General features: G+C 36.5%; 2 protein-coding genes and 3 pseudogenes across 2 annotated transcripts; all 5 read right to left on the bottom strand.

Moving 5' to 3' along the window:
- On the bottom strand, positions 3,831–4,797 carry LOC100524484 (annotated as a pseudogene).
- LOC100738800 lies at positions 14,721–15,646 on the bottom strand (annotated as a pseudogene).
- On the bottom strand, positions 28,167–29,144 carry LOC100525388 (olfactory receptor 7A10-like; the record flags this gene model as incomplete). Its single annotated transcript, XM_003123403.2, has 1 exon — positions 28,167–29,144. A coding segment is annotated over one exon (978 nt), but the record flags the coding sequence as incomplete, so codon positions are not given.
- On the bottom strand, positions 43,327–44,259 carry LOC100525562 (olfactory receptor 7A10-like). Its single transcript, XM_003123404.1, has one exon. The coding sequence runs from the start codon at positions 44,257–44,259 to the stop codon at positions 43,327–43,329; it is 933 nt and encodes a 310-aa protein (XP_003123452.1).
- On the bottom strand, positions 56,708–57,696 carry LOC100525736 (annotated as a pseudogene).

Raw genomic sequence — 72,089 nt, 5'->3', positions numbered from 1 at the left:
CACAGTAGTTTAAGTATCTAGCATTGTCACTGCAGTGGCTTGGGTCACTGTTGGGGTGTAGGTACAATCCCTGACCTGGAAGTTCCACATTCCCCAGGCATGGCCCCCCCCAAAAATATGAATCCATTGAGGTCCCTTTGAGTTCACTTAGAGAAGTTGAAAAGACATAGATGTTTGCACACACCTGTGACCCTAAATCACACACCTAAACAGGAATATGAACTTTCCAAAGAGTCATCCTTTGATTATGAGGGTGATATATAGTGGATGATACTGGTCTTGCTCATTTGCTACCCCCTTGTTATGACAAAAAATTTTGAATGATAGGAGATATTTCACTTAAGGAAATTAAAGGAATAATATTTTATATAAGCATTGGAATTTTTCATACAAAATGATAAAATAATTTAATAAAGGAGCAAAACTTGCCTCCAGTCCTTCAGCTCAATAAATACACCTTTGCAAACAGACACTAATATCCCATGTTTCAATGAGTGGATCAGCTGCCAGAAAAATTTTCATAGTAATAAATATGCCATGTCCACTGCTTCAGAGCAATGGGGAATCCTGGAAGAGAGGGCACTGTATAACAAAATATACAAGACTCTTTTATGTTTAGAAAGTGGGGTCCAGTGGCACTCCTTTCTGCAGAACAAAGGCCCGGATGCTTTAGCCCACATGGCTTTTATTCAGGAAGGTGACATATGTAGGTTAGTAAGCAAAATCGGGCATAGGCAATGACAAAGCTACCTCTTAGTGAATAACAAAGGAAACTATCAGCACTGGTGCATATTTCAGGCCTAGTGTGGCTGCTTATAGAATAACATGGTTTATGCATAACTCCCTTATCTTGTCTTTGAAGGAAACCCTGTACTTTAGAACTCTGCAGACTCTTGCCTTCTGCAGAGTTCAGCAGTTCAGTGGTCTCCAACATCTCCCCCTTTTTTTATTTATTTGTTGCATAAGAACAGTCATAGTAAATTTTGATTGCAGGGTGTTCATTTGGTTTCTATAGATCAATCCAATTCTGCAGACTGCACAAAAAAGAAAAAAATAGGAATACAGTGATGAATAAAAGGAATATTTGGACTCTCAAACAATGACAAAGTGAGTCCTGTGACAGAGGGCAGTTAATCCATGGAGGTGGTTAATCTATGATCCACATTCTGGGAAAGGGTGTAGATCTTGTGCTGGGCCATACCCATGTCCACAGCAGGTCTCCAAGGTGAACAGTCACATTCAGGGGGTGGGGGTCTGTCTCCATCCTCTTGGGAACCTGTCATTCCAGCCTTTTTTATATGGAATAGGGGCAATGGTCCTCTCTTCTGTAGCTACTTCCTGCTGGCTAGGGATAACAAATACTGGGTGGCTGGACAAGGTAGGTTCTTACTATACAGTATAGGAAGAAAAGAAAAATAAGATGAAGCAGAGGTTTGTGATATAGGTTGACATCAGTACTCTTGAAGGAGGTGTGTAGTTTTATCTAAGTTGGTTTTAACATTTGATGTGCTATTAACATGTAATTAACAGAAAGGAGGCAACATGTATAATGATTTAATTTTTCCTGTCATATGAGAGCCTTTAAATATATTTATTTATTTATTATTTAATTAAATTAGTTAATTAATTAATTAATTTATTTATTTATTGATTTAATTTATTTTTTTGCCATTTCTTGGGCCGCTCCTGCAGCATATGTAGGTTCCCAGGCTAGGGGTCTAATTGGAGCTGTAGCTGCCAGCCTATGCCAGAGCCACAGCAACTCAGGATCTGAGTCATGTCTGCAACCTACACCACAGCTCACGGCAACACCAGATCGTTAACCCACTGAGCAAGGGCAGGGATCAAACCCGCAACCTTACGGTTCCTATTCAGATTCGTTAACCACTGCGCCATGACAGGAACTACAATTTATTTATTTTTTAAATTTATTTTTATTGTTATTTCCAACACACTTTTTTCCCCCACTGTACAACATGGGGACCCAGTTACACCTACTTGCATACATAATTTTTTCTCCCATTGTTGTGCTGTGTTGTAAGTATCTAGATATAGTTCTCAGTGTTACACATCAGGATCTCATTGTTAATCCATTCCAAATGCAAGAGTTTGCATCCATTAACCCCAAGGGGGTCTTTAAATTTAAAGTAATATAGCCTAGCAAAGTTATATCCTTTGGCTGAAGTCTCACTTGTCACTGATTGAGCTTGAGTAACATTAGAAGAAAATGTATTTAGGGCCAGAACATGCATTAACTGGTCAGAAGAGGGTATACCACCTAGTAACATCAATAATAAGAGCCTTGGAGGGGAGAAACCCACCAGGGTAAATCAGAAGTAAAACAAATAACCATACGAGCCAGGTGTGACAATCTTGGGATAATGGTCTACTTCTGATGTTGTCTTCTTTTTGTGCATGCATTGGTGTTTTTCTTATTAGAGCCTTGTATCAAGGTGAGTTTGAAGTCAGTAGTTCTCCCTATAGACCAGTCCAATGTAGAGGCCCTTCTTAAGTGAGAAATATAAATCTAAGAGTTAATTGTCTTCACTTTCTTCGTGCATATGGCACTTAAGAACTCCTGATAAGAAACCTTTTATCTAGGCTGGAGGCAACACTTCAAATGATGCTTTTCCAGAATGTATATGTATTCCCCTGGCTATCATGGGACATCTGATATTTGCCCAGAGACAGATTACAGCAATCAGTTTCAGAAACAAGCTTAGATTATTTTTCTTAGTAACTCAGTTAAAGTTTATAATCATGTAACATAGCAGCAAAGAACTATTTGGAAGGTGAGTTTTAGACAGCAAACACTAATCTCAATACACAAAACTAGAATATGAATCAAAACAATGTTTTTCTTTAAAATTACCCTCACTTTAACCAAATATAACCAAATTTGGACTGTAGAAAGTACACTCCAAATGGAAAACACATTTTATAACAATTTCTTTTTCATTATTGGGTTTGCCAGGGAGCCGGGAAGAACCAAGCAGCTGTCTTGGATTTCCCATAACCCTGACTATTTAATTCACGACTATTGTTTACCTATCTTAACTTATCTGATTTAGGAACAGACACTTACCAAGTACGAGGGCATCAGGATGGCAAAAGTCTGACAATGAAGGGTTAATTTATCATGCTGAAGATCAATAGTAGTCTAAAACAATATTATATCCACTTTTAAACATTTTTCTTTCTCTGTGGATTGTGCTTGGAGACGTACATTTTATTATCAATTTTTTGCATAAAATTATGGTAGGCACATAGATGGCATAAGCTGTGTAGCAGAACAAAAGCCTAATGAATAGGAAAATAACCACCATTAGTGATAACAACAATTATGTTAAATTTTGGACTATCATGAACATCAATTAAGGTAGTGATATGCAAAATGATATTCACACGATTGAGAAAGAGAGGCCTCAGATTTTTATCTGTAATAGTGTTATATAAAGAGTCATGATTGCTAAGAGGAATTTTCCCCGTACAGGAGTAGTACAACTCATGACTATTAAAAAAAATGCTCTGTATGATCTATTTCATTTGAGAAAAAAACTATTCTTAAAAGATCCTTGTACTCCCTTGAAGTATATAAGAATTTCCAAATATGTCACATCCAAGGTTGGGAATACAATTTGGAAATAAGAAAGGGAAAAACTCTTGAATACTAGAAAGTTCACAAGGCTTAAAAATGAGTTACATAAATTATGTAGAGAAGTCAGAATTAAAATGGAATTTCCAAGGAAATTAGAAGAGGGAGTTCTACTTCTGCAGTTTGATCAAAGGCTGGCAACGTTTGTCTCAAGCTTTGAGCTTTGACCTTACATTCAAGGACACTTCTTAAGCCCTGGGACAAGAGGACCTTTTACAGTTACCTTTCTATGGAGTATTTTCAGACCCTTCTTTAAGTCCTTATTTCTCAAACTGTAGACAAAGGGGTTCAGCATGGGTGTGACCACAGTGTACATCACCGAGGCTGTTGCACTTGAGTGGGAGCTGTGGGTAGCAGCAGAGCTAAGGTACACTCCTAAGCTTGTACGATAAAATAAGGAAACAACTGAGAGGTGTGATGCACAGGTAGAAAATGCTTTATACTTCCCTTGAGAACATGAGATTCCTTGTATGAAGAAAACTCTCTTTGAGTAAGAGTAGAGGATACCAGAGAGGGAAGTACCAGTCAGCAACACAGCTCCAAAATACATCACCACATTAATGAGAAAGGTGTCAGAACTGGCAAGTTGAATAATCTGATTGAGTTCACAGAAAAAGTGGGGTATTTCTAAGACTGGATAGAAGGACAGTTGCAACACCATTAAGCTTTCTAATAAGGAATGCAGGGCACTTATGATTCAGGACACCAGAACCAGCAGTAGACAGAACCAGAGATTCATAATGACTGTGTAGTGCAAGGGGTGACAGATGGCTACAAATCTGTCATAGGCCATCACAGTCAGGATTAGGCTGTCCAATCCTGCAAAGAGTGTGAAAAAATACATCTGGATGATGCAGCCTTTAAAGGGGATAACTGCTCTGTGTCTGGATATTCCATAGCATCTTTGGGATGATGGTGGAGGTGAAACAGATGTCTACAAAGGACAGGTTGGAGAGGAAGAAGTACATGGGACTGTGGAGGTATGAATTTGAGCTGACAACCAGGATGATGAGCAGGTTCCCAAACACTGTGATCAGGTACTTGCAGAAGAAAAGAATAAATACGATAGGTTGCAATTCTGATTCCTCTGAAAATCCCATAAGAAGAATTTCTGAAATTCCTGTTTGATTCCTTGGTGCCATGTCGTGTGGTGAGTACTAAGAAAGAGGAAAAGAACATGACCAATTTTCATATAAATGAGCATTATCACATTATTAAACTAGTACCACTCATATAATGCCACAAATAAATTAATTTCAATATTCTGCTCATGGATTTTGTGCTCTTTAGGGAACCTGCCGTGCTAGCTCTAGTTAGCAACCTTTCTGCCTGTCAGTATTTTCCCCAAGATGTCATGTATTAACAGTTTAATGAGAAATTGATTTAGGCATTTGCAAAAAAAAATGAATTGGTACAAAGTTCCAGGTACTGTCTATGCAGAGAGTATAGTGTGCTAAAAAAATAAATGCTGCTAAGATTCAGTTATGAATACAGAATATAAGCAAATAAAAATTATATACATTTTTATATGGTTGCAGGTGTTATATGAAAAATAAATTAGGTATAAAGGAGTGGGTAAATTGATAGTACTTTTTATGCATGTTGGGGCAAGACATGCTAACCAGATGACATTTGAACAGAGATCTCAAGGTAGAGAGCTCTTTGTCCATGAGCATACATGGGAAGCGTGTGCCTTGCACAGGAATACCTATTGCAAAGGTACTGAGTAAAGTATTTGTTTAAGATGCTCCAGTCCAAGAAAAATCAGGTCTAGTGAAGGAAATGAGCAGGCAGTAAAGTGAGGAAAGATAGAGTCAGAGAATGTTGATGAATGAGGTGACCCCTTGCTGCACAGAGGCTCCCTTGTCCATATCAGATATCTGCAGCACTTTGGACAATTCAATATCAAAAAAAATCTATATGAGATGAAATTGAAGGAAAATCCAAGACAAACTTATAAAAGAAAAAATATATAATATGCATAATTTAATGAAATCTGTGTGAATCAATAATTTGATTTTAGATTAATGAAGATTTGGACGTAAAAGAGTATGACAGAAAGTATTTTAAAATATGTGGAGGAAACTGTATCTAAGTTATACTTTCCTCTTACATAGCAACGTATGGATTCAAATATGAATATGGAAGCTAAGGTGATCTTTAGTCAAAGGTAAAGAAGAATGCCTTCCAGATAGGGCTTGAACATGATGGAACCTTCATAAATAGAACTGATCACAATAGAATAAAGTAAACGCTAAGGGATAAGAGAAGGAGAAAGAATCTGGAAATACACATAAAGCATCATTTATTAGCATAACGTAGGCATGAGAACATTCATTTTCATTTCTGTTTAAAGCAAGTATTTGCAAATAAAGAATATTTAAGTGACAACACTAATCATTCAGTTAAAAAAATTACAGCAACAGAGAGAGCACAAGATGACTGACACAGTTCACCTCACAAAATTTATAAACTCTCAGAAGTCCCTTACAAATATCTGTACACATGTAAAACTTAACGTCAAACCACAAATTTGAGGAAAGATTACAATTTTTTTTGTTTGAAAGAATATAATAAAAAATAGGAATAGGGCTTCTCATTTGTGCTGAGAATGTTAAGAACCCAACTATTATCCATGGGGATGTGGATTCTATCCCTGTCTTCACTCACTGGGTTAAAAATTCTGACAACATTGCCTTGAGCTGCACTATAGATCGCAAAAGCGGCTCAGATCTGGCGTTCCTGGGCCTCTGGCACAGGCTGGCAGCTGCATCTCCAATTCGACCAATAGCCCAGGAACTTCCATATGTGGCAGGTGCAGCCCTAAAAAGCAAAAAGAAGAACAGGAATAAAAGCAGTCACAAAACGGGAAAAAGAAAGTCTATCCAGCAAGCGTTGCTGGTAAAACTGGACAGCTGCGTGTAAAGCAATGAAACTAGAACACACCCTCACACCATGCACAAAAATAAACTCCAAATGGCTAAAGACTTCAATATAAGATAAGACACCATCAAACTCCTGGAAGAGAACATAGGCAGAACCGTCTCTGACATCAACATCATGAATATTTTCTCAGGTCAGTCTCCCAAAGCAATAGGAATAAGAGAAAAAATAAACCCATGGGACCTCATCAAACTGAAAAGCTTTTGCACAGCAAAGGAAACCCAAAAGACAACAAAAAGACAACTTTCAGAATGGGAGAAAATACTTTCAGATGATGCAATGGACAAGGGCTTAATCTCTAGAATATATAAGTAACATATACAACTCAACAGCAAAAAAGCCAATCAACCAATGGAAACATGGGCAAAAGCCCTGAGCAGACTGTTCTGCAAAGAAGATAAACGGATGGCCAGCAAACACATGAAAAAAGGCCCAACATCGCTGATCATAAGAGAAATGCAAATCAGAATTACCATGAGATACCACCTCACACCAGTCAGAATGGCCATCATTCATAAGTCCACAAATCACAAGTGCTGGAGGGGCTGTGGAGAAAAGGGAAGCCTCCTGCACTGTTGGTGGCAATGTCAACTGGTACAGCCACTATGGAGACCAGTTTGGCGATACCTTAGAAATCTATACATAGAACTTCCATATGACCCTGCAATCCCACTCTTGGCCATACATCCGGACAAAACTCTACTTAAAAGAGACACGTGCACCCGCATGTTCTTTGCAGCCCTTTTCACAATAGCCAGGACATGGAAACAACCCAAATGTCCATCAACATACGATTGGATTAGGAAGAAGTGGTATGTATACACAATGGAATACTACTCAGCCATAAAAAAGAATGACATAATGCCATTTGCAGCAACATGGATGGAACTAGAGACTCTCCTACTGAGTGAAATGAGCCAGAAAGACAAAGACAAATACTGTATGATATCACTTATAACTGGAATCTAATATCCAGCACAAATGAACATCTCCACAGAAAAGAAAATCATGGACTTGGAAAACAGACTTGTGGCTGCCTGACAGGAGAGGGAGGGAGTGGGAGGGATTGGGAGCTTGGGGTTATCAGATACAACTTCGAATAGATTTACAAGGAGATCCTGCTGAGTAGCATTGAGAACTATGTCTAGATACTCATATTGCAACAGAACAAAGGGTGGAGGGAAATGTATACATGTAAGAGTAACTTGATCCCCAGGCTGTACAGTGGTAAAAAATTTAAAAAATAAAATATATATATATATATTTGCCTTAAAAAAAAGCAGGCTGGAATCAGTACTCAATGTTGCCAAGGGGGGGGGGAATTGGATGGGTTGGGAATTTGGAGTTAATATATGCAAACAATTGCCTTTGGAGTGGAAAAGCAATGAGATCCTTCTGTACAGCACTGGAAACTATATCTAGTCACTTATGATGGAGCATGATAATATGAGAAAGAAGAATTATACATGTATGTGTGACTGGGTAAACTTGCTGTACATTAGAAAATTGACAACACTAAACCAGCTACAATGGAAAGAATAAAAATCATTATAAAATAAAATGTAAAGGAACTGAACTGGCATGTCTCTATTTTTTTGATAAATGACTACCTAATCTACAAATAAATTCAGTCTTGCAGGAAATGAAATAATTACAAAGTTAGCTCAATAGCCCGCCCCTCTTCTCATAATAATTTTTTTCACTTAAATACTGTAGAGAGGAGCTATTGTGAAATATATGTCTCATGAATTCTTGTTTCGAGGAAATGTTTGTCATCATTCCTCAGTGTGAATATTCACATCACAGTCAAATATACTCCATATTTAAAAAAAAAAACCTGCATCTCTGTACATCCTCCACAGCTGATATGCTATTACTCTACTATTTAATTGCAAAGGGCCTTGGCTTTAGGTTCTACTTTTACTTGAAGCACTTTATACTTCTGTTCCCTCTTCTAATTGGGCTTCCATGTCCATCATTTCACAGTCAACATTAATCTTTGTATTGCTGAGTTTAATATTCACTTCTATTTTTGGCATCAAAAATTAATACATTAACTAATTAAACAAGCAATAAACAAAACAATTACCAAAAAAAAAAAAACCACCACAGTGATATTGGCTCTGGTTTAGTCTGGACTAGCTCTCAGGTTAATTCAGATAAATGTTCTTGGTTATCATCTGCAGTGATCTGCTCCTTCAGTATTTACTGGGCTCCTTGACTCACCTCAGTGGAGTCTCTGAGAGGAAGGCCTCAACATAAATGTGCAAAATTGTCTTGGATGGTTGATGTTGGAGAGAGAAGTTCTGTTTCTAGAGAAGTCAGTGGAATGAAGCCAAGCATTTTTCTTCCAGTCAGTTATAACTGCAAAAGCAGCAACCATATTCTAACCAGCCCAAGGTTGCACAGGCTGAGAGATTGCAGCAGAGGATATATTTACAGCTCCTTATGTCTGCTCATTAGTATGTTTCCCTCTTGTAGCCACTACCTCTAATAATTGATTTCCTGAGGGACACTGGACAGAAAGAAAAATTTTCCTGCTCATTTTCCATGTCTAGGAGACAATGGTACAAGCCAGATGAATTCAGTGTTTATTCCTTCTCCCCATGACCTCTTCTGTGTTCCAGAGGAATAAACCTTAAGGTCCCAACCCTGACTTCAACTTTTCTTTAGAGTCCACGATTGGGATACTATTTTGATTCGGTCCCTAATCAAACACTGGATCTAGTGGATCACAGCCCCTAATAGACTCCCTCTGTCGTTAAGAGGTAAGTTTCCATTGTCCCTTTAACATAAAACCTTGGGCAGTACACTGCTTGGATTCGTAATAATTTTGCAGATACAATTAGGAATTTCATAATGTTAATACAAGTTAAGAGCAGTTATTTTGTCCCTCATTAGAAAATATTTCTTTTTTTATTTTATAATGATTTTTACTTTTTCATTATAGCTGGTTTACAGTGATCTGTCAATTTTCTACTGTAAAGCAAGGTGGCCCAGTCGCACATACATATATACATTCTTTTTTCTCACATTATCATGTTCCATCATAAATGACTAAACATAGTTTCTAGTGCTATACAGCAGGATCTTGTTGCTTATTCATTTGAAAGACAATAGTTTACATCCATTAACCCCAAATTACCAGTCCATCCCACTCCCTCACCCTCCCCCTTGGCAACCACAAGTCTATTCTCTGTGTCCATGATTTTCTTTTCTGTGGAAAAGTTCATTTGTTCCATATATTAGATTCCGGATATGTGATATCATACTGTATTTGTCTTTCTCTTTCCGACTTACTTCACTCAGTATGAGAGTCTCTAGTTCCATCTTTGTTGCTGTTGTTCTTTTTATGGCTGAGTAGTATTCCACTGTGAATATATGAGATATATTTAGATTTTAGCACCTTCTAAGGATTGTATGATTTAACATTTGGAAAAAAGTTCATTCTATGAGGCATTCCATGAATTCCACTTTCTATTGCTGAAAATGGGTTTTGTGGGGATTAGTGACCTGCCAGTTATAATCTGAGTAAGGCATAGGACCTTTCCCAGAATTCTGTCAAGTTTCTTCTAATTTTAAAACTGTAGACCAGTGGTTCTTAACCAGAGATGCCTTTGCCCTGAATGATATTTTGTCATGTTGAAAGGATACCGGTAAATACCTATGCACAGGAAGCATCCAACACAGCGATCCTGCCTCCAATTATCAACATTGAGAAAATGATAGACCTCTTCTGGACCAGCACCTTCCCCACTCCACTGTGCATACCAATCACCCAGATGTTGGTTCAAATGCAACATCTAATTCAGGACATCCTGCCTGGTGAGCCAAGAGGCTCCTGGGTGGGGTTGATGGAGAAGGTACTGAACTGAGAAAATTCTTTGAGTGGGCTAGGTTGGTTATTTTTTATATTACTGTGTCCATAGTTTTACACCCTTTCTACCAAAAATTATCTTCAAATGAAAATTAGAACGAAAAGTGTAGGCATGTATTCCAGAGGCTCTGATACACTGTGTCCAACTCTTTAATGTAAGGGCCATTGGATCACCTCAAATCATATACTTTTGTAAAAACCTTTGTAGTGGGCAGAATAACAGAATAAGAGCACCCTCCCCAAAGATGTCCACATCCTAATCTCTATAACCTTTGGGTATGTTATTCTACATTTAAGGGATATTAAGGGACATTTGAGGTAGCAAGCGGAATAAAGTTTATAATCAGCTAACTTTAAAGAAATAAGCCAAGATTACCAAGGTGAAGCTAATTTAACCACAATGATTCTCTAAATGAGGGTGAGAGAAGTATTAGAATTGGAGTCCCAGATAGATTTGAAAATGTTACACTGCTAACTTTGATGATGTGGCCCTTAGACACTAATGCAATTGACCTCTGGAAACTGGAAAAGGAAAAGAAAAAACTTATTCTGTCCATCCTCCAGGAGGAACTCAGACATTCTGATCTCATTATTTTAGCTCAATAAAAACAATTTCAGGGCATTCCCGTCCTGGCTCAGTGGTTAACTAATCCGACTAGGAACCATGAGGTTGTGGGTTTGATCCCTAGCCTTGCTCAGTGGGTTGAGGATCCGGCGTTGCCATGAGCTGTGGTGTGGGTCCCAGATGCAGCTCAAATCCTGTGTGGCTGTGGCTCTGGTGCAGGCCAGCGGCTTCAGCTCAGAGTGGACCCCTAACCTGGGAACCTCCATATGATGGAGGTGCGGCCATAAAAAAGACCAAAAAAAAAAAAGAAAAAAAAATTCAGGCTTCTGACATCCAGAAAATTAAGAGAATAAATTTGTTTTATTTTTTTGAATTTTATTGGAGTACAGTTGACTTACAATGTTGTGTTACTTTCAGGTTTACAGCAAAGTGAATCAGTTGAGTGTGTGTGTGTGTGTGTGTGTGTGTGTGTGTGTGTTTGTGTGTGTATCCATGTCTTTGTGCGTCCATATAGGCCATCAGAAAGTATTGATTAGATTTCCCTGTGCTATATAGGTTCTTGTTACTTATTGATTTTGTATGTAGTAGTGTGTATATTCCAATCCCAACATCCCAATTTACCCCTCCTCCCACATTTTAAATACATTCTGTGGCATTTTATTACAGTAGCAGTAGGAATCCCATAATAATATATATCCAGTAAAATTTTGTTGAGCAGTTCCCATGTGCCTCAGCAGTAATAAACCAGACAAGTATCCATGAGGATGCACTTTCAATCACTGGCCCCACCCCGTGGGTTAAAGATCTGGTGTTGCAGTGAGCTGCAATGGAGTTTGCAGACTCTGTTCAGATCTGGTGTTGCTGTGACTGTGGTGTTGGTCAGCAGCTGCAGCTCTGATTTGACCCCTATCCTGCGATCTTCCATAAAACATGGGTGCAGCCCTAAAAATTAAAAAAAATTTGCTTGAGGAAACTGAATTTAAACTTCTCAACTTATTTATTAAGCTATCTTTGGATACAGTTGTTTTATGTTGATATTCCACCTGAAGTAGCAGTAAAATTAAAGTCAGTTTGGAGATGTTGGGTCCATCTATTGATACAGAGAATTTCAAAGTTTCTATTATATAAATTGAAATGTGTTTCTGGCTTTGATGCCTTTGAGATATTAAGATAGTAAAACAAATTCATTATTTATATCAAGATCATCCATTCTATTTTAAACCATCGTGTTTAAAAGTCTATATTCTTTCACGTTCATGTTAAAATATTCATTCTGTTTTTTAACCCTCTAACTTCCTTTCAGGTTGCCAATAAACATAAAAGATAGGAATGTAAATGTGTTTTTATGTGTGTCAGTGTGGTTATTGAAAAGAAACTGTGTGCAACACACACACAGAAACACATGCGTCTTACACTTGAACATTTAAATTGGACTCAATGAAGTATGTATTTCTATGCTTTTCCTTTATGCCTCCACATTTATCAGAAATTCTGCTTAGTATCCTACATTATATGCAGAGATAAGGTCACTGAGGCTTAGGGAAATTGAACTGTTCACAACTACATACAAAACAAAAAAGATTATTTTGCTCTTTTTTGAATTATGCACAAATAGAATCAGACAGTATATACTCATAGTTATAGGGCCCCTTTATTTCTACAACTGTAAGTTTTATTTTTTCCAGGTCCATTGAACTGTAATGGACTAATAACTTTGCCTAAATTTAAGGTGTACAATGTAATGATCTGATATATTTATATATTCCAAAATGACTATCATAATAACTTTACTTAAAATCTCAATCACCTCAGAAAATTACTGCTTTTATTATTGGGGGAGAACATTCAAGATTTATCTTCTTAGTACTTTCAAGGATGTAATGCAGTATTGTTAACTATTGTTACCATGATCTTTTAGATCCTCAAAACTTCTTCATCTTAGAACTGGAAGTATGGACCCTTTGACCATCATCCCCTCAAATCCCCTACACCCCAGCTCCTGGAACCACCATTGTCTTCTCTATTTTTATTTTTTATTTTTGGCTGCACCTTCAGGATGTGGAAGTTCCTGGGCCAGGGATTGAACTAACACCACAGCCGCGTCCCAATGCACAGCAGTGGCAACATCAGATTTTTAACCTCCTGTGCCACCAGGGAATTTCAGATTTGCAAACTTTTATATATAGAATGAATAAACAATAAAGTCTTACAGGATAGCACAGGGAACTATGTTCAATGTCCTCAAATAAGCCATAAAGGAAAATAATATGAAAAAGATTTTTTTTTTAAAAAAAAGAATGATCTAACCCTAATATCAATAATAAGAAGTTGAGAAAACCTATTCTGGAACAGTATTTCTCCAACTTCTGTGTACATACCCATTACCCCAGATGCCAGTTCAAATGCAGATTCTGATTCAGCAGGACCTAGTGGTCCCAGAGCTTCTGCATTTCTAACAAATTCCTGAGTGATATTGCTATGGCAAGACTGGGGCTGATAACTACTCTTTGAGTAAGATGGCTGTAGTTCTGTTTTAGAGTCAGGTGTAAATGTTTTAGTTTTTTCACTAAAAATCATCTTTGCATGATTTTAAAATTAAAATGTATTCATACACATCTAAGCTGTAACATATTCAGTGATTTTTTAAGATATAGTCACCTCTGAGTGACATCAAATTATATACTTCTAGGAGTTCCTGCTGTGGCTCAGCAGGTAAAGAACACAGCTAGTATCCATGAGGTTGTGGGTTCAATCCCTGGCCTGGCTCAGTGGGTTAAGGATACAGCATTGACAAAAGCTGTGGTGTAGGTCACAGACACAGCTCAAATCTGGCATTGCTGTAGCTGTGGCATAGGCCTTAGATGCACTCAGATTCAACCCCTAGCCTGGGAAATTCCATATGTGGTGAGTGCAGCCCCCCAAAAAACAACAGAAAATATACACTTCTAAAAAGTTTGTACAGAATAAAGCCCTCCAAAAATATCTACATTAGAATCCCCAGAATATTTTAACATGTTATTATGTATATATAGTAAGAGGAGAAAAGAAATAAGGTTTCTGATGTTTTGCCCTTAAGAATATTGGCCATGGTTATCTAGGTGGAACTAAATTATTCACAATTGCCCTCTAAATGTGAAAGAGAAGGGGGAAATGAGTGTTACTCAGAGATTTGAATATGGGGCAAGAACTAGGACCCTAGGAGTGAATGTGGCCGCTAGAAAAGAGAATAGGAAAATGAAAGGTTCTCCCTGGAATCTTCAGAAGGAAAGGAGCCTTGTAGCCATTTTACAATTTAATTTAATTAATTTATTTTAAATTAAAAATATTATTAAATTATAGTTAACTTACAATGTCATATTAATTTCAAGTATACAGTACGACATTTGTTGAGAAGAAATTATTCTTTAAAAATCCACTTTGTCCAACTCAGTAAAAAGAAATTCCCAAATATTTCCAATCCAAGGCTGAGAATACATTTCAAAATGAGGAAATCAACAAAGGGAGAAACAGTATGATATCAAAGAATGAGAACGCTTAAGAAATGAATTACCTAATTTGAATGGAGAGGGTGAAATTAAAACTACAAGAAATACGTAGAAGTAAGTGCTACTTCCACAATCTTAATGGAGGATTACTATTTCTGAAGCTGAGGGTTTGATCACTGCAATCGTGGCACTTCCTCACCCTAGGAAAAATGGCCCTTTTATTGTATTTTCTCCACATGTTCTTTTCAGAGCACCCTTTATGTCTTTGTTCCTCAGACTACAGATGAAGGGGTTCAGCATGGGTGTGACCACAGTGTACATCACCGAGGCTGTTGCACTTCACTGTGAGCTTTTGGTAGCAGCAGAGCTGAAGTAGACTCCTAAGCAGGTACAATAAAATAAGGAGACAACTGAGAGGTGAGATGCACAAGTGGAAAATGCCTTATACTTCCCCTGACCTGATGAGAGTCCATGTATGGAAGAAACTATCTTTGAGTAAGAGTAAAGGATACCAGCCAGGGGACCAACACCAAGCAGCCCAACTGCAAAATACATCACTAGTTATTAAGAAACATGTCAGAACAGGCAGATTGGACCATCTGTCTGAGTTCACAGAAAAAGTGAGGGATTTCCAAGTCTTTGCAGAAGGACAGTTGTAACAAGAACACTCATGGTCCAGGAAACCAGGACCAGTAGCCCACAGAGCTGGGGGTTCATGATGACCGTGTAATGCAGGGGTGGCAGATGGCCACAAACCAGTCATAAGCCATCATGGTCAGGAGGAAATCATCCAGTCCTGCAAAGAGTGTGAAAAAGTACATCTGAGTGATGCAGCCTGAATAGGTGATAACTTTGCTCTGCATCTGGATGTTCCACAGCACCTTTGGGATGGTGATGGAGATGAAACAGATGTCTACAAAGGACAGGTTAGAAAGAAATATGTACATGGGTGTGTGGAGGTGGGAGTGTGAGCTCACGGCCAGGATGATGAGCAGGTTTCCAAACACCATGATCAGGTACATGGAGAGAAAAAGCCCATATATGAGGAGCTGCGGTTCTGGTTCCTCTGAGAATCCCAGAAGAAAAATTTCTGAAGTTTGTGTGTTATTCCCTGTGTCCATGGGTGGAGGTGACTACCAAGAAAAGGAAAAACAGCATGATTAATTTTACAGAAATGAGCATTACAAGATGCTACAGTTTATGTTTGTAGTCAAGAAACAATTTAAATATTTTTTTTTGCATAGATGTGGTCCCTCTCAGTGGATATCCTGGTTTCATCTCTGATTAAGAATTTTCCTCCAAAATCAGCATTTCCCTTAATTGATTATATATTCAACAGTTTAATTAGACAATTTTTTTCATGAATTTGAGGGGCATTTGCTCAGTGTGGACCCAGTTTTATTCAGTCTAGTCAGTAGGTTCAGATTGCTGAAAAACAAAAATGGCTACAATTTAATTATGATGAAAAAATATAAATAAATATAAAAAATTTCATAGTATATCAGATGGTGACAGGTGTTATGAAGTAAACAAGGAAAGTTTAAAGCAGAGAGTGGCTATAAGGTGTTTTGTTTCACTGGGTGTTGTGGCAAGACTGTCAAATTAGGTGACATGTGAACAGAGACCTCAAGGAAGAGAAAGCAGGAACCTTAACATTTGTAGGGAAGTGTGTGCCTGGCAGAGGCACCAGCCACTTCAAAGGCCCTGAGGAATATGCTTGAGATGTTAAAATCCAAAACACAGAGCCATCATGGGGAGAGTATTAAGAAAGAGGGAGAGCAATGAGTGATATTGTTTGTGAATTTTGAAGAAAGGGGGGACTTCAATGGTGCTTAAACTTAAAGACACAGGGAATCTCCCCTTTATATTATGTACCTTTTGAGCTTTATTACATGGTTGCCACAGAATTCCCTACAGTGAAACAGATGTCCTTTGCTACCAAATGTTGATTGTGGGCTGGTTCTCTGTGTTATAGGTATGACCTTGGAATATATGAATGCATGTACCCCTGTCTTGAGAATTGTTCTCACTCTGCAAAGTTTACAGACGCACAGACAGACACACACACACGCACACACACACAAACCCCATGTAACATCATGGCTTCCTGGTATGTGTTACTTCCATATCCTTATAACCCCCAACACTGTTTAAAATATGAGTACATACAGCAGAATTGGTCTGATCATGTTACCTCTCTCATAAATTATGTGGAAATAGAAATTCCTATCCTTAAGCTTCCCATATACAGGTAACCTTATGGGTCGTCCATTTTGGTTTGGTCATTTTCTTTCCTATATATAAAGGAATTAAAGAGAGAGAGAGAGAGAGAGAGAGAGAGAGAGAGAGAGAGAGAGAAAGAGAGAGATATATCAAACAGACATGAAGAGGAATACATTTAACAATCTCAGTTGTTCTGAGAGATTGTGAGGAAGTAAATGCTTTGTTCTGGTGCCATACAATCCAGATCACATCTCACAGATAACCAGGGAAAAATAAGAAAGGAGGAAAAAATACGTGCAAAAGAGAAAAGTAGTGGTATCTTCATGGTTTATACCACCCTACAGATTGAACATCACAAGGGAAAAGTGAGTAAATATAGTAAACTCCATACATCACACTTCACTTTTTAAAATTTGGGCATTTGATTATCAGAGAGCAGAAGACTTGACTTTCTTGTGCATATTCCATATTTATTTAACCAGTTGGTCTACACATAGCACAACAGAGGATGAGGCAAACCCCTTTCTCACCTTTCATAGGTGGCACCTTAATTTGTTATTCTTGCACTTTGGGTTTTGATCTCTTTTCTGACAAGTCCAATGGGCACAACTAGTCATGGGTCTGTTCCTTGTCCAAGATTCAAAGGCCTCCCCAGACAACACTCTGTAAAATATCACAGACACCATGCCAATCCACCCTCTTATCTGATTAATTTTCTTAATGAGATTCGTCTGAGAATATTACATCATACATTTATTTCATGTACTCTGTCTTCTCCATTACAATGCAGTTACCAAAGAAGCAAGTATTTTACCAGCTTTGTCCACGTTTTTATATTTTCTGACAGATATGTGAATATATAGAAAATAATGTATGGAGTTCCTGTCATGGCTCATTAGTTAATGAATCGGACTAGGAACTGAGAGGATGTGGGTTCAATCCCTGGCCTTGCTCAGTGGTTTGGGGATTCGGCATTGCCCTGAGCTGAGCTGTGGTGTGGGTCACAGATGCAGCTGGATCCTGAGTTGCTGTGGCTCTGGCATAGGCAGGCGGCTATAGCTCTGATTGGACCCTAGCCTGGGAACCGCCATACGCCATGGGAGTGGCCCTAGAAAAGGCAAAACAACAACAACAACAAAAAGAAACCAATGTAATAAAATGAGAAGTTATGAATAAAAAGTGAGATATAGGACATAAAACTAGGTTAAATAGAATAGTTTTCAAACAACTGAGTTAAGCGAAACTGAACAGAGCCTTAAGACTAACCGAAATATGATATACAATAGAAAGAAATTTAGAAACTCAATCTGACTAATGATTAAACTACCAAAGATGTTTACATGTAATAATATAACATATAAACATCATAGAAGTTTCTATTTGGCAGATGTTATGTTATCACCTGTTGAATGCATCAGGAGTGCATCAGGATTAGGTCTCAGTAAATATGGACAGTTAATATATGACAAGGTTTTATTTCAGTTTATTTGGAAAATTTGGACTTTTGAATAAAAGCTGGCATAGATGTCTTTCTATGTGGGAGAAATGAAGTGGTTCCCAATCTCACACATCTAACAAAAAATCTGAAGGCATAAATCCTTAGTGTAAGTGTAACCATTATATTTTAGATTCATATCTTGAAAACTACATACAAAATCTACATGAGGGCAAAACATCATAATTAAAGCAAGACACTCAGAAGCCAGAAGATAGACATATTTAACAAAATAAAAACTGAAACTATTTTATGGCCCCAAATACCTAACCAAAAGTCAACAGAGAAATAACTGTCTATTAAAATTATTTTAAATGATGATTGCAATAATTATAGAAAAGTTCATATAATATATGCACTTAAAATAATAATAAGCAAATTAACACAGTGACCAAAGATGTGAATACTTTCTCAAAATTGGTAATATTTTAAGAAACAAGAAGAATTTTCTTTTCTATTTTTTAAATTTTTTAATAAATTTTTATTGTTATTTCCCCCAACATATTTTTTTCCCACTGTACACCATGGGAACCCAGTTACACATACATGTACACATAATTTTTTCTCCCATTGTCATGCTCCATTGTATGTATCTAGACATAGTTCTCAGTGATACACAGAAGGATCTCATTGTTAATCCATTCCAAAAGCAACAGTTTGCATTCATTAACTCCAACTACCAATCCCTCCCACTCCCTCCCCCAGGCACACCTACATTCCTGAGGGGGTAGGAAACTTATAGACTTGCTTCATTGATTACTTGCTGTAGTTGTAACTTTTAAATTTGTGGTAAATAGAATAGTCTCTATTTTTTTCTGGTAGAATGGTCAAACTATAGTAAATGGAGTATTCTCTAATTTTTCTAGTTGAATTGTCACATCTTGGGGCAACATTCTGAAGACATCTATAAGAATTAACTATACAGGTATTCTTTAACTCAATATTTCTCAATCTTGGCCTTATTGCCATTATGGGCCAGATTATTCTCTGTGTTTGTTTCCATCCTGTGCATTGGAGGATGTTTAATAACATCTTTGCTTCTGCCTTTCCCTATGCATTGTGACACCTAAAAATATCTCCAGATATGGCTCAGTGTTCTACTGGGACAAAAATCACCCTCTGTTGAGAAAGATAGTTTTCACTTAAGTATCCTGAAACTATTTTATAGCATTGCTATAATACAAATTTATACCAAGCAATAAGAAAGCCTATCAAACATATAAATAGCATAGCCACAGTGTGAAATGTTATGCAGACATTGTAATAGGGAGTCATTACTGCAGTTGATTGGAAGACGTCTATATGGTTGTACTGAGTTAAGAAGGAATGAGGGAGAAAATGTAGGGAAAAATGTAGCTCTGAAAAATAAGGAGCATTTATGATGATGTGCAGTGTTCTTATCACACACTTGAATTAAAAGTGTATATATGCATAACATAGAATAGCTTTGAAAGAGATGAAGATTTTGGAAAGAAAGAATGAAAGTGAAAATGCAATTAGGTTGAGTATAGTAGTTCAAAACAATCATGTGAAACAAAATTGAAGTAAATTCAAAATCAGCTTCTGAAAGAAGACATTTAGAATGACAATGTAATGACATCAACATGTGTCACTAATTTAGATTAGATTGTCAAAAACTCAGAAATTAAAAAATACGCATTTAAAATTCTTTTAAAATGTGGGGATTATGAAATATCTAAACTTTAATTTCTTATGTAATGATTTAGGGATACAAATATGCTTATGGAGGATAAGTGTAATCATTAGCCAAATCTAAAGCATACTTTCTAAATGGTGACTAAAGGTGATGCAACTTTTAGAAATAGATCCAATAGCCAAAAGTCCAAAAGTAACAATAAACAATAATAGAAATGTGAAAATTAGTTAGAAATATGTATAGTGAGCAGCCTCTTGCTATTGAGGGATTGGTTCCAGGACTCTTTAGGGGTTAACAAATTCCATGCATGCTCAAATCCCATAACCAGCCCTCTATATCTGCTGTTTCACACCTGCAGACTTAACCAATCACCAATTATGTAGTACTTTTTATTGAATTAAATCTGTGTGCAGTTCAAACCCGTATTGTTCAAGTGTCAAATTACAGATGACATTTATTAGCAATAAGTATGCAGAAGAGAAGAGCATTCACTTTCATTTGTTTTGAAAGCAATGTTAAAAATGAAGAATATCAAAGTGTTCAATTTCTTGTTATAAAAGTTAAAAAGCAAATAAGGGGATATAACATGACAAACTTATAAACTTATAAACTTACCACACAAAACTTATAAACTCTCACATAATCATCACAAACATTCATACATACATGAAAAAAACCTAAATGGCAAATTGCAAAGTTGGTGAAAAAAATGTTTTTTTGATATTAAAGAGTGTAATCAACATAGGAATAATAACACTCTGACCCCCACTATCCAAATGCCAAATGTGCCACAATTTTCAATAGGAACGGTAAGTGGCTAACTAATCCACAATTATATTCAGCGTCACAGGTAATGAAATAGTTGCAACGTAAGCTCACTTGCATACCCCTTCTCATATAATTAAAATTTCATTTGAATACTCAAGAAAGATAAGATTCTGTGATAGGAATGTCTCATACTATGCTATTTCAAGGATGAAATTGAAAGTACTCTTTCCTCTGGTTCTTTCTCATTAAATGGAAATGTCTGATATGACCCATCTTTTTTTTTTTTTTTTGTCTTTTGTCTTTTTAGGGCTGCACCCACAGCATTTGGAGGTTCCCAGGCTGGGGTCCAAATGGAGTTGTTGCTGCCAGCCTATGCCAGAGCCACAGCAATGCCAGATCCAAGCTGTGTCTGCAATCTGCACCAAAACTCAAGGCAATGCCGGATCCTTAATCCACTGAGGCCAGGGATCAAACTCACAACCTCATGGTTCCTAGTCAGATTCATTTCTGCTGCACCAAGATGGGAACTCCAACCCATCTTAAAAGTAGAAAGAAATGTCCTCACTTCACTGTATATCCCTCTACAGCTAACAGTTTACTTTTCTCCTCCGATTAATTGCAAAGACCCTTAGTCTCAAGTTCTAGTTTTATTGGAAGCCCTTTATGCCTTTCATTCCACATCTATTTGGGCTTTCATTATTGTAAATTAATTGTTAACACAGACCCTTGTATTGCTGAGTTCAATATTCACTTATCTGTTATGTACCATAAATAAATACACAAATTTATTAGCCATGTCAGCAAACCACCACAGCAAACACTAGGTTCTTCACTAGCCTGGAATGGCCTCAGGTGACCTCAGCTAAACATTATTGGGTTTCATTCTCTTCATCTTCTCCTGCAGTACTACAGGGCTATTTAACTCACGTGGATGGAGTCTCTAAAAGGAATATTTCCACTTGGAAAACAACAATCTTCTCTGTATGGTAGGTGATGGAGACTCCAGTTCTGTTTCCAGACAAGAAATGTGAGAAGATGTCACGTTTCAGTGTCTCAGCCAGTCTTTGGCATCCAACGGCAACAACCATGTCCTGTCCAGTCCAAGGCTGCATGGCTGAGGGGCTGCAGCAGAGGGTTATTTACAGCTCCCTATGCCTGCTCATTAAGCACATTGCTCTCTTGTTACTACCACCTCTAAGTGATGGTTTTCCTCAGGGAAAATGATCTGGACAGAAAGAAATAAATTTCCCTGTTGACTCTCTATTCCAATGAGACTGGACAGTGAGCTGGGTGAATTCAATTTATATTACTCTATCTCCATTACTTCTACTGACTTCCAGAGGTCTAACCCTGAGCTAGAGTTTTTCCAATGTAGAATATTGAGCAACCTGTTTGGATTAGGTTCTGTGAATCATCAAAGCCATGACTTGTGGTGGGGATACAACCTCTGACACCAATAAAAAATTATCTGTACATTCTGAACAAAGTGAATGTTTTTTTCTTTAATAATAAACCTTTGTGTGGTATACTCACTGGCCAAAACAATGAGGAACTTCATATTTATATAAGAATGTGGAGGTGTTATTTAATACCTCATTATGAAGTGTCTATTGATTACAAGACATATATTTAGATCTTAGCACTTTATGTGGATTATCTAATTTAATTTTTGAAAAGTCCAGATTGGGAGGTGTTACTATTATGAACCTGTTCTTCATTGCAGAAGTGGGGTTTGGAGGGGTTTAGTGATATTTCCAAGTTATAATCTGTGTAAGGGATGGAGCCTTGATTGGAATTATGTCAGGATGCTTACAGTTTTCAAACTCTGGAGGAGTGGTTGTGAACCACATATGATTTTGACCCTGGAGATACTGGCAATATCTGAAGCGATGGATTGCTAATTACCAACAATGCACAGGATAACACCAACACAAATATCTATCTTACCCAAATTTTAACAATGAGAAGGTGAGAAAATTTATGTTAGACAAACACTCCTCCAACTTTCTTAATGTGCACAGGAATCACCAGGGATCCTAGTTCAAATGTAGATTCTGATTCAGCAGGTCTCTTATAGTCACAGAAACTCTGTTATTGATGCTCCTGAATGATATTGATGCTGCAGATCCTTATCTGTGGAGCCCTGTTTAAGTAGCAAGGCTGTAATCATGTGTTTTAGAGTCAGCTGTAATCATTTTTAGGTCTTTGTCCACATAAATTGTGTTCGTATAGGACTTTAAATGAAAAGTATATTCACACAGTTCAGAGGTTGCAATATATATTCTGAATTATACTTTCACACTGTGACCTTGAATTTATTCATATAATATATTTCTGAGAACTCCTTTGTAGTAGGTAGAATAAAGGCCTCCAAAATATGCCCACATCCTAATCCTAAAAACCTTAGACTATGTTGGTTTATATAGCAAGGTGGGATTAAGAAGCAGATGGAATAAATTTACTAAACAGTTGATCTTACGATTTGCTATGATTTTCCAGGTGGGCCTAATGCAATCACGAGTACATTAAAAATCTTAGACAATTACACAATTGTACAAAATAAAGAATCACAAAATCCTACAAATATGGAAAGAATGTGGTAGAATGAGAAAAGATTCTGAGACATGCAGATATTTGTGTATTTTAAGATTCTGGCTATTAAGATGTTGGAAAGGCCATGAGTCAAGAAATGCAATTGCTTCATAGAAACTGAAACACAGAAGTAAATAGATCCTCCCCTGGAGGGTGCAGAAGAGCCCAGCTCTTTAGAAATTTGGATTTTTATTCAAATGAAGCCAATCAGGTTTCTGACCTGTCAAAATAGTTTCATAAATTTAAGATTGTGTGATTTTTTTTACCCCTCCAATAAGAGTCTATAATATAGACATTTATTAAATGTTATTTTGTTTGAAGAAAGTGAGTTACACCTCTCCATTCAATCATTTAGCCTCCCATGGGTAAGGACATTTTAACTTCAAATTCCATTTAAGTAGAAGTCCAACATTTTAAGTCATTTTGGAGATATTCTGCCCCCATCAGCTGGTCTAGTGTATTCTCCATTCGCAAAGGTAAATATGGCTCTAACTTTGAAGCATCTCAGGAATAAACATATGGAAAATAAATAATTTATTATGAAAATTATGGTCACCTATTCTACTTTCAATTTGTGCTCCTCAATTTCCACATTTACAAATTTATGTTAATTCAAACAATCATTCTTTAAGCTCTTTTTGTTTTTATTTTATGATTTTTGTTTTTCCATTATAGTTGACTTACAGTGTTCTGTCAATTTCTACTGTACAGAAAAGTGACTTAGTCATACACACATATATATATATATATATATACATATATATAAAATTTTTCTCACATTATCCTCCATCATGTTCCCTCACAGGTGATTAGATATAGTCCCCTGTGCTATACAGCAGGATCTCAGTGCTTATCCATTCCACATGCAATAGTTTGTGTCTGTTAACCCCAGAATCCCAGTCCATCCCTCTCTCCCACCTCCCCCTTGACAACCACAAGTTTTTTCTCCAAGTCCAATGTTCAAGGAGTTTAAACTTTTAACAAATACATAACAAAGCACTTACAACTTATTCTTCACTCGCTTGAATTATACACAAAGGTAGCCATGCAATATGGACTCTTGATTTTGTATAGCTCCTTAATACATAACATTTAAACAATTTATTGGGTTCATTATACTCCAATAAATTATTGAAAATAAAACCTCACGGTCCATGGCCAGGTTATTATCTTGATCAGCAAAGATACTTGATACACAGAACATAGGTGAAAGATATGTTTTGTGACTATGAAGAAAGCAAAATATATTATACAGATATATACATATGACTATACATGCTTATACACAGTATCTGTGGGATGAAATAAGTAATTTATATGCTAAATAAAAATTTCAATAAATAGGCTAAACTAAACACAAAAATGAAGTAACTGACCATAAATAGGTTCAAGACAATAAAGACAGTGTGGTACTGGTACCAAAACAGACATGCATATCCATGGAACAGAAGAGAGAATGCAGAAATAAACCCAGATACCTATGGTCAATTAATCTTTGACAAAGAATGCAAGAACATAAAGTGGGAAAAAGACAGTCATTTCAGCAACTCTTGCTGGGAAATCTGGACAACATGCAAATCAATGAAACTAGAACACACCCTCACACCATGCAAAAAAATAAACTCAAAATGGCTGGAAGTCTTAAATATAAGACAAGACAGCATCAAACTCCTTGAAGAGAACATAGACAAAACATTTTCTGACATCAACCTTACAAATGTTTTCTCAGGTCAGTCTCCCAAAGAAACAGAAATAAAAGCAAATATAAACCCATGGGACCTAGGCAAACTGACAAGCTTTGGCACAGCAAAGGAAACCTAAAAGGAAACAAAAAAGACAACTTACAGAATGGGAGAAAATAGTTTCAAACGATGCAACGGACAAGGGCTTCATCTCTAAAATATGCAAACAACTTACACAACTCAACAGCCAACAACCCAGTGGAAAAATGGGTAAAAGACCTCAAGAGATATTTCTCCAAGGAAGATGGCCAACAAGCACATGAAGAAATGCTCAACGTCACTGATGATTAGAGCAATGCAAATCAAAACTGCCATGAGATACCACCTCACACCAGTCAGAATGGCCATCATTAGTAAGTCCACAAATAACAAATGCTGGAGGGGGTGTGGAGAAAAGGGAATCCTCCTGCACCATTGGTTGGAATGTAAACTTGTAAAATCACTATGGAGAATAGCATGGAGGTACCTTAGAAAACTATGCATAGAACTACCATATGACCCAGCAATCCCACTCTTGGGCATATATCCAGACAAAAGTTTCCTTGAAAAGGAAACATGCACCTGCATGTTCATTGCAGCAACATTCACAATAGCCAAGACATGGAATCAACCCTATTGTCCATTGACAGATAACTGGATTAGGAAGATGTAAATATACACAATGGAATACTACTCAGCCATAAAAGAACAAAATAATTCCATTTGCAGCAACATGGATGGAACTAGAAACTCTCATCCTGAGTGAAGTAAGTCAGAAAGAGAAAGACAAATACCATATGATATCACTTGTATCTGGAATCTAACATATGACGCAAATGATCCTTTCCACAGAAAAGAAAATCATTGACTTGGAGAATAGATTTGTGGTTGCCTAGGGGAGGGGGAGGGAGTGGGATGGATTGGGAGTTTGAGATTAATGGATACAAACTATTGCTTTTGGAGTGGAATAGCAGTGAGATCTTGCTGTGTAGCACTGATAACTATGTCTAATCACTTATGATGGAGCATGATAATGGGAGAAAAAAGAATGTATTCATATGTGTAACTGGGTCACTCTGCTGTACAGTAGAAAAAAATTCGTATTGGGGGAATAACAATTAAAAAAAAAGACAAAAGGACACAATTTTGACACTGAGAGCTGACTATAGACCCATGAGAAACTTTGTAGAAGTCAGAACAATATATCCACTTCTGATAATAAAATAATTACATTAAACCATTTGATTTTGGGATGACTTGTGATATAGAATGTTAACTGATGTAACAATTAAAGTGATCCAAACTGAGGACAATTATAACAATCCACAGTATCTTATTTTGGTATGTGTTTTGATATTGGAAGCCAGTGTCCATGATTACTCTGTTATCAAATTTATTTCAGATAACTCTAGTAATGAATGACTATATGATGTTCTGTTCCAGGGAACTTGAAGAGGTGGGAGGGACTTGAATATTCATGCAGAAAAACTGCAGTCCGTGAATCACATAATAGGGCAGGAATCTAAGCTCTCTTGTGAGTCATTATTGATGATAAAGACTGAAGAAATCTCTTTGCAAAAGAGTAGACATAGAATGAATAATACATTTATTTGCCACTCCTTTAGTGATAATGATGCAATTTGGTAAAACTGAGGTATTTCACTAAGAGAAATGTAAGTAGTGATATATGAAGGTATCACTGGACATTTTCAACCAGAATCAGGAAGACAACCAGTCTCGATAAACACATAAAACTCTCCATCAAGTCCTTCATTCCTATGTATGAACCCTCTTACACATGAACACTGATTTTTCCATAGTTCAAAGAGTAGATTTCCAGAATAAAAAAGAAATATTTTACAGAGTAATGCAATATATAATTTTAATAGTATTGGAGTACATCTGGTTTAAATATTGTGTTAGTTTTAGGTGTACAAAGTGACTGAGTATATTTTTATATAGTGCTACATAAGCCATTTATGTATTTTGGAGATTATTAACCTTTGTTGGTCCCTTCATTTGCAAATATTTTCTCCCACTCTGTTGGTTGCCTTTTCATTTTGTTTATGGTTCCTTTGGCTGTGCAAAAGCTTTTGAGTTCATTTGGGTCCCATTTGTTTATTTTTGTTTTTATTTTCATTGTTCTATGCGATATTGTTGCAATTTCTGTCAGAATATTCTTCCTAAGTTTTCCTCCAAGAGTCTGAAAACTGGACAGCTACATATAAAATAACAAAAATAGAACATTCTCTAACACCATACACACAAGTAAATTAAAATGGATTAAAGGCCTATAATGTATAATTTTAAAATTTACTTCATCATATTTAAGGTCATCTGTAACTCTAAGGTCATATTAGGGTAATCTACTTATTCAAATTTTTGTTTGCTTGAAGACACCATGTGAAAACATGTTTTGGATAATTTATATTTGCCAGTGACCATGGTAGGCATTGTGAACATAGAATTGAGTTAAAGAACAGAAGAGAATAAATTCCTAATGAGAAGAATAAAATTGAATGAATTTATGTAAAACATGATATATGCCAAAGTCAAGATTACCAGAAGGGCAGTTAAGAAATTTGTATAGAGGAGTTCCTGTTGTGGTGCAGTGGTTACCAAATCCGACTAGGAACCATGAGGAACCATGAGGTTGCGGGTTCGATCCCTGCCCTTCCTCAGTGGGTTAACAATCCGGCATTGCCTTGATCTGTGGTGTAGGTCACAGTTGCAGCTCGGATCCTATGTTGCTGTGGCTCTGGCGTAGGCCAGCAGCTTCGGCTCTGATTAGACCCATAGCCTGGGAACCTCCATCAAGAAATGGCAAAAAGACAAAAAAAAAAAAAAAAAAAAAAAAAAAAGAAAGAAAAAGAAATTGGTATAGAAAGAAGAAGCCAAATCTCAGAAGACTGGTCTGAGATTATACTTTGACATACACATAAAACAGGAATGATTTCCAACACTAACTTCTTCCAAAAAAGTATACAATTAAAGACAGTTCCTTTACAAAATATGACTTGGTATCATATACTTTGTTTGAGAAAAATTATTCTAAAATAATCCATCTAGTCACACCAAAAATGGGAATTACCCAAATTTTCTCTTTAAAGATTGAGAACAACTAGGGGGAGTAGGAAAATGATAAAAAGTAAAATTTGGGAAAATTACAATTTCTGGCTCCAAAGTTATGAACCCTGCCATCTTGTGCCCTTGTCTTGCACCAGGATATTTGCCCCCTTTATAAGTGCCATCTCAACAAATCTTTTTAGAGCCCTCTTTATGTCCTTGTTCCGCAGACTGTAGATAAAGGGGTTCAGCATGGGTGTGACCACAGTGTACATCACTGAGGCTATTGCACTTGACTGTGAGCTGTGGTTAGCAGCAGAGCTGAGGTACACTCCAAGCATTGTGCAATAAAATAAGGAGACAACTGAGAGGTGAGATGCACAGGTAGCAAATGCTTTATACTTCCCCTGCCCTGATGAGATTCTAAGTATAGAGGAAACTATCTTAGAGTATGAATATAAGATACCAACCAGAGGACCACCACCAAGTAGTGGAGCTACAAAATACATCACTGTGTCATTAAGAAAGGTATCAGAACAGGCAAGTTGGACCAACTGATTAAGTTCACAGAAATAATGGGGGATTTGTAGGTTTGTGTAGAAGGAAAGATGTAACACCATTAAGGTTTGTAAAAAGGAATATGCAACACTGATAATCCAGGAAACCAGAACCAGCAGTCCACAGTGCTGTGGGCTCATGATGACCCTGTAGTGCAGGGGATGGCAGATGGCCACAAAGCGGTCATAGGCCATCACAGTCAGGAGGAAGTCATCCAGCCCTAAGGAGAGTATAGAAATATACATCTGAATCATGCAGCCTTCAAAGGTTATAACTTTTCTCTGAGTCTGGATGTTCTGTAGCATCTTCGGTATGATGGTAGAAGTGAAACAGATGTCCACAAAAGACAGGTTGGAGAGGAAGAAGTACATGGGTGTGTGGAGATGGGAATCAGAAATGGCGGCCAGAATGATGAACAGGTTCCCAAACACCGTGCTCAGATACATAGAGAAGAAAAGCATAAATATCATGGGCTGCAACTCTTGTTCCTCTGAAAATCCCAGGAGAAGAAATTCTGAAACTCCTGTAAGGTTTCCCAGTTACACATGGTGAAATCCAATATAAGGAAGTAGAAAAAATATCATGATTATTTTTCACACAAATGGGTATTATTCACATAAGTGAAATGCTGAATTTATAGTTTGCAGTCAGAATATTAATTTCAAAATTTTGTGCATGGATTGGGCCCCCAATGTGATTTCCTCATGCCATATCTGATTAGGACATTTTCCCATTCTTAGTTTTTTTTGGCTAAGTTGTCATATTCCACACTTAATGAGAAATTTGTCATTTATTTCTGAAATGTATGTTGATTTCTGACAATGTTCCTAGGCTGTCTGGGCTTTCACTGTAGATAATGAAAAAAAATCTCCCAACATCCTTACAGATCATGTATGACAAGGCCACAGCTAACCTCATAAAAAGTTGAAAAAGTAAAAAACTTTACCTCTATGATCAGGAGCGAGGCAAGGGAACACGCTCTCACCACTTCTATTCCACATGGTACTGGAAGCCCTAGCCAGAGAGAGCACACAAGCAAAAGAAAGAAAAGACATTATATTTGGAAAGGAAGAGGTGAAATTGTCTCTATTTGCAGATGACATGCTTTTACATGTGGAAAATCCTAAAAGAGTAAAATTAGAACATTCTCTTACACACAAAAATAACTTCAAAATATTTAGAGACCTGGACTTAGGATAATATAAAACTTTTATAGGAAAACTTTGGCAGGACCATCTTTCACATAAATTGCAGAAATATCTTTTGGGATCCATTTCCTTGAGTAATGAAAAAAAAACAAAAATAAAAAATGGTTGCGTTCCTGTTGTGGTTCAGTGGATTATGAACCTGATTAGTACACACAAGGATGTGGATTCTATCCCTGGTCTTGCTTAGTGGGTTAAGGATCTGGCATTGCTGTGAGCTGTGGTGTAGGTTACAGACCTGGCTTGGATTTGGCATTGCTATGGCTGTATGCATAGGCCAGCAGCTGCAGCTTTAATTTGAAACTCTAGCCTGGGGACTTCCACATGCCATAGGTGTGGCATTAAAAAGCACAAAAAAAGGGAAAAAATAAAATAAAAAACAGGACCTAATTATACTTGAAAGTGCTGGACAGCAAAGGAAACCATAAACAAAATGAAATGAACAACCCACAGAATCAGATAAAATATTTATAAAAGAAGCAACTAATAAGAAATTAATCCTCAAAATATACAGACAACTCATGCAGCTCAATTTAAAAAAAAACACACGACCCAATTAAAAAATGTGCAGAAGATCTAAATAGATATTTCTCCAAAGAAGACAGATGGCCAAAAAGCACATGAAGATGTACTCAACATCACTAATTATTAGAGAAATGCAAATCAAACTAAAATGAGTTGTCACCTCACATTGGTCAAAAAGTCTACAAAAAATAAATGCTGAAGAGTGTGTGGAGAAGTGGGAACCTTCTTACACTGTTGGTGGGAATATAGATTGGTACAACCACTATGGAGTACTGTATGGAGGTTCCTCAAACAACAACAAACAACAACAGCCAAAAAAGCTACTCTAGGATCCATCAATTTCTCCCCTGGGATATATATGGAGAAAACCATGGTTAAAAAAGATACATGGACCTCAATATTCTTTGCAGAAAAGATTTAAAATAGCCAAGGCATGGAAGCAAACTAAATGTCCATCAAAAGAGGATTGGATAAAGAAAATATGGTACATACATACAATTGAATATTACTCAGCCATTAAAAAATGCCATTTGCAGCAACATGGATGGACCTAAAGATTATCATACTAAAGTGAAGTCAGAGAAAGACAAATACCATGTGTCTTATATGTGAAATCTTAAAAAATAACACAAATAAACTCACAAAACAGAAAGGGACAGACAGACTTTGCAAACAAACATATGGGAGTTTTCTTGTGTTGTAGTAGGTTGAGGATCTGACATTGTTACTGCAGTAGTTTGGGTTACTGCAGTAGTTTGGGTTACTGCTGGGGCACAGGTACAGTCCTTGGCCTGGGAGCTACCATATGCTATGGGTTAGGCCAACAACAAAAAAAGATAAAACAAACTTATGGTTACAAAAGGGCGGGATAAACTTGGGGTGGTGGGAGGGATAAATATGGAGTTGGGATTAATATATTCACACAACTATATATAAAATAGGTAATCAACAAGTATTTATTGTATAGCACAGGAAACTCTACTCAAGATTCTAAGCTCACCTACGTGGGAAAAGAATCTAATAAAGAATCAATACGTGTATATGTACAAGAGAACCCATCATACAGCAGAAATCAATACAACATTGTAAATCAAGTATACTTAAGTAAAATTAAAAAAAATAAAAAGAGAACAATAAATAAGGAGATTAAAAATTATGTCCAGCTATAAAACACTCAAATTGTTAAATGTTCATTGCCATTGTCTTGAGCTGCAGTTATGTTAGTGATACCCAAGGACTGAAGAACACATGTCAAAGGCTGTGGTCTCAAATTTTCCTCTCCTATAAACTTGTTACTAAATGTGTTTTTTTCCCCCATAGGGTTAGTATGACCTATGCCTATTCTCTTAGGCTACCTATGGAAATATATGATATGTTATTTTTAATTATAGATTTTTTTAAAATTCATGTGGTCCCAGAGATATACAGAAATATCCTAATATTTCATATCCAAGAGTGAGAATAAATTTAGTATAATAAGAAGGCAACAAAGGGGAAAACTTTGCATGGTGCATGAAGTTTTGTTCCAGATTTTAGTGACTTTCAGCTTTTCTCCATTGGGTATTATAGTTACTACAGGTTTGTAATGAATGGTTTTTATTATGCTATGTTCCCTCTACACCAGTTTTGGTAAGAGGTTTTTTTTTTGTTTTTTTTTTTTTTAAATCACAAATGGATCTTGGACTTTGTTAAATGCTTTCTCTGCATCTATTGAGAAGATCCTGTGGTTTTTTTTGAGTATTCTTTTGTTACTGTGGTGTATGACATTAAAATGGCTTCAACACTTACACATTAAGACAAGAATTTTTCAACCTTCTAGAAGAGAACATAGACAAAACATTATCTGACATTAACCACACAAATGTTTTCTTAGGTCAGACTCCCAAGGCAACAGAAATAAAACCAAGCATAAACCAATGGGACCTAAGCAAACTGACAAGCTTTTGCACAGCAAGGGAAACTATATATAAAAAATCAAATCAAAACAAAAAGACAACCTATGGAATGGGAGAAAATAGTTTCAAATGATGCAACTTACAAGGGCTTAATCTCTAAAATATGCAAACAACCTATACAGCAAAAAACCCAACAATCCAATTGAAAAAATGGGCAAAAGACTTGGATAGACATTTCCCCAAAGAAGATATACATATGGCCAACAAGCACATGAAAAAATGTTCAACATCACAAATTATTAGAGAAATGAAAATCAAGACTACTGTGAGGCAGAATCTCATGCCAGTCAGAATGGCCATCATTAACAAGTCCACAATAACAAATGCTGGAGAGGGTGTGGAGAAAAGGGAACACTCCTGCACCATTGGTAGGAATGTAAATTGGTACAACCACTATGGAAAACAGTATGGAAATACCTAGAAAACTAAGTACAAAACTACCACATGATTCAGCAATCCCACTCTTGGGCATATATCCAGACAAAACCTCCCTTGAAAAATATACATGTACCCCTATGTTCATTGCAGCACTATTCAAAATAGGTAAGACATGGAAACAACCTAAGTGTCCATCAACAGATGAATGGATTAAGTTAATGTAGTATATGTACACAATGGAATACTACTCATCCATAAAAAGAACAAAATAATGCCATTTGCAACAACATGGATGGAAATAGACTCTCATACTAAGTGAAGTAAGTCAGAAAGAGAGACAAATACCATATGATTATCACTCAATCTTGAATCTAATATACAGCACAAATGAAACTTTCCACAGAAAAGAAAATCATGGGTATGGAAACAGACTTATGGTTGCCAACAGGGACGGGGAGGGAGAGGGATGGACTGGGAGTATGGGGTTAATAAATCTATACATAGAACTTCCATATGACCCTGCAATACGATTCTTGGCCATATATCTGGACAAAACTCTACTTAAAAGAGACACATGCACACGCATGCTCATAGCAGCCCTATTCACAATAGCCAGGACATGGGAACAACCCAAATGTCCATCAATAGATGATTGGATTCAGAAGAAGTGGTATATATACACAATGGAATACTACTCAGCCATAAAAAAGAATGGCATAATGCCATTTGCAGCAACATGGTTGGAACTAGAGACTCTCCTACTGAGTGAAATGAGTCAGAAAGAAAAAAACAAATACCATATGATATCACTTATACCTGGCTTCTAATATCCAGCACAAATGAACATCTCCAGAGAAAAGAAAGTCATGGACTTGGAGAGGAGACTTGTGGCTGCCCGACGGGAGAGGGAGGGAGTGCGAGGGATTGGGAGCTTGGGGTTATCAGACACAACTTCAAATGGATTTAGAAGGAGATCCTGCTGAGTAGCATTGAGAACTATGTCTAGATACTCATATTGCAACAGAACAAAGGGTGGGGAAAAAAAGTCTACATGTAAGGATAACTTAATCCCCTTGCTGTACAGTGGGAAAAAAATAAATTAAAAAAAATGCAAACTATTGCATGTGGAGTTGATAAGCAATGAGATCCTGCTATATAGCACAGGGAAGTAGAGTTGGTTATGATGGAACATGATGGAGAATAATGTGAGGATAATAAGGTATATATACGTGTGTGTGTGTGTGTGTGGTTAGGTCACTTTGCTATACAGTAGAAACTGACAGAACACTGTAAACCAACCATAATGGAAACAACAAAAATCATTAAAAAATCTTAAAAAATTAAAATTTAAGAACTTTTACCTAAAATATGTATGGCATGTATGTCATTTTGGAAGTAATCATTTTAAAAATAATTTAAAATATTGGTAAATGTAGAAAACTTGGCTATATGATAATGAGCATATAATAATAGGCAAATGAAAAAGATGAGCAAGTGGGTAAATCTTTGATGGAACTCAGTAATAGCTAAAAAATTCAACCAGAATTCACTTTCCTACCCATCAGCCTAAGAAAACACCAACCAAAAGTGCTCTCATGTTGATTGGGTTTGAACAGGTAACAACATGGTACTCACTCTCTAATTTTCCTGGTTGAAATGTGAAATGAAATTTAATAAGGTTGGGAAGCAATCTGAATACAGATATAAATACTAAAAATACAGATATTCTTCACTCAGGCTGTCTCACTCCTGGCACTTTTAACGTTCTTGTACAGACTGGATTTGGTGGTGATATTGCAAGATGTTTACACCATCCCCGGTCTCTGCTGACAAGTCCCCATATGACATAGAAGAGTCTCTGGACATTGCTAAAAGTCCCCTGGGCTGGGGGGAACAGTATTGTCTCTGGAGTCTAGTGTTTTACAATAAAAATCTCCAAATATTTTTGTGTAATTGTAGTAAATATTTTAAAGCGTGAGTAGCAAAGCTACATCATGAAATACACAGGCATCGAAGCCATGAATAAGCATTACACTCCCAGACTGGAGGCAAGTCCATGAGGCATTAATAAGTAAGAAGGAAAACCAGACACACGGTAGAAAAAAAAGACTGCAGTAAAAAATAAATAGCATGTATGATGTGTATAGGATTCTACTCATACATTTGAATAAAAGTTATGTATATGTGCATATATAGAAAGAGAATTTTTAAAAGCTAAGAATTTATAGAAATAAGAGTGACAGTAAGAATGGAAATTAAGTTAGGATTAGCGGTTTCAAAACAACTGCATGAAACAAAATTGAGATTGAATCCAAAACCAACTTATAAAACAAAATAATATAATAAAAACTGAAGAATAGCAATGTGGGTAACTAACTATAGACTGAACTTCCAAAGACTTGGACATATAAGGATATAATGGAAGGGAATTTAAAATTGTGGAAGAAGCAGTACCTAAATTATACTTTTCATCTTACATAAAAAGATACGGGAGTTCCTGCTGTGGGGCAATATGATCAGCGGTCTCTCTGCTGTGCTGGAATTCAGGTTTGATCCCTGGCCAGGCACAGTGGGTTAAAGATATGGCATTGCCACAACTGCATCTCATATCTGATCCCTGCCCCAGGAACTCCACACACTGTGAGGCGGCCAAAAAATAAAAAAAATAAAATAAAATAAAATAAATGGGGATTTGCACAAGTTTATAGAATGTTGCTTACCTTTAGTCAAATGTAATAAGAATGTCTTCCAGATGACATTTGAAGGTGGTGCAGCTTTTAGAAATAAACCTATTCACAAAAGGCCAAAGAAATGGTAAGAAATAAAAGAGATACAAAGAGAAATTGATCACATGCATAAAGGGTGATTTATTAGCAGTAAGTATACAGAAGAATAGTCACTTTCATTTTGTTTTATCAAATATTTCAAAGTAAAGAATACTAATAGTGGAGTTCCATAGTGTTTTAGTGGTAATGAACCTGACTAGTATCCATGAGGACACAGATTCTATCCCTGGCCTTGCTCAATGGGTTAAGCATCTGGCATTGCTGTGGCTGTGGCATAGGCCATTAGCTACAGATCCTATTTGACCCCTAGCCTGGGAACTTAATATGCGATGGTGGGTACAGCCCTCAAAAGACAAAAAAAAAAAAAAAAGAATACTAAAGTGACAGCTCAATGTTTCAGTAAGAAAAGAAACGGAGAAAATACAGTATGAATACGTGATAGATTTGCCCACATATTGTTGATAAACAAAATTCTGTAATATCCATCTATCTATCTATCTATCTATCTATCTATCTATCTATGTATAAAATAACTCAGTGGCAAATAAAAAAGTTAGTGGCAAAAATTGACAAGAATAAAAGACAAGAATAAAAACACTCTGAGCCCACTATACGCATATAAAGAATTTTTACAGACTCTTTAAAACAGAGAATACAAATGAATAACTAACCTACAGCATACTACTTTTTACATATAAAATATATTTTTTTCATGTGAATACCCAGAGTGAAAATAAATGTCTCATAAACTGTTGTTGCAAGGTAATACCTGCAAGCAATAAATTGGTCTGAATCTTCCTTATGAATACATATACATTGTTGTATATGTCCCATGTTAAAAATAAAAAAAGAAACTTCCCCTGATTCCCTGGACAGACCTCCACACCTAGTACTGCTTTTTATTCTCTGAACTATAAAACTCCTTGGATATGTTCTCCCTTTACCAGCAAAATTGTATACCTCCCATTCATTTCTCTAATGGACTACCATCACGTAACTGTCAAAAATCAAACCTATATTGCTGAATTCAGTGTTAACTTCTCTTATTAGTGTGATAAATAAATGCATTAATTAGTTAATCAGGCAAGAAATCATCTGTAGAAATCTCTTCACCTTGGGGTTAAGCTGGTGGGTCTTGGGTGATCACTGGTATGTGTGCTCAGCTTTGGTTCTCTCTGACCCTTTTGTGCAGTACCTCCGGGGCTCCCCTGCTTACTTCGTTGGGAACCCTGAGAGACGAGGTCCTAGGTGGAAGTCCAGATTCTTCCTGAATGGTTGATGATGGAGACTGAAGCTCTGAGTTCACACAAGGCAGCAGGAAAGAGGCTAGCATTAGTCTTCCAACAAAACCTAGGACTCCGAAGGCAACAGTGACTGTCCAGTGCCAGGTTTCACATGCTGAGGGACTGTGGCAGTGGATTTATAGCTCTCTATGTCCGCTTATTAGCACATTTCCCTCTCTTTAACCCCTAAGCACATGATTTCCCATGGACATTAGTGTGAGAGAACGATTTCCTGGAGATTCTGTGTTCCCAAGAGACGAGGTTAGAATTAAGTGTACCAGTGTTTATAAGATCTTACTCATGAACTCTGCTGGCTTCCCAAGTCTAATCTTTCATCACCTTATCTCGACATTTAAATTTTTCTCCAAATTTAAGACTAGATTAAATCCCTGTCTGGATGAGACACCTTGAAACTTCAAATCATTGACTTTTAGTTGGAGACATGGCTCACGATATCTACAGAAAATTGCTCTTCTCCTCTTCACCAAGGGGGAGAACTGGGTTCCTCTGATATAAACTTTGAGCATTGCACACCTCAGCTTGATGACAATTTGCCAAAATCATTAGGAATTTCATAATTATATCACATTAGTTCTCACTTAGTCCTTTGTATTGAAATATTTATTAATTGCAAGGAATATATTTAGGTTTTTTTTATACTTTTAATTTTTTTGTACTTTTTGTCTTTTTAGGGCCAAACATGCAGCATATGGAGGTTCCCAGGCTAGGGGTCCAATCAGAGCTGTAGTCACAGAGCTGCAGCTGCCGGCCTATGCCAGAGCCATAGCAACATGGGATTGAGCTGCATGTGCAGCCTACACCACAGCTCATAGCAATGCCAGATCCATAACCCACTGAACAAGGCCAAGGATTGAGCCTGAGTACTCATGGATGCTATTCAGGTTCGGTAACCACTGAGCCACAACAGAAACTCCTCTACTTTATTTTTTTCTTTTTTTTAACATTTATTTATTTGTTTATTGTTATTTCCCCAACACAATTTTTTTCCACTGTACAGCATGGGGACCCAGTTGCACATACATGTCGACATAATTTTTTCTCCCATTCTCATGCTCTGTTGTAAGTATCTAGACGTAGTTCTCAGTGCTACAGAGCAGGATCTCATTGTTAATTTCAACATTAACTAGTAAAATAAAAAGATTCTTCCTTGCAGCTTCCAGTGGAAATCCAGCCCTGCAAACATTTTGTTTTCCCATTTTAAAACGTTCCTTGAAGTACAGTTGATTTACAATTACATAATAATTTCTGCTGGAAAAAGAAAGTGATTCCGTTATACACATACACATTTCTATTTTTTTGAGATTATTTTCATCTCAATTTTGGCCCAGTAAGATCCATTTGAGGCTTCTGACCTCCAGAACTATAGGTACATACATGTACTTATTTAAACCACTTGTATGATAATTTTATATTAGCATTAGGAATTGAATACATTCATCCACAATTTTCTTCAGGAAACTGAGATTACACTTCTCAACTGATTCTTTAGCTTCCCTTGGGTAAAGCCATTTTGTGTTATAATCCCACCTTAAGTAGAAGAGATAATTTAAATCAATTTGGAGATATTTTTAGCCTCTTTAACTGGTAGGGATTTTCTTATTGCGCAAATGTAAATGTGCTTCCTGTGATGCCCCTGAGGCATTAAGATAGGAAAAGTAATTACTTAAATGTGTCTGCCATTTACAGCATATCTTCTTTTTTTGTCTTTTGTCTTTTTTTTATGGTCGCACCCATGGCATGTGGAGGTTCCCAGGCTAGGGGTCTGATCGGAGCTGTTGCCTCTGGCCTCTGCTAGAACCACAGCCACGCTAGATACCAGCTGTATCTGCGACCTACACCACAGCTCACAGAAATGCTGGATCCTTAACCCACTGAGCAAGGCCAGGGAGTGAACCCGCAACCTCATGTTTCCGAGTTGGATTCGTTTCTGCTGCACCATGATGGGAACTCCAACATATCTTCTTATCTAAATTTCTACATTTGTATTCAAATTTCTCGAACATTTCCTTTCAACATAAAATATGTGATTTCATAAAAAAGTGTGGGCATGTTTATTTGAAATAAAAATATATACAAATAAACACACACATATACATACTCATGACATTCAGCTTTGAGTCATTTCTTTGGACTTATCCAAATATACCCACACATTTAATTTATTTCATGAAACATTTGTCTGAAGTTATGTCTTCATATTTCTTTTTTTGCAGAAATATCTATGAAGTCTTCTGCCCAGTTTTTGATTGGGTTGTTAGTCTCGTTGTTGAGTTGTATAAGCTGTTTGTATATTTTGGATATTAGGCCCTTGTCAGTGTCATCATTTACAAATATTTTCTCCCATTCTGTGGGTTGTCTCTTTTTTTAATGTTTTCCTCTTCTGTGCAAAACTTTTAAGTTTAATTAAGTTCCATTGGTTTATTTTGTTTTTAATGTCATTTTTCTAGAATGTGGATCAAATAAGATGTTGCTATGATTTCTGTCAAAGAGCATTCTGCTTTTCTTTTCCTCTAGGACTTTTATAGTATCTGGCATTACATTTATGTCTTTAATCCTTTTTGAGTTTATTTTATTTTTTGTCTTTTGATTTTTTGAAGGCTGCACCAGTGGCATATGGAGGTTCCAAGGCTAGGGGTCTGATCAGAGCTGTTGCCACCAGCCTGCACCGCAGCCACAGCAAGACCAGATCTGAGCCACATCTGAGACCTACACCACAGCTCACAGCAATACTGGATCCTTAACCCACTGAGCAAGGCCAGGAATCGAACCTGCATCCTCATGGTTCCTAGTCTGATTCATTTCCATTGCACCACAACAGGAACTCCTGAGTTTATTTTTGATTATTTCCCTAATACATTATTATTTTTTTTCTTCTGTACAGCATGGTGACCCAGATACACGTATATGTATACATTGCAGCAAATGACATGGTTTTATTCTTATTTATGACTGAATAATAGTCTATTGTATATATGTACATCTTCATTACCCATTCCTCTGTCTATGGATATTTAAAACTATTTTTGCTTTATCCAATAGATTTCAATAATTTGTGTTTCCAACTTTATCTTGATACAATTTTAATTTATATATTATTTATTTTTTAATAGTTATTTCCCCAATATGATTTTTTTTCTAATGTATGGTATGGTGACCTAGTTATAAATACATGTATATATTTTTTTCTCACATTATCATGCTCCATCATAAGTGACTAAACATAGTTCCCAGGGCTTCACAGCAGGATCTCATTGCTTATCCATTCCAAAGGCAAGAGTCTGTATGTATTAACCTGAAGCTCCCAATTCATCCCACTCCCTTCCAGTACCCCTAGGCAACCATAGGTCTATTCTCCAAGTCCATGATATTCTTTTCTGTGGAAAGGATCCTTTGTGCCATATATTACATTCTTGATACAAGTGATATCATATGGTATTTGTTGTTCTCTTTCTGACTTACTTCACTCAGGATGAGAGTTTCTAGTTCCATCCATGTTGCTGCAAATGGCATTATTTTGTTCTTTTATGGCTGAGTAGTATTCCATTGTGTATATATACCACTTCTTCCGAATTCAATCATCTATTGATGGATATTTGGGTTGTTTCCATATCCTGGCTATTGTGAATAGGGCTGCAATGAACATGCAGGTGCATGTTTCCTTTTCAAGGAAACTTTTGTCTGGATATATGCCCAAGAGTGGGATTGCTGGGTCATACGGTAGTTCTATGCATAGTTTTCTAAGGTACCTCCATGCTATTCTCTAGAGGGATTGTAACAGCTTACACTGCCACCAACGGTGCAGGAGGATTCCCTTTTCTCCACACCCCCTCCAGCACTTGTTATTTGTGGACTTACTAATAATGGCCAATCTGACTGGTGTGAGGTGGTATCTCATGGCAGTTTTGATTTGCATTGCTCTAATCATCAGTGATGTTGAGCATTTCTTCATGTGCTTGTTGGCCATCTTCCTTGGAGAAATATCTCTTGAGGTCTTTTACCCATTTTTCCATTGGGTTGTTGGCTGTTGAGTTGTGTAAGTTGTTTGCATATTTTAGAGATGAAGCCCTTGTCCGTTGCATCGTTTGAAACTATTTTCTCCCATTCTGTAAGTTGTCTTTTTTGTTTCCTTTTAGGTTTCCTTTGCTGTGCCAAAGCTTGTCAGTTTGCCTAGGTCCCATGGGTTTATTTTTGCTTTTATTTCTGTTTCTTTGGGAGACTGACCTGAGAACACATTTGTTAGGTTGATGTCAGAGAATGTTTTGCCTATGTTCTCTTCCAGCTTATATTTGTATATGGCGTTAAAGAATGTTCAATTTCATTCTTTTACATCCAGCTGTCCAGTTTTCTCATCACCACTAATTGAAGAGACTTTCTCTTCTCCATGATAAGTTCTTGCATCCTTTGTCTTAGATTAATTGACCACAGGTGCTTGGGTTTATTTCCGGGATTTCTACTTTTCATTGATCTATATTTCTGTTTTTGTGCCAATACCATATTCTTTTGATGACTATAACATTGTAGGCAGAACACTTTTGACATACATTTCAGCAGTATATTTTTGGATCCACCTTCCACAGTAATGAAAATAAAAACAAAAATAAACCAATGGGACCTTGTTAAACTTAAACAATTTTGTACAGCAAAGGAAACCATTAAAACCATGAGAAGAAAACCCACAGAAAGGGAGAAAAAATGCAATAGAAGTAATCAACAAGGTATTAATCTCCAAAATATTAAATATCTTATATGGCTTTATGTAAAAAAAAAAGACAGATGAATGGATTAAGAAGTTGTGGTATATATACACAATGGAATACTATTCAGCCATAAAAAGAACAAAATAATGGCATTTTCAGCAACATGAATGGAATTGGAATCTCATGCTAAGTGAGGTAAGTCAGAAAGAGATAGAAAAATACCATATGATATCACATATATCTGGAATCTAATATACAGCACAAATGATCCTTTCCACAGAGAAGAAAATCATGGATATGGAGAACAGACTTGTGGTTGCTAAGGGGGAGGAGGAGGGAGGAGGAGGAGGGAATGGGATGGACTGGAAATTTGGGGTTAATGGATGCAAACTATTGTCTTTGAAATGGTTAAGCAATGAGATCCTGCTGTATAGCACTGGGAACTACATCTAGTCACTTATGTTGGAGCATGATAATGTGAGAAAAAAGAATATAGATATGTATTTATGACTGGGTTACATTGCTATACAGTAGAAAATTGACATAAAACCATAAACCAGGTATAATAGAAAAAATAAAAATCATTTAAAAATCAAAAAATGCACAGAACATCTAAACAGACATTTTCCAGAGGACATGTGGATGGCCAGTAAGCACATGAGAGGATGTTCAACATCACTAATTATTAGAGAAATGAAAGTCAAAACTACAATGAAATATCACCTCACACCTGTCAGAATGGTCATCATCAAAACTTTCATAAATAATAAGTGCTGGAGAGGGTGTCAAGAAAAGGGAACCCTTTTACACTCCTGGTGGAAATGTAGGTTAATGGAACCACTGTGGAAGACAGTATGAAGGTTCCTTAAAAACCTAAATATAGGAATGCCAGCAGTCCCACTCCTTGGAATATACCTGGAAACAAACATAATTTGAAAGGGTACATGCATCCCTATGTTCATTGCAGCACTATTCACAATATCCAAGACAGATGAGTGGATTAAGAAGATGTGTTACATATATACAATGGAATACTACTGAGCCATAAAAAGAACAAAATAATGGAATTTTCAGCAACATGGATGCAAATAGAGATTCTCATGCTAAGTGAAGTAAGGTCAGAAAGACAAATACCATATGATATCACTTATATGTGGAATCTAAAATACAGCACATGTGATCCTATCTGCAGAAAAGAAACAAACTCAAGGACATGGAGAACAGAATTGTGTTGCCAAGGGGGAGGTTTAGGGAGTGGGATGGGCTGAGGGTTTGGAAGTAGTAGATGTAAACTATTACATTTAGAATGGATAAGCAATGAGGTCCTGGTATACAGCACGGGGAACTAAATCCAATATCTTGGGATAGAGTGTGATGGGAGATAGTATAAAGAAAAGAATGTATATATACACCCATTCTTTTCCTTATACTATCTCCCATCACGCCATATATATATATATATATGGCTGGGTCATGATGCTGTACAGGAGATATGACACAGTGCTGTAAATCAACTAAGCTTAATAAAAATAAGTAAATAGAAATGAAAAACAAATATAAAAATTATTTTAAAAAACTCAAGTCATCCCAAGAAAGATATAGACATTTTCAAGCATTTCTGATCTAAGGTTGAGAAAAACTTTGGAAACATGTGAAAATTTACAAAAAGAAAATATTTCTATGTATCAGCCAGTGCAGAAAGCTTAATAAAATGAGATGTTGAAACTATATGGAAAAGTTGAATTTGAAGAAATAGAAATCCCAGGAAATAAATGGGAACACATTCTATTCCACAACGGTTAAAAAAAAAAAATGTTCCAAGGCTTTGAGTCCTGTAATCAAGGGCAGTTCATCACCTTCAGGACAGTTGTTCATTTTATACCTGCCATCTCATAGAATCTCTTCAGAGCCCCTTTTATGTCTTTATTTCTCAGACTGTAGATGAAGGGGTTCAGCATGGGTGTGACCACACTGTACATCACTGAGGCTACTGCAATTGAGTGTGAGCTGTGGGTAGCAGCAGAGATAAGGTAAACTCCTAAGACTGAAAAATAAAACAGGGAGACAACTGAGAGGTGAGAGGCACAGGTGGAAAATGCCTTATACTTTCCTTGAGCTGATGAGATTCTACATAGAGAGGAAATTATCTTAGAGTAAGAGTAAAGGATACCAGCAAGGGGACCACCAGCCAGAAGCCCAGTTGAAAAATACAATACAGTGTCATTAAGAAAAGTGTCAGAACAACCAAGTTTGACCATCTGATTGAGATCACAGAAAAAGTGGGGGATTTCCATGTCTGTATAGGAAAGTTGCAAAACAATTAGGCTTTGTAATAAGGAGTTCAGGACACTCAAGATCCAGGACACCAGCACCAGCAGTCCACAGAACTGGGGGCTCATTTTGACTGTGTAGTGCAGGGGGTGGCAAATGGCCAAGAAGCGGTCATAGGCCATCACAGCAAGAAGAAAGTTATCCCATCCTCCAAAGAGTGTGGAAAAATACAACTGGGTAATGCAGCCTGCATAGGTTATAACTTTGTTCTCTGTCTGTATATTCACCAGCATCTTTGGGATGATGGTGGAGGTGAAACAGATGTCTACAAAGGACAAATTGGAGAGGAAGAAGTACATGGGTGTGTGGAGGTGGGAGTCAGAGCTGACCGCCAGGATGATGAGCAGGTTTCCAAACACAGTGATCAGGTACATGGAGAGGAACAGCCCAAATATGAGGGGCTGGAAGTCACGTTCCTTTGATAATCCCAGAAGAAGAAATGTTGAAATTTGGGTATCATTGTCTGGTCCCATGTGATAGTGGTGACGATGACTAGGAATGAAAAAAATTTAGTAGCATGATTAATTTTTTTTTGTCTTTTTGCCATTTCTTGGGCCACTCCCGTGGCATATGGAGGGTCCCAGGCTAGGGGTCTAATCAGAGATGAAGCCACTGGCCTATGCCAGAGACACAACAATGTGGGATTTGAGCTGCATCTGCAACCTATACCACAGCTCATGGCAATGCCAGATCCTTAACCCACTGAGAAAGACCAGGGATTGAACCCGCAACCTCATGGTTCCTAGTCAGATTCATTAACCACTGAGCCACGGGAACTCCATAGTATGATTAATTTTTAACATAAGTGAGCATTAACAACATGCTACAATTACAATGCTATATGTAAGAAAAAACAAACAAACAAAAAGAATTATAAAAAAAAAGGCGAGTGTTTTTTTTTTTAAATTATAGTTGATTTACAGTGTTGTGTCATTTTCTGTGGTACAGTAGAGTGGCCCAGTCATACAGACATGGAGAGCAGTCTTGTGGTTTTCAGGGGGCAGGGGGGATTGGGATAGATGGGGAGCTTGGGGTGGATAGATGCAAAATTTTACATTTAAAGTAGATAAGCAGTGCGTACATTGTTTTTATTAGGAGTTCAGGAAGACCTAAAAACAAGGGGCATTTGAGCAGAGACATCAAGGAGAACTGAATGGGAGACAGGAGGTTATCTGGGGAAGTATGGTCTCTGCAGGGGAAAGAGCCAGTGCAAAGGCCTGAGGAAGGGACTCATTCCCAGATTGTCCAGTTTCACAATGTAGTCAGTATGGTGAGGAATGACCAGGAGGAAGAATGGTGAGAGATGGTGTCAGAGAATATTAAGGAAAGAGGTGGCCTCCCTGCTACCGCTGAGACTTCAAGGCACAGGAAGTCCCTTGTTTACATTCTGTTCCTTGTACTTGATTAATTTTTGGCCACACCCTCAACACGCAGATGTTCCCAGGCCAGCTTTCCAACCAGAGCCCCTGCAGTAACACGGCTGGATCCTTAACACTCTGAGGCATCAGGGAACTGGTTAATTTTAATTTCAAGGAGTCCTGTGAATACACATGGATCCTCTCCTTATTGCTATGTGTTGGTCAACATTCTGTAATCTTTCTTTTAAGAGTCACTTTATTATTTTTTTAAATTTTAGTGGACTGTAGTTGACTTATAATGTTGTGTCAGTTTCAGGTGTACAGCAAAGTGATTCAGTTATACATATACATATATCCATTTCCTTTTCAGATTATTTTCCCATATGGGTTATTAAAGAATATTGAGTAGATTTCCCTGTGCTGTACATAGGACCTTATTACTACTTATATAGTAGTAAGTATATGTTAATCCAAACTTCCTAATTTATCCCTTCCCCCAGCATTTCCCCTTTGGTAACAAGAGTTTTGTTTTGAAATCTTTAAGTCTGTTTCTGTTTTGTGAATAAGTTCTTTTGTATCATTTTTATTAGATTCCATATGTTAGTGATCTCATATGATATTTGTCTTTCCCTGTCTGGTCATTTTAGAATATATGGGGTTAGGAAGTCCAGCTCTCAGAACTGCTCATCACCTCCCTAACCCCGGCACAGAGTGAGAGAAAGAGAGAGAAAGAAAAAGGGAGAGAGAACACATTTTAATTTTCTGTAAGCTTGTGCCACATCAGGCTCTTCTCAGCCCCCAGAAAAGAGAATTAGAAAAGAAGGATACAAATTAAGCTGTCAACATTCAATTACCTTTACCCCAAAGATACAAGGGAATTTGTTTGTAAAACAGAAACAGACTCAAAGAAACAGACTGATGTTTACCAAAGGGGAAACATTGGGGGGAGGGATGGATTGGGACATTGGGGTTGGCATATACATATTACTACATAAAAAAATTGATTGGTAACATGGACCTGCTCTATGGCTCAGAGTAGTCTGTTCTGTGCTCTAGATAGTCCATATGAGGAAAGGATTTGAAAAAGAATGAATATATTGTACGTGTATGGCTGATCCCCTTTGCTGTGCACCTGAAACTAACACAACACCTACAGTCCAATAAAATTTATATTAAAAATAAAAAAGAGATAGTATCAAAATTTCAGTTGATGACCCTCCCATGAACATGTGAAGTTGATGCTCCATTTAAAACGTGACCATCTTCTGTGCTGCATTTACATAAGTGTTAAAAAAATGGTAAAAATAGAGATAATGGAAAGAAATGGAAATGAGGTAGAAAAAAATCTAATTAGCTCAGGTGGTCCCTAAGAGATTGTAAAGAAAAGAAAGCTCCCTTGATTTTGGCAGAATTCCAACTCCAGTTACATCCATCAATTCCCAGAATAACGAACAAAGCAGCAAAAAGCAATTACCCAAAAGAGAAAGGAGTCATATATTTCCTATGTCAAGACATCATAATGGATAGATATCCTGCCAGAAATATAAGCAAATTAAATAAATCCATTTTTATACAAAGAAATATACAATGTACAAAAATTTTAAAGGTTATGTATATATATAGTTATACATAGCTACATATATATATATATATATACATATATATATATATGTATATATATATAGTCTTTTTGCCTTTTCTAGGGCTGCTCCTGTGGCATATGGAGATTCCTAGGCTAGGGGTCTTATCAGAGATGAGGCTGCCGGCCTATACCAGAGCCACAGCAATGTGGGATCTGAGCTGTGTCTGCAACCTACACCACAGCTTACAGCAATGCCAGATCCTTAACCCACTGAGCAAGGCCAGGGATCAAACCCACAACCTCATGGTTCTTAGCTGGATTCGTTAACCACTGAGCCACGATGGGAACTCCTAAAGATAAAATATTAAAAGACTTTTCTGAATCATATTAAATGCAAAATTTTGGGATCAGTAACTGAATGTTGAATCATGGATCTACTACATATCAGCTGTTTGCATTTATGGAGACAACCAATATTTTAATGTTAATATACTCTTAGAAATGCTAAGAAATAGTGGTGTCTAACTTCCTAAGGCTGTTGATAGATTTAGTCAAATATATGTAAAAATTTATTATAATTCCTTCTGTTAGTATATGGATGTTCATTACTGGTGCTTACTCTCTTTTTTTAGTTGTGTGTGTATGTACATGTGTGTATTTGTGTGTTTGCGTGCATTGACGAGGTAGATAACTAGGTAAAAGTCATGCTAAAAATTACAAATCCACTGAAGTAATGAAAAATAGTTTAAAAGAAGGACAGTTTCTTCCATGAGAAAAATGCAACATGAAGGAAGGGCCTGTCAAAACAGGCAGGTTGCAGAGAAGACAGCAGTGTTTGTGCTCATGTCACCTCAGGCTCAAGGGACCACACACTGACCGCTCCACTAGCTTCATCATGGCACCCAGCTCAGGCTCCTGATCTGTTGTTCTTGTACTTGTTCCATGCTTGTATCACAATTGTTTTTATGTGTTCCAGCAGTGGGATAGGGCTGGCCCTTCTCTCACTGTTCTTTGTGGTGTTCCTTCCTCTCTTATTCTTGTGGTTTGGGCTTTGATCTCTTTCTGGACAAATCCAGTGGGCACAGTCTAGTCCTGATTTTTTTCCTCATTCAACGTGGCAGTGACCCCCTCAGATGATTCTCTATAAAATCGTGCATATTCCATGACAATCTACCCCCTTTCCTTATATGCTTTATACCTTATGTCATACAAGCATTTACTTCCTTGCTTTTTGCTTTCTCTGTTACATGCATTATCCAAAAGAGCAAGGGCCTCACCTGCTTTGTTCACGTCTATGTTGTCACAAAATTTGTGTTTATATAGAAATGAATTTTAAGACAATGAGAATCCAGTAAATTGAAAGAAAGGTAGCAAAATTTAACTCTGTTAAATATAGTAAATTCAAATAAATAAATTGAAAAAATCTAATACAAATACCTAAAATATCTAAAATAATAATGAATCAATCACACCAACATGGGTGTGTAAGTAAAGATGAAATGGAAAAAATCTTGGAATAGAAGAATAGGAAAATATAGTTTTTTCCCCTTTCTTACAATAAATTTATTTTTATTTAATTTTATTCACATATAGTTGCCTTACAAAGTTGTTACTTTCAAATGTACTGCAAAGTGAATCAGTCATACATGCAGATATGTCCGTTCTTTTTTCCCATTAGTTTATTACAAATTACTTAGTAGATTTTCCTGTGGTCTACAGTAAATTCTTATTAATCATCTCTTTTATGCATTAGTGTGTATATATTATTACCATACTCTCAATTCTTCCCTCCCAATTATGATTTATTGGGGTGTTTTTGTCTTTTTTTTTTTTTTTGAGGTCACACCTGTGGCATATTGACGTTCCCAGGCTAGGGGTCGAACCAGAGCTATGGCTGCCAAACTACACCACAGCCATAGCAACCTGGATCTAAGCCACATCTGGGAACTATACCACAGCTCACTGCAGTACCAGATCCTTAACCAGTACTGAGTGAGACCAGTGACCAAACCCACTTTCTCATGGATACTAGCTGGGTTTGTTACTGCTGAGCCATGTCAGTATCTCTGATTTATTGTTTTTAATATGTAGTAAGAAAGACAGTATCTAAAATTATTATTTCAGTTTATATAAACAGAAATGGCCTCAATAGTGCTTATAAAACAATATATAAGAGATTTTTAGTTGAATACAAAAGAATGTTTTCTACAACGTGAGGGAAGGTAATTGTATTTAAAAAAACAGATTTATTTTAAAAATTAAATTAAACATAAAATGAAATGAGATAATTGGATGTGAAATAAGATAGCAATATGCATAAAAACCTACTCCTTACTATTAAGGATGCAGAAGAAGTTTGAATGTTTAAAATCAATCCAGAGAAAGCCAGGATTCAAAAAATATATGGACCCTAATGTTCATTGCAGCAGTATTTACAGTAGCCATGATATGAAAGCAACTTTAATGTCCATCAACAGAGAAATGGATAAAGATATAGTAGATATATATAATGGAATATTACCTATCCATATAAAAGGTTGGAGTAACACCATTTGCAGCAGCATGGATGGACCTAGAGATTATCTAGATTATAATGAAGATTACCTAGATTATCTGAAGAAGTCATACAAAGAAAAACAAATATTATATGATATCAGTTATATGTGGAATCTAAAAAAATGATACAAGTGAACTTGCTACAAGGACTTTGAAACCAAACTTATAGTTACCAAAGGGAAAATGTTGGGGGGGGTAGAGGGATAAATTAGGAGATTGAGATAAACATATATACCCTACTACATACAAAATAGATAAGTAACATGGCCCAAGTGCATAGCACAGGGAAATCTACTCAATACTCTAACAATCTATATTGGAAAATAATTTGACAAGAATGTGTGTGTGTGTGTGTGTAATATATAAATACAAATATACATATAACTGATCCAATTTGCTCTACAACTGAAACTAACAAAACTGTGTAATTCAACTATATTCCAATAAATTTTAAAAAATGAATAAAGCCATGAAGTGAACACAATATGACTGATAGATTTGACCACATACAATTTACAAACTCTCACATAACCCTCTAAACGTATCTACACATAAATACATATAAGAATTAATCATGGAAGATAATATGAAAAAATAATATTCATACACCCATATATGATATACAAATATCACACATATATGATATATGAAAATAATATTAATAAATATATGATGTGTGTATAATACATATTCATAAATATATGAATGTTTTATATATATATATATGCACACCAAGATAACTATTTGTACAGACAAAATTGGCACAATATGTAAATCAACTATACAAAAATATATATAATATAACATAATAAATATTTATTTATATATTTATATCTGGATCATTTTATATACAGCCAAATTTGATTGGCACAATATTATAAACAAACTATAATTAGAAAACAAATATTAAAAAATAAAATCAAGATTTTAATGGCATACACCAAACTTGGTGAGAAAATCTTATTTTGGAAAGACCCCAATAAAAAAGAAGAAAAACATTCAGATCCCAGGATAAAAGGCAAAGTACTTGCCAAGACAATTTATATATAGAAAGTTAATGGCTAACAAGGTCAAAATATATATTTAGCCTCCCAGGTAGTAAAATAATTGGAAAGAAATGCTCCTTGGCATACCCTTACATGTATATTAAAATATTTTTTTCATGTCAATATTAAATGGGAGACAATAACATGAACTGTGTGTCTCAGGAGCTGCTACTGGAAGAAAGTACCTAACTCACAGGATCTGGATCCTTTGAATAAGTACAGAACATGTTCAAATACATCCCATCTGAAAAACTTCACTAGCCATGCTTCTAAACCTACTACTTCACTTTCCTACCCCCTGCACTGAAAAACTACTCAGGTATGTACCAGTTTTACTGGAACCACATTATGCTTCCCATTCCTTCATTCTCATCCAATTAGAATTCCATCCTATCATTAATGGCCCTTCATTTATTGAGTCCACAGATATTGATCTTTAAGTTATATTAAATGAAACTATTTTAAACATATTTGTCAGCCTAGAAAAGCATGGCAGTCTCTTGGCTCTGTATTAGGCTGGTTAGGCTCCTGGGTGACTTTAAAGTTCTCCACTTACATTATCACTGAATCTTTCCTGAAGTTTCTACTGGACTGTCGGACTCATCTGGATTGGGTCTCGAGTGGAAGGTCTCAGTGTGGAAATCCAGTTCCTCTCTGATGGCTGATGATGAAGACTGAAGCTCTATTTTCTGTGAGGATAGCAGGAAGGAGTAAAGCATTTGTCCTCTAGCCAGAGTGACAACTACAAAAGCAACAACTATGTCCTGTCTCTCCAAGGTTGTATTTGCTGTGGGAATGCAGCAGATGTTTACAGCTCCCTCTATCTGCTCATTAGGCACAGTTTCCATTGTTATTCCCACTCCTGTGCACATCCTTATCTGTGGGACAGTGGTATGGACAAAAGGAATTTTTTTCCTGCATATTCTCTGTTCCCAGGAGATGAGGTTAAAAGAGAGTCAAATCCAGTTTATATTTCTCCTTGTCTAAGAACTCCTCTGTTTTCTAGAGTTTAGCTATATTGAACTTCGATATCACAATCTTGAGTTAACAGTTTCTCCAAATCTAAGACTGAGGTACATTTTTGGTAGGTCTAATGGACCTCCAAAATAGTGTCTTGTGGTGGGGACCTTTCCAAAGAACTCTAGAAAATTTCTAGTCTCTTTGTCAAAGAGCGAGAATGTGCTCCTTTGCTATAGTTACATGTATACTATAATCCTTCACTTAAACACGCTTTTGACAAGATTTTTGGAGATTCATGCTTGGAACACACATTAAAAGCTGTTGTCCAGTGTTTCATTTTAAAATGTTAATTATGAGGTATAGATCTTTTTAGGGAATATGCACTGAGATTAGAATCTTGTCTGGATTGTCTTCTTTTATTTTCACAAAGTCCATTCTCTGATGTCTGTTCTATATGTACCTTATTCTATATTTGCCAAAATAGGAAGGGGTGAGGGGATCTGCCTAAAGTTATGAACTGAGTGAGGCATGAGCTTTGATTGGTGCTCACTCAAGATTTTCACATTTCTTATGCTCTGGACCTACAGGTATCAAGTGGAGTGATTTTCCCTCTGAGGAACACCTGGCGCTATTAAGAAATGTTGGTTGTCCCAACCTGGGTGGTGCTATTTCCACCTAGTGGTTTGAGGTCAAGGATGCTACTATTCATCCTATGATGCTCAGGATGGCTGTCATCACAAATAATTAACAAGCAGGAATGTCAGTAGTGGGAATGTGAGAAACACTATACTGGACCAGAACATCCCCAACATCAACATGTGTAGGAATAACTTGGGGATTCTGTTGAGATGCAGATTCTGATTCAGCAGGTCTAAGATGGACCAAGAGATTCTGCACTTGCAACTTCCTCCTAGTCGATGCTGATGATACAGGTCCTGGGCTGTGGACCATTCTTTGAGTGTAAAGACAATGGTCCAGTGTTAGAGTCAGGCAAGATATTTTGAGTCCTTCTCCACCAAGAAGCCTCCTGTCCACCTCAGGTCTGAGCTTGTGTGGTCAAATGATGGACTCAGTATTTCAGCTTCTTTTTTTTCTAGTTAGTCCCATAGCATGCAGAAATCCCAGGCCAGATATAGAACCTGTGCCACAGCAGTGATGATGCCAGACCCTTAATCCACTGAGACAGTAGGGAATTATTTAGCTTTCATGTGCTCAAATTTACATATGTGTTTTATTTTCCTTTCATGACAGGAAATTAATGTTTTAGGCCTCTGGTTCCTAATCTGAAAATAGAGAGATTCCACCTATGATATGGAATTGGTGTGCAAAGTCAGTAACAATTTAGAGCTGGTAGGAAACACCTGGCACAGAGTAGATGCTCAATCAACAGGAACTATTGGGACTGTATCTCAGCTCTGCATTTACTAAGCTCAATGTGACATCAGAGAATCTCTAAGGTCTGAAGGTGAGTTCAGCACTGCCTTGTTCCTTGGAGACAGTGAGCTCTCCTCTTGCAAGGACATCTCCTCCCTGGGCCTCACACATGGAGAAGAATGCTTGAGGAGCCACCAATTATGCTGTGTTTCACTCAAGGACATAACCTCTGACCCTCTCACATTGGCTCCAAAGGGCCACAGTCAGAAACTTTAGACTCAGAGTTCCCTGGCGACCTAGTGGTTAAGGATTTGGCATTGTTACTGGTGTGACTCGGGTTGAATTCCTGGCCCAGAACTTTTGCCTGTAGATATGGCAGGCTGTGTTACTATGCTCTACTCTAGGAAATACCTGCAAAGCTGCTGTATCTTGGTGAATCAAATTATTCCATAAACTCCTTGTATCTTCCTTTTTGCAATTCTACAGCATATCATTTATAAATGTTTGTCAAAAGAAGTAGGAAATGGTTGTGTGTCTGCTTGCCCCATGTAGAATTTTATTCTTTACAATGATTGATGCACTATTCCATTCATCTAAGTAGGTTTCACATCCACACTCCTTGCTCTGAGACTTTAAATTTTTTTCCAGCCTTATTGAGGTATAATTGACATATACCATGTTTAATTGTAAAGTATACAGTATGATGACTTGATAACAGAATAATTATGAAATTATTACCACAATAATATTAGTTAACATATCCAGCACTTGCTATAATTACCTTTTTGTGATAAGAATGTTTAAAATATACTTTATCAGCAATTTTTGAGTATACATTACAGTATTCTGAACCCTAGTCACCATGCTGTACATTAGATCCCTGGACCTTGTCCACTTTATGGCTGCAAGTTTGTACTCTTTGATCAATGTTTCCCTCACACCAAAGTTCCAGACAACCATCTATTTGCTCTGTTCTGTGAGTATGGCACACATACTTCACATAGATACTTCATTTAAGAGAGCTTGTACAGTTTCACCTTTCATTGCCTGACTTAGTTAATTTATTAAGTGCTTTCCATGTTCATCCATTGTGTAAAAAATGACATGAATTCTTTCTTTTTTAATCACTGAAAAACCTATGTATATCAAATTTTCGTTACACATTCATTCATTAGTGGAGACGTAGTTTGTTTCCAGGCATGTCTTGGCTATTGTAAAATAAGACTGAAATGAACACTGAGCATAAAGGTGCATACATCTTTTTGAGACAGCGATTTTATTTCCTTTGGATATATACTCAGAGAGTGAGAGGGAGATTGCTGGAGCCTATGGTAGTTCTATTTTCAGTTTTTTAGGGAAACTCCATATTCTTTTTCACAACGGCTGTGCCCATCATGAAACAGTGTACAAGTATTCATTTTTCTCCATATCCTAGCAAACATTTGTTATCTTTTGTCATACAATTAGTAACATATGTGAGAGGATATCACACTGTGGTTTTGATTTGCATTTCCCTGATCAGAAGTGATGTTGAACATCTTTTCTTGTGTTTGTCTTCACTGGGAATTTCTACTTCAATCATATATATATATATAAAACACACTTCAGTTTTCTTGATGGGCATGAAAATTCTGGGTCTCTCTGGCGGTGTTCTGCATGGCTGAGGATGATATTCACTCACTCATGTGCTCTCACCTTCCACTGTGTGAGAAATCATGAGCCAAAAAGCTTCTCTTGGCACTGAGCTCAACCACTCAGGAAAAGCATGATGCCAGAGCAACCACCTAGCTTGAAACCTAAATAAATCCAGATGCCTCTAAAAGAGAGGTGTGGGTTGAGATATAGCTTGCTTGGAATAGATCATGGAGGGAAGCCAGGACTATCATACAAATAATGTTTTGGGTAAAATCTTAATGGATTCCTAAAGGTCATATATCAACTTGCTACATGAGAACATAGAAAGACATTATAGAGGGTATTACTTCACTGCACCTATTAGATAGCCATGCAAGTTGGCAGAGGTTGGTCATACAAAGCTGTTTGTCAGATAATGCTCTTGGGCAAAGAACTCCAGGAGTTTGCAGTTGTTATTTGGACTGAGAAAACACATAAGTGAAAAGAAATAAGGTGATGTGTGTGGGACACAACCAGTACCTAACATAGATATAGATAGTGTGGTTCATCCCAGGGGATTTTGTTAAAATCGACTATTCTTGAATTTATTGATGCAAGGTGAGCGCATTGGTGTGGAATGAGCACATTGGGGGGATAAGATTACCCACAACATTCACAATGTAGAGACTCACAGCTGTATGGACTTATGAAGATCTTAACAGAGCAACTACAACCATGTAATCTCATTTGGTAATAGAGGCATTATAATAAACCATATGATTTAGGACAGCTAGTTATGCAGCAATAGCTAACTGATACAATAATCAAAGAAAACAGTGATGAAAGAAGGCAGTTATACTAATCTATGGGGTTTTTTTTTTGTCATATGTTCTGATTGGGAGACCATATTCATGTTGTTTACATTTATTTCAGGTAACTATCTTATCAGTTGGTGATGTTAATGTTCCATTCCAGGGAACTTGGACAGGTTGGATGGAAATGCATGTTGTGCAGGAAAAAAAAAATGGCGATCTTAAATCACATGACTGGGTAGAAATTAAAGCTTTCTTGAGTCATCCTTTGACCATGAATATTGAAGATGGCTAAGCTGGAAGGAAATATGTATTGGTTTACCATGATATCGTTGAAACTGCTTCCAATTCTCTAGTGGTTATGACAAAGTTTTGAAAAGGGGAGATATTTTGTTCAGAGCAGTAGAGGATTCATAATTATAGGCAGCACAGGAATTTTTAAAGCCAAAAAAAGGAATGACCCAGGGAAAAAAACATAAAATTAATGCCAATGTGCAACCACCTCTCGCATGTGGAAAACAATCTTCCATACCTCAATGAGTAGGTGTACAGATGAGAAAGAAATATTTTGCACAATAATGAAATGTGAGGTATAATATTTTACTAACATATTTAAGGTCATCTCTGATGGTAAGTCCATATTAGGTCAATCTATTTATTCACACTTGCCTTTCAATGTAGAATCCACTGTGAGATGTATATTCAGTAATCAATTTTTATCAATACCTATGTTGACATTGGGGACCAGAGGCTGAATTGTATATCACTAAGAGACAAGTTATAAAACTCAGTAGCATAAATAAAGTTGATATTATTAGGAAGAACAATTGAAGTAGTGAAATAGAACGACAAACCCAAGGTGAAAACATTGGTTTCAGATTTTACTCTACTATTGAATTGTATGTTACTTTAGTTGCCAAAGGTATTTTTTTTTCCCATGTGAGTAGTACAAATTAACAATTCTTTACTGAAATTTTAAAGGAAACTTACTTGGGAAGATAAATGTTATATAAGAAAAAATATATGTATTTTGCCACACCCATGACATGTGGAAGTTCCAGATCAAGGATCATGGCACACTTGTGGCCTGCACCCCAGTTTCAGCAATGCCAGATCCTTAACCTGCTTCATCACAAGGGAACTTTCAGAAAAAATTGGTAGATGCAAACCACTACATTTAGAGTGCACAAACAATGAGGTCTTGCTGTACAGCACAGGGAACTATCTCCTCTCTTGGGATAGAATACGATGGAAGAGAGCATGAGAAAAAGAAAGCATATATATGTATGACTGGGTCAATAGGCTGTACAGCAGGAATTGACAAAATACTGAATATCAAGTATACTCTAGTTTAAAAAAGATTATTAAAAATTTAAAAGATTCAGTTTTTCCCATGAAATATACAGAAATTTCCAAAGATGTCCTATCCAAGTTGGAGGAAAACCTGGGAAAGTAGAAAAATAGAGAAAATGGAAAACTGTCCATATATCAGACAGAACAGAAATCTTAAGTGAGTTTCCAAAATGGTAAGGCAAAGCTGAAATCAAAGAAATGGAAAGACCAGGCAATAAATAGAAGTGTTAGTTCTATGATCTGATCAAGAATTATAATTTATGTCTCTAATGCTTTGAGCTCTGAAATAACTGACACTTCTTCAGCTGTAGGAAAATTGGTCCTTTTATAGCTGCCATCCCTAAGAATCTTCTCAGAGCCCTCTTTATGTCTTTATTCCTCAGACTGTAGATGAAGGGGTTCAGCATGGGTGTGACCACAGTGTACATCACTGAGGCTGTTGCACTTGAGTGTGAGCTGTGGGTAGCAGCAGAGCTGAGGTACACTCCTAGGCCTGTACAATAAAATAAGGAGACAACAGAGAGGTGCGACGCACAGGTAGAAAATGCTTTATACTTCCCCTGAGCTGATGATATTCCATGTATGGAGGAAACTATCTTAGAGTATGAGTAACAAATTCCAGCAAATGGACCACCACCAAACAGCCCAACTGCAAAATACATCACAGTGTTATTAAGAAAGGTGTTAGAACAAGCAAGTTGGATCACCTCTTTGAATTCACAGAAAAAGTGGGGGATTTCCAAGACTGTACAGAAGGACAGCCGCAATGCCAGTAAGCTTTGTAATAAGGAATTCAGAGCACCTATCACCCAGGAGATTAGAACTAAATGTCCACAGAGAAGTGGGTTCATAATGACTGTGTAATGCAGTGGGTGGCAGATGGCCACAAAACGGTCATAGGACATCACAGTCAGAAGAAAGTTGTCCAACTGTACAAAGAGGAGGAAAAAATACATCTGGGTGAGACAATCTTCATAGATAATGACTTTGGTGTGAGTCATTATATTTACCAGCATCTTTGGGATAGTCGTAGAGGTAAAACAGATGTCTACAAAGGATAGGTGGGAGAGGAAAAGTACATGGGTGTGTGGAGGTGGGAGTCTGAAGTGATGGCCAGAATGATGAGCAGGTTTCCCAACACAGTGATCAGGTACATGGAGAGGAAAAGTCCAAATATGAGGAGCTGCAGTTCTGGTTCCTCTGAAAATCCCAGAAGAAAAAATTGTGAAAATCCTGTATCATTGCCTGGTACCATGTGATGAGATTACTATTGAGAAAGAAACAAGAACATGCTTAATTTTTACACATGTGGGCATTGCTGTGTTGAAATGTTATAAATTATACATTTGGTCATTTGTAAGGGATCTTCTGTGACATCTCTGATTAGAAATTCTTGCCCTCCACTCAGCCTTTCTGCCAAGAAGTCATGTATTACATGGCTTAAATGCAAAAATTCTTTCATGCATTTGAGGAATTTATTTTGATTACTGACCATCTTCTAGGGTAAATATGTGGGATGTGGAGAACAAAACTCCCCACAGTCCAATGATGAAGAAAGATAGTAAGTTAGCAAATGAGAAACATACACCATGTCTTAAGGTGACAGGTATTAGGAAAATACATGTGCGTATAAAATAGAGCAAATGGAGTTGTTACAGATCACCAGGAGTTCAGGAAAACATGCAAACAAGGAGAAATTTACACAGAGATCTGCTGGAAGACAAAGCGGAGACTCCAGATTATCTGCTGGAGAACAAGTCAGTGCAAAGGCCTTGAGGATAGCATTTATTTCAAAGGTTCAAGATTCAAATGGAAGCCAAAATGTTGAGGGGAATGAACATGAGGGAGGTTGAGAAGAGATGGTGACAGAGAGAGCTGAGGAACAAGGTAGGTTTCCAGCTGTGAGGGCTGAAACTTCAAAACATAGGGAGTCTCCTCATTCACACCTTGTTACTTTGACTTTTTAAATTTTGTTTCAAATGATTCCTGTGAATAGAAATTGATCCCTCCTTATTTCCATCTGCTGCTTAATGCTGTTGTATCTATGTTTTAAAGGTCACATTTTGGAGTATATAAACTTAAGTATCACTGCCCAGAGAAGTGCACATTACACACTCATACAAACACAAACACACACAGCACATTATGGTTTACTGGGCTTCTTACCCTCTAGCTTTTCCTACTTCTGGCCACAATAATTAAGAAATTAGGCAATAGTCAACATAAAATTATCTTTACCATCAAGAATTTAGAAATAGTACCCTAATTCAATTTGACAAACTACCCAAGGACATAGGGTTCCATTTATAGGACCCATATTAAATTTTAAATTAAATTAAACTTTTGCCAAATATTAAAAGACAATTTTAAATTGAAGTATATAAAAAAACTGAGATAGAAAAAAGAAAAGAACATATGGAAGAAAACAAGATCAGCCTGTGGATCTCACCTCTTGTTGGTTTCCTTGTTTTAGGGCACAGATGTTGGGGTATGTATACCTCAGTTCTACAGCCACTTCATCCTCCAGGACAAATCAGATGGCCCAGGTGATGCATACAATGGTCATTCCCATGCCAAGTTCCTTCATTTAGAAAACAAGGTATAATGAGCTCAGGTGGTCCCTGAGAGACTGTGATGTGGAAAAAGCTTACTTGGTTCTGGCAGAAATCCAACCCCAGATATAGTCTCTTGATGCCTAGTATATCTAATAAAGCAGCATGAAGCCATTTATTAAAGGGAAAAAAAGAATCATTATCTTTATGATGAAAAGACATTTTATTGATTGAACACTCCCCTAGGAAAGTGAGCAAAGGGAATTAACCCAGAATTTACAGCAGAAAATAGGCAATGTATAACAATAGAAGAGATGGGACTTTAAAACATGAATGTTAAAAAAACCTTTCTAAATGATTTTAAATGCAAAACTTTTGAATCAGAAAACCAACGTTTGAATTTTGGATCGACCACATATTAGCTTCTTGAGCATAGTGATAATACAGACCTGTTCTAAGTGTTAATATTCTTACTCAAATTGTGAGGAGAGTACAATCTCTGCTCCCAAGCCGGGAGATAAATTTAGTCAAGATATGTTAAAAAGATTGGCATAGTTTTTTTCATGTTACTAAGTGAATGATTATCACTGGTGATAAGATTTGCTGAGTTTTTCTTCTACCTCACAAATGACTTCATTGCTTTCCCCCTACCTGGTAATGAACAATTTCAATGTACAGCTCAGTAGCATATCATTTTGCATGTTAGACACAGCTTTACATGTGAATAACCAACATGAAAGAACATGCTGTGTATGTGTATGTCTCAAGAACAGTTGTTGCAAGGTACTATTTCCATGGGTGTGTTTTTTTCTAATAAACATAAAAGTTGATCAAATACATCCCATTTAAAAAATGTTATAAAAATATGTTTATTTCACTGAACATGCCTTCAAAGTTACTTTTTTGCCACACCAAGGGCATGTGGAAGTTCTCTGGCCAGGGATGGAATCCATGCCACAGCAGCCACCTGAGCCACAGTAGTGACAATGAGGAATCCTTAAACCACTGCACCCCAAGGGAAATCTAAACCTACTCTTCTTACTCCCCTTAACTACAAAACTCCTCTAATATGCTCTAATTTTATATTCCCAATTCCTTCATCAGTCTTATCCAACTGGATTTCCATTCCCATCACTTGTCAACAATGACACTTGAGTTGCTGAGTCTAATAGACACTTCTCTTTTTGAACACATTACAAATTAATTACAAGTTAATGAGTCAACATAGCAAAGCAACATGACAAATATCTATGTTCTGGGATAAACTGATTAGGCTCAAGGTAATTTCAGATAAAAGTTTGTCACTTCTATTCTCTCTGAAACTTTCCTGCAGTATACCGATCAAACTCTCAGACTCACTTGGGTGGGTCAATGAGAGGAAAGTCTCAGTGTAAATATCCAAATTCCTCCATGGATTGTTGATGATCAAGTTTTAAGCTCTGTTCCCAGACAGGTCACAAGAAAGGAGTGAAGCACTGGTCCCCCAGACTGAGGTAGGAGTCCAAAACCAATAACTATGTCTTGTGCAGCTGAAAGTTATTCAGCCTGAGTGACTGCAACACAGGAGATGTTTACAGCTCCTCAAGTCTGCTCCTTAGTCACTGTTTCCACTGCTACTCCCACCTCTGAGCACATCATTTCCCTGTGGGACACTGGAAAGAAGGGAAAATCTACAGATTCTCTGTTCCCAGGAGACCAGATTAGAAGTCAGATGAATTCAGTTTTTATTATTTCTTCTCATGAACCTCCCTGACTTCCAGAGGTCTAAACTTGAATTTATCCTAACTTTGAGTTAATATTTTTCTTCTATCTGCATAGAGGAACCTGTCTTAACCATGCTCTGTGGACCTCCAAAGTATGATCTTGTTCTGAGGATCAACTGCTCCTGATATCTCCAGAACACTGGTAACCCCTTTTCAACTAGAGAGAGAGGTACAATCAGGTAGGCAAATAAAACTGACTTTTAGCATCAGTGAGTGCATAGACTTCTTGTTAAAGTGATTAAAAATCATTTAAGGTGTTAATCATAAGAATACCACACTTTAATTCAAGTCTAAGATCCAGTTTAAGTTGACTTTGTGTAATGGTACAATGTATGGTAGGAGATTTCATAGTAATTCAAACATTCCAAGTTAATTACACATTGTAAGTAATGAAAAGAAAACCCAATTTATGCTCATTCTCTAAAGATTAGAAAGGAGATCCTTCTGGAACTTATTGAGTTAATAGTCAGTGGCAAACTCTATAATTTGATAATGCCTTTTCTAACATCTAAAATACTATTGTAATATTAAAATTAATTCTAGTAATTTCTTGGTATTGGCTCCAACAATAATTGGATTTGATTCCTATGGACTGTCTTTTTCATTCAAGAAGAAGTTTTTTTTTTCCTAAATATAAACATAAAATGACATTCAGAATTATGTGAGAAGCATATTTATTATTGATATGTGGACTAAACTTACATTCTAATTTTCCTTTACTAAGGAAGTAATTATTGTCATTAGTAAAGTACATACCATGCAATAGATAAATTATCTGGTTTAGAAAAGGATCATAAATTTTAAAGTGGGGATGACAATAAAAGGGAACCAGGTATGAAGCTAACAGTGCTGGTAATTATTCCTAAAATTTAGGGGCAAATTTCATCTATATTTCTCTATGTGTTGAGAAGTAAGGAAGATGATTTACAAAATTAAAATTCATCATAACAGAGAGTCAACAGCATCTCAGTAGTTCAATTTACTCCCAGTCATTCATAGTAACAAAATAAAAATACATTAAATTCATGAATTCCCCCTGAAAGACCACCAATAGATGTGATGAAAATTGTCCTCAACATCTGCCCTTCATTAATAATAAAGCAATAGGGAGTTCCCATCTTGGTGCAGTGGAAACGAATCCGACTAGGAACCGTGAGGTTGCGGGTTTGATCCCTGGCCTCGCTCAGTGGGTTAAGGATCCGGCGTTGCCATGAGCTGTGATGTAGGTTGCAGACATGGCTTGGATCTGGCATTGCTGTGGTTGTGGTGTAGGCCAGCAGCTGTAGCTCCGATTAGACTCCTAGCTTGGGAACTTTCATATGCTGCAGGTGCAACCCTAAAAAGGACAAAAAGACAAGTAACAATAATAATAAAGCAATAAACAGCCATATTTTTGACACACTCCTGAATAAAGCCTCAATATTCAAACAAAATCCAACTCAACATATGTACCAGGTACATCTGGTCTAGTTACCCAAAAACTCTAACCAGCATGGAAAATGCAGGGATAAACTGAGTATCAAGTGGATTCCAACATCATTATTGTTATAGAGCAATAGGTCTCAAAAATTTTTCAGTTTGAGGACCTTATTTTTTTTCTGGGTTCTTTTACCATGGATACACTCACAGAAGCACCTTTATATATTGATCTAGTTTTCAAGATTCTTGCATAAAAAAGTTCATTCTGGAGTTTCTGTTGTGGCTCAGCAATTTTGGAACCTGAGTATTATCTGTGAGGAAGAGTAGTGTCTGTGAGGATGTGGGTTTGATTCCTGGCCTTGCTCAATGGATTAAGGGTCCAGCATTGATGCAAGTTGCAGCCTGGATCACAGATACTACACAATCTGGCATTGCTGTGGTTATGTCGTAGGCCTGCAGCTGCAGCTATGATTCCACCCTTAACCTGGGAACTAACATATGACATAGGTGTGTCTATAAAAAGGAAAAAAAAATATTTATTCTGCTTTATCATCCAGTCTTATGCATTTGAGAATTTAAATCTGTTTCCTGAGGCTTGGGACCTGAAAAAATGGAGATAAGGTTGTCTGTGATTCTGCAGAAACCCAGGACACTGTCTGTTCAGGTGCTTTTCTAATCCTCTCAACAGAAGGACTTTCATTTTCTGAAGTTCTTTTCTCCATACTGAGAAGAGAAGTGACGGTGAAAATATACAGGTGGTTACCATTTTGATTAGGGGTTTGCAGTGAACACTGCCTGTCAGACAGGCAGATAGGATGCTGTTGAGGAGGATCTAATCGGTCTCTCATATATTCCTTTCAGTAGCATTAAAACCTTAACTTGTAGGGAAATGAATATTTCTCAGGATCCACAATGCAAAACGGCAGAGAGTCCAAGAGAGAAGCCTGTGTGCCAGGAAGAGAGGATATATTGGTATGCAGTATTTAATATTTTATGTACATTAATAGTATTGTTGTTTTAAAAGTCATCCTTTTTTTGAATTATTTTAGATGACGTTAAAATTCAGTATTTGGAAGGTATATCCTAAGTGAGATATATCTTAAGGGCAATGACAATAGCCACACACCCTCAGAGAAATCTTAACATGTATTCAATCATCTTAATTTTTAGTACTACTCTGAGTATTGTTAATTTTTTTTGCCATTTTAAGAACACATATGTCAGTGCTGCAGGTGTGCCACATCACAGCCATGGCCACATCAGATCTGATCCATATCCGCAACCTACACTGCAGCTTTTATAACAATGCTGGATCCCTTAATCCTCTGAGCAAGGACAAGGATTGAATCCACATCCTAACAGAGACAACGCTGTGTCCTTAACATACTGAGCCGTAATGAGAACTCTGGTATGGTAATTTTGAAACTGCTGTATAAATATTTTTAGATAAGGAAAATAAATAATTATATTAACAAAATTAGATGAATATAATATCCTCCTTTTCTTTTAGAGGGACATGCTGAAGTTGCCTAAATTTGTACAGGTAAAATGATACTATATCTGAGAATCAATAACTGAGAATGATACTATATCTGAAAACATATACATATATAGATATCATATATATATATAAAACATACAATATAAAGTTTTCAAGATGAAACAGGAAGATAATGTACTTAAAAAATTGAAACATGTCAAATAAACCTTCACCCCAATGAAAAACTCCCTTAAACAGGGACAGCAATTTCCCATATTTCAATGTGTATATGTATAACATGACAAAGAAATATTTCACTTAGTAACACAAATTAAATTTAAAATTTTACTTTATTATTTTTATGGGATATCTTTTGTTAGTTTTTCTTGGGCTTAATGTTTTGATTTTTAAAATAAATCCAATGGGCACACTTTAATCTTGGTGCTGGTGTTTGTCCATTATGTAAATACTTTCCAGACCATGCTCTATAAATCCTGATCACATGATGAATATTTATCCTCTTACCCTGGATAACTTTCTTCAAATGATTTAAGCCTGATGACACTATATCATACACATATTTATCTCACTATACTGTGACTCTGCCACTATAATTCCAGATCCTAGTCATCAGAGACTTTACCTCATCAGAGACTTTACCTCCCTTGTGCACTTCTAATATAGAAAGATTTGTGAATATATCTGTACTTATATAGGAACTCATTTAAGTTAATATAAGATTATAAAAAAAAGAGTGGCTGCAGAATTAAACCATGTTAAAAAGAATAGTTTCAGAGCAACTGCACTAAGCAAAACGGAATGGAGCATCAAAAGCTAACTGAAACAATCATTTTTTTCTCTATATCTGTTAATATTTTCTATTTAGTTGTATTCATTCATTTTTAAGAGTCCATATATAAGGGATTACATAGAGTATGTGCCCTTCTCTGTCTGTTACCAGTGGGGAAAGCAAAGGAAGGAGGGAGCAGAATGGTAGGGAATTAAGAAGCACAAATTACTATACATAAAATAAATAATCTACAAGAATATATTGGATGGCAAAAGGAATATAGCCAATATTTTATAATTACTTTGTATGGTGTATACTCTATTAAGATACTGAGTCACTATGTTGTACACTTGAAATGGATATAACATTGGAAATCAAATATATTTCAATAAAAAAAGACAGGATTAAAATGGTAATGATTTAATGATATCATATGAGTTAGTAATTAAATTGGCAAAAGTACAGACATAAATGAAAATATATAAATTTCTTAGAAATTTTGGCACATAGGAGTTCCCATCGTGGCTCAGGGGTTAACGAATCCGACTAGGAACCATGAGGTTGTGGGTTCGATCTCTGGCCTTGCTCAGTGGGTTAAGGATCTGGTGTTGTCATGAGCTGTGGTGTAGGTTGCAGATGCAGGTCGGATCCCGCGTTGCTGCGTCTCTGACATAGGCCAGAGGCTACAGCTCCGATTCGACCCCTAGCCTGGGAACCTCCATATGCCATGGGTGTGGCCCTAAAAAAACAAAAAAAAAAAAAAGAAAAGAAATTTTGGCGCATAGTAGAGGCTAAGTTATCTGTTGAGTGACTCAGGATTAAGGTCTCAGCATAGAAATAAATTTAACGTATAGTAAAGTTGTATTTCAATTTGTTTGGCAAGTTTATATTGTTGAATAAAAGCTGTCTAAAGTATTCTCACACCATGCACGAAAATAAACTCAAAATGGCTTAAAGACTTGAATATTAAGACAAGATACCACCAAACTCCTGGAAGAATACATAGGCAAAACACTCTCTGACAACAACCTTATGAATATTTTCTCAGATTAGTCCCCCAAAGCAATAGAAATAAGAGCAAAAATAAACCATTGGGACCTAAGCAAACTGACAAGCTTTGGCACAGCAAAGGAAACCAAAAAGAAAACAAAAAGACAACTTACAGAATGGGAGAAAATAGTTTCAAATGATGTAATGGACAAGGGCTTAATCTCTAGAATATACAAGCAACTTATAAAATTCAACAGCAAAAAAGCTAACAACCCAATGTAAAAATGGGCAAAGGACCTGAATAGACATTTCTCCAAGGAAGACATACAGATGGCCAACAAGCACATGAAAAAATGCTCCAAACCCCTGATTATTAGAGAAACACAAATCAAAACTACCACAAGATACCACCTCACACCAGTCAGAATGGCTATCATTAATTTGTCCACAAATAACAAATGCTGGAGGGTGTGTGGAGAAAAGGGAACCCTCCTGCACTGTTGGTGGGAATGTAAACTGGTACAACTGCTATGGAGAACACTATGGAGGTATCTTAGAAATCTATACATGGAACAACCATATGACCCAGGAACCCCACTCTTGGGCATATATCCAGACAGAATTTTCCTTGAAAAAGAAACATGCACCCACATGTATATTGCAGCTCTATTCACAATAGCCAAGATCTGGAAACAACCAGATGTCCATTGACAGATGACTGGATTAGGAAGATGTGGTATATATACACAGTGGAATACTACTCACCATAAAGAAGAACGAAATAATGCCATTTGCAGCAACATGGATGGAACTAGAGACTCTCATCCTGAGTGAAATAAGTCAGAAAGAGGAAGACAAATACCATATCATAGCACTCATATTTGGTATCTAATATACAGCACAAAGGTTCCCTTCCACAGGAAAGAAAATCATGGACTTGGAGAATAGACTTGTGGTTGTCTGAGGGGTGGGGGAGGGAGTAGGAGGAATTGGGAGCTTGGGGTCAATGGATGCAAACTATTGCTCATGGAATGGATTTACAATGAGATCCTGCTGTGCAGCACTGAGAACTATGTCTAGATACTTACAATGCAGCACAACAATGGGAGAAAAAATTACATATACATGTAGGTGTAACTGGGTCCCCATGCTGTACAGTGGGAAAAAAAAAGTCTGTTGGGGGAAATAACAATAAAAAATAAATTAAAAAAATAGAATGGATAAGGTATGAGGTCCTGCTGTACAACACAGGGAACTGTATCCACTCTCTTGGGATACAACATGATGGAAGATAGTATGAGGAAAAGAACATATATGTATATATGGCTGGGTCACTATGCTGTACAGCAGAAATTGGTACAACACTGTAAATCAACTGTACTTTAATAAAATAAACAAAAGTAAAAAAAATCTGGCTAAAGTGGAAATCTATTAGAAGATGAAGTTTTTCCCCTCCATCACTCATATTGTCAAAAAATAAATTTAAAAAAACAGAGGTATTACCTATTCACTGGAATAGTAACAAATACTATTTTGTGAATACCTATAAATCAACATATTGAAATCCCAAGGTAGGCCAAAGAATCTTAATTAAGGCAATAAAGTCAGATAACACATTTAACTAAATAAAATGTGATAAACACATTTAACTAAATAAAATGTGAAAAAATTTTTACGATGCTAATTGAGAAATGTTCATTTTTAATTTGAAAAATATCTGTTTAGATATTTGAATATATAAATATTGAAAAATATCTGTTTAGAAACTTATTACCATTTTTTGACTGGGTTGTCTACATATATATATATATATATATATATATACACACACACAGCTGTATGAGATATTTGTATATTTTGAAGGTTAAATCCTTGTCAATCATTTCACATGCAAAGATTTTCTCCCATTCTGTGGGTTGTCTTTTCAGTTTGTTTATGGTTTCCTTTGCTGTGAAAAAGTTTTTATGTTTAATTAGGTCCTATTTGGTTTTTTTTTTGTTTGTTTGTATTTTTACATTTTTGATTTTATTTATTTTCTATATTTTTTATTTTGTGATTTTAATTTTTTCCATTATAATTGATTTACAGTGTTTGGTCAATTTCTATTGTAGAGCAAAGTGACCCAGGCATGCATATATATACATACACACACACACACACACACACACACATATATGTATAATTTTTCTCTCATTATCCTCCATCACGTTCCATCTCAAGTGACTAGATATAGTTCCCTGTGCTATACAGTAGGATCTCATTGCTTATCCACTCCACATGCAATAGTTTGCATCTATTCTCCCCCAAATTCTCAGTACACACCACCACCTCCCCTTGCCCCTTGGCAACCGCAGGTCTGTTCTCCAAGTCCATGAGTTTTTTCCTGTGGAAAGGTTCATTTGTGCCATATATTAGATTCCAGATATATGTGATATCACATGGTATTTTTCTTTCTCTTTATGACTTACTTCATTTAGTAAAAGAATCACTAGTTCCATCCATGTTGCTTCAAATAGTTTTTGTTCTTTTTTATGGCTGAGTAGTATTCTGCTGTGTATATATACCACATCTTCTCAATCCATTCATCTATCAATGGACATTTAGGTTGTTTCCTTGTTTTGACTATTGTGAATAGTGCTGCAATGAACATATGGATGCCAGTATCTTTTTCAATGAAAGTTTTGTCTGGACATAAGCCCAAGAATGGGAATGCTGCTGGGAATGTAAACTGGCACAAGTACTATGGAAAACAGTATGGAGGTACCTCTGAAACAAAATATAGAACTACCATATGACCCATAAATCCCACTCTTGTTTTTATTTTTATTACTCTAGGTGGTAGATACAAAAAGATATTGCTGGCAATTTATGTAAAAGTGTGTTCTGCCTATGTTTGTCTCTAAAGGTTTTATAGTATCCAGCATTACATCTAGGTCTTTAATCCATTTTGAGTTTATTTTTGTGTACAAAAATGTTCTAATTTTATTTTGTTTTTTCATGCTCACAGCTGTGGCATATGGAAATTCCTGGGCGAGGGGCTGAATTGGAGCTGTAGCTGCAGACCAACACTACAGCCACTGCAACACTGTAGTCAAGCACATGTGCAAACTATGTGGCAGCTAGTGGCAATACCAAATCCTTAACACACTGGACAAGGCCATGGATCAAACCTGCATCTTCACAGAGACTATGTCAGGTCCTTACCTGCTGGGCCATAATGAGAAATCCCTAATTTCATTCTTTGACATGTAGCTCTCCAGTTTTCCCAGCACCACTTATTGAAGAGCCTTTTCATCAAAGATAGATGGCCAAAAAGCACACGAAAAGATGCTCAGCTTTACTAATTATTGGATAAATGCAAATTAAAACTACAATGAGGTATTACCTCACACTGGTCAGAAGGGGAATACCGAAAATTCTACAAACAATAAATGCTGGTAAGGGTATGGAAAAATTTCCCCCTTTACACTCTTGGTGGGGATTCATGTTAGTTCAATGGCTATGGGGAACAGTATGGAGGTTCCTCAAAATACTAAAGGTAGAACCACCATATGATCCACCAATCTTACCCCTAGGAAAATATCCAGAGAAAGCCATAATTTGAATAGATATATGCACCCCAATGTTCATTGCAGTACTATTTACAATAACCAAGACAAGGAAACAACATAAATGTCCATCCACAGAGGAAAGGATAAAGTGGTATATATATGCAATGAAATATTACCCTGCCGTAAGAACAAAGTAATGCCATTTGCAGCAACATGCATGTACCTGTGGAATCTAATAAAAATGATACAAAAGAATTATTCACAAAACAGAAACAGATTCAAAGATTTTGAAATCAAACTTATGGTCACCAAAGGGAAAACCATGGGGAGGAGGGATAAATTAGCAGAATGGGATTGACACATGTACACTACTATATAGAAAATAGATGAGTACCAAGGATCTACTAAGCAATCTCCTTAATACTCTATAATAACCTATATGGGAAAAGAATCTGAGAAAGAATGGATATGTGTATATGTATAACTGATTCATTTTTCTGACACTCGAAACTAACACAACTTTTTAAGTCAATTATTCTCCAATAAAATTGTTTAAAAAATCATTCAGAAGGCTGAAAATGGTAAAATAATAGGCATATAATAGGTGGGTACAAAATAATAACAGGTACATCAAAATGGTGATCAAATATATGAATCAAATTCAGTGCAAGATTAGAAAACAACACACTTTTCCAGTGTTTTCCCAGTCTAAATCCATTAGACTGGGAAAACACTTAAAAAGATGTTATATTGTTGCCTGGTATTTTAAAAATGGTAGCAAAGGGGTATTATCTACTTTTTGTGACAGAAATGTAGAGAATTACAATGTTGCTAAAATAATCCAAGAACAGCACAGATATTAAAAGTATAGGATCCTTTATCTCAAAGTTTCTCAGTCTCAGCATTACTGACATTCTAGGGGAGATTGCTCTTTGTGGTGATGTCTGTGCTATGTATTGCAGAATGTCTAGAGCATCCCTGGCCTCCCCACACCCTCCCCAATGTGACAGATAGATATTTCTATAATTATTTCTCAATGATCCTCAGGGAACAAAGTTGCTCTTTGTCAGAACTACAGTTTAAATTTAACAATCTCAAATATTTTTGTTTCAATAATACAACATAACTTTAAAAAGAAATATGGAAGACCATGTAGAGGTGAGTGGCACAGCTCCATCATGAAATATTAAACAGCTATTGAATAATGAACTAGTGTTGTCCTATTTTGATTGGAAGCAAGTCCCTGAGGTATTATTCACAAAGACGTAAAAGGGGACACAGAAAAAAAAAAGATTACACTAAAACATAAAGATCACCTATGATGTGTCCAGCATTCTATTCATGCTTTTGTAGAAAAGTGTTTGGATAGCTATGTGTACATAAGAGAAAGAGAAGTTAAAGGAAACCAAGAACACATGGGAAATATCAGTGAGAATGAGATTAATTAAGCATAGTGGTTTCAAAATAACTGAATGTTACAAAATTTAATGAAAACCTATAATTAAGTTTTATAAAAATATAAAATAGTAACAATTTAATGACATCAGCAAGGGCAGCTAATTCAATGCTAAATTGCCAATGACTTGGAAATAAAATAATATAAAAGAGAAGGGATTTTAAAATGTAAGGAGGAAAGTGTATGCAGGTTATATTTTTTCACATATCAAAGATTATGGATTCAAATGCATTTATAGAAGATAAAAGTGACCTTTATTCAAATTGTAAAAAAGAGTTCCTTCCAGATGATGGCCAAATGTGATACAATGTTTACAGATACATTTCAGCACAAAAGGCTGTAAAGAACAATACGGATAACAGAGATGAAATAAAGTTAGAAAATGTATATGTATAAAAAGTTATTTATTAGCAGTAAGTATGCAGGACAATATTCACTATTATTTTTGTTTAAACCAAGGATTTTGAAGTGGCAAATATTAAAGCGACAGCTCAATTATTTTGGTAAAAAAAATAAAAAAGAGAGAAAAGCTGTGGAGAGGATCCCATATGACTAATAATTTTGACCATGCAAAATTTATATAGATAAAACATTCTCACAAATATATGTATACTTACATAAAAGAACTAAATGGCAAGCAATTATTGTGAAAAAAAAATAAAACCAATTATTTTTTGAAGGAACACCGTCAAAGACAGGAATGCAAACACTCCAAATGCACCAACCATACTACACCAAAGCAAAGGACTCTCGCAGACAATTTTTGATTGAAAAAGTCAATGGCTAAGAAACGAATATATAAAAATGTATATACATGTACAGTCTCACAGGTAATAAAACATTGCAAAGTAAAGCTCTTTATCATATCTCTTTTCTCATATGTTAAAATTCACATTTTATGTGTGAATACCCAGGGTGAAAATAGATCCTGTAATACAAATATTTGAAGAAATGCTGTTGCAGGAATGTATTTGCATGAATCCCTTGATCTAGACCTTTCTCTCATTAACAGTCAAAAATGCCCATCGTTTTTAAAAGTTTATGTTATTGGCATATAGTGGACTTACAATGTTGTATTATCTTCTGTTTAGGGCCAAGTGAATCAATCATACAAATAAATACATCCATTCTTTATTCTCATATAGGTTATTACAACCTATTGAGTATATTTTCCTGTGCTATACAATAGGTTCTTGTTTATCTATTTATATAGTAGTGTGAATATGTAATTCTCTCCTCACAATTCTTCCCTCCCCCTTATGGTTTCACTGATGGGAACCATAAGATTTGTTTTGAAATCTGTGAGTTTGCTTCTGTTTTATAAATAAGTTCTTTTGCATAATTTATTATTAAATTACATGCTTAAGTCATATCATATGATATTTGTATTTCTCTGCTTTTAAAATAAAGAGAAATGCCCTCATTTCACTGTTTTGAGCCACGTCTGTGACCTACACCAGAGCTCACAGCAACGACGGATCCTTAACCCACTGAGCGAGGCCCGGAATCAAAACTGCAACCTCATTGTTCCTAGTTGGATTAGTTTCTGCTGTGCCATGACTCCTCATTTCACTGTTTATCACTCTACAGCTAAAACCTTATTTCTCTCCTCTTGTTAATTAATAATACCATGGAAATCATTTTCTA

The sequence above is a fragment of the Sus scrofa genome, chromosome 2 (assembly GCF_000003025.6).
Source record: "Sus scrofa isolate TJ Tabasco breed Duroc chromosome 2, Sscrofa11.1, whole genome shotgun sequence".
Lineage (NCBI taxonomy): Eukaryota > Metazoa > Chordata > Mammalia > Artiodactyla > Suidae > Sus > Sus scrofa.
This window is presented reverse-complemented; position numbering and strand designations above follow the sequence as displayed.

Excerpts from the sequence above, each read along its gene's own strand:
- LOC100525562 (XM_003123404.1), bottom strand. The coding sequence starts at position 44,259 with ATGGGACCAGACAATGATACCCAAATTTCAACATTTCTTCTTCTGGGA.